This window comes from Prunus dulcis, chromosome 7, assembly GCF_902201215.1.
Source record: "Prunus dulcis chromosome 7, ALMONDv2, whole genome shotgun sequence".
Lineage (NCBI taxonomy): Eukaryota > Viridiplantae > Streptophyta > Magnoliopsida > Rosales > Rosaceae > Prunus > Prunus dulcis.
Window position 1 is genome coordinate 885498 of NC_047656.1, and position 72089 is coordinate 957586.

Sequence of the window (72089 nt, forward strand, 5' to 3'; positions counted from 1 at the left end):
TTTTTATCAATCATGGCAGATAGGCTTCTCAGTAGTCATCTCCTAAAGCAATCTCTTCCCTGGTTTCCTGGGTGGTAGCTTTCTATTTCAACGCCATCGTCTGTGTGAGCTGATTTTATGGCGGTTTGGTTTTTTTTCTTTTGTATTTTCTGAACAACTCCCTGTTTCTTACTTTTGAAAGCGTGACTTGTGAATTCTTTGGGAGATGGTGTATTGCTTTGGAGCAAAATCTCTAGAACTCTGAGATGAACGATCTTACGTTGGCGGTGCCGAAGTGTCTCTCTCATATTTTTAACTTAGTTGGAATTGCTGACTTTGAAAAGCGCTGAGGTAGTCTCGTGAGGTGGAAAGCTGAGCTACTGACTTCTTCGGTTGAAAGGAAGAGTAGTGGCTGTTCTCGGTTTGATAAGGCTAGGGACACACCTTCCCTGGCGTTGACTACGCTTGGCGAGGACTCTCGCCTTCATGAGTTCGCTGAGGTCTCCACGTTTGTGAAAACTCAAACTCTGCTTGCCTTGGCTTTCGCTGAACCAAATTTGTAACGAGAGATCTCGTTTTAGAAGACTTATTTTCCAAGTCTGAACTTTGGAATTCTGATCTAAAGCTGGTTTTACTTGGAATCCAAGTGAGCTTTTGGTTGTTTTCTTGTTGTTGTTTTTTTTATTTATTGATTGATGAATTGAGTGTCCTCTTCCTTCCTTGCCTACTTCTGTTTTTATAAGAGACCCTCTTGGGGAGGTGGTTTTAATTTTAATAATGGGCAGTAAAAAGATCTCCTAAAATGTAAAGTAAAAGGGATTTTTATCAATCATGGCAGATAGGCTCTCAGTAGTCACCTCCTAAAGCAGTGCTTCAGAGATGTCTCTCTCATATTTTTTAACTTAGTTGGAACTGCTGACTTTTTCAAAGCTGAGGTAGTCACGTGGGTGTGTTTTTAATCCCTTGGGTTTGAACCCAACAAAAATTATGGGCTGATCCTTGAAGCCCTAATGACAGTTTCCACGTTGGTCTTTCTTGGGCTGGGGCTTTGTTTTCGACATCCTGGCTTGAAGCCCAACCTGTCTGGATCCTAATTTTGTTATCCTCAAGTTTTTTGGGCTGGGCCTGTTTTTTGAACTTTTGGCGTGCTAAATTTAGGCCCAAACAGTATGTGGTCCTACAACCACTGGGAATCTTACCTTTTGTGCACGTGTGTAATGACATAGAAAGTTTATATGTGTATGTGTATATGTGTATGTGTCTTTTTGTATGTGTGTATTTGTATGTGTATGTGTATTTGACAAGTTAATTTTATAGTTAGGGTTTGGCCGGTTTTGGGATCACAATTCCGGCCACTTCCAAATAGGGTTTTACACCTAGAGTAAGAGTTTGGGCCGGCGGTTTGGAGTTTTTCCGGCCGCCAGAAATTTATCAAACCACCCACGCACTGCCAGCGAATGTTGCGGCGCGTGGGCAGCATGGTGGAAACCATATTCAATCCTAGAATGATCCCTTGGTCTCCACGAGCACATAGGTACTCACAGATTTCAATTTGGATAAAGTTTGGACCTCGAACGGATCTCACCTATTGTGCAATTTTCGGGTTTGATATGTTTGAGACGTTGGATCCTAATCATTTTCAGATATGTTGATCTAGATAATTCCAGGATCGTATAGGAGTAAACGGATAGTGAATCGGAGTCTCGGATACTCCGAAAATGCCAACCCTAGGGCTAGGGTTACAAGAACCGCCGATTGCACGATTGTGATCTATCCAACCGTCCGATCAAGATCAAACTCTTGGGACATGTGTCCTAGGTATATTGGAACCTCTGGGAGCTTTCGGATCAGAACTTAGATGTAATAACCCAAACCATAATATCTAAAAATTTGGATTTATTTATTCTACCCAAAAGACGATTTTGCCCTCGCATTACTTATTAAGGGAAAAAGTTGACTTTTTAACCGAGAAAGAATTTGGCAATTTCGCTAACGTCGTTGCATAGAGCACGGCGAAACGAGTCCATAGACACGGAGTAGAGTCGAATCGGAGTTGTAACGAAGAAAATACGGTCAAAATACCGAGAAGGGCAAAACGGTAATTTGGACAAAAAGTCAGATTTTTATCTCTTTTCTCCATTCTCTCTCCTCATTTCTCTCTCCTCTCTCTCTCTCTCCTCCCGTTCCCGCGCAGCCGCGACCTCCGCGCCTTCCCATCGTCCTAGCAGCTGCCACAGGTCGCGCCCATCTCTGACACCGGTACCAACAGCTCCCCACACCCTCGCCATCACGACCTCACCCATCGCCGCCCTTGCCTCGGCCGGAGCTCGCCGGAATTCTGAGTTTTCCGCCAATTTTCAGTCCAAACTTCAAGCTCTTCGTTCTCCCTCAATTCTCCACCAAATTGTTCGAGTAAGGTATAGTTTCTCAGCTATTTTTCGTGCTCTAACTGATGGATGTATGGGTTTTGATTGATTTTGGCTCTAGAACACTCGATTTTCAACTTGAAAATCGGACGAACTTCGGACGCCGTGATCGGCCATTTTCGGTCACTTTTTGGGGTATGTCCAAGAACAAAAGTGACTCCAAATGGGGTGTTTTACCTGGGATAGAAGTTTGGAGTCTTGGTTTCGAGTTTTTCTGACAACCCGGTATCGCTTTGGACGCCCAATCCGCCCGAGCGTGTGGCGGCGCGTGGGTGAGGGTGGTGAAATGACTCTGTGTAGTTTTGCGATCCTCGTGTCGTTACGAGCGCGTAGGATTTCGAGGATCTCGATTTGGAGTCCGTTTGAGCCCCGAACGAATTTTTCATATCGCGCGATCCTTAGGTGCAGTGTCGTCGAGTCGTTGGATCGCACCCAAATTCAGATATGTCGTACTACATGATTCCAGGATCATGTAGGATTTGACGGATCGCGAATCGGAGTCCCGGATACTCCGAAATCGCGAAGCCTGGGGCTAGGGTTTGGAGTTTAAGTGATAACGCGATTGTGGCTAATCTGACCGTCCGTTTCGGACCAAATTCGTGGAACATGGTTCTTTCTCTGTGAGGAACCTTTAGAGAATCCCAGATTGGCCATCGGAGATCGTGGACCCCACGGGGTCCCGGATCGGCCGGTCTGACGGTTTATCTCTTAGTAAAGCTGCAGGTCTTTCAAGACCATTTTCATTGTCGGAAAGGCTAAAGTGGGCATAGGAGTAACTTTAAAGTGCCGCACATTTCTAGAATTAGAGGCGGTGTTTAATTTTAATTCTTTTATTGAGCAGTTTATTAATTTATTATTTATGGTTAATCAGGCACCAGAGGTCCGATCGACCCAAAAGAGGGACCGTCCAAGGGTCTAGCTAGCTCGGACCAGTAGTGAGTGGACTTTCTTTCCTGAACGGTTTTTTATAATTAAATTTCATTATTTGATCTTGATTAAGTATTATTACTTGATTTTCTATTTTTATGTATATACTGCATAGTTGAATATGCCAAAGTTATATAGACAGTAGACTTGGAAACTTATATAATAGAAATAGCAGCAGAATTGAGATTTCAGTTATTTAGCAGACTTTCTATCATAAATTAGTTAAGACCACCATGTACCCACTCTTTATTTGGTGATTACCTTTCGGACGGACCGATGTCTACGGACATCCAGTCTGTTACAGTTCTGTCAGTGCACTTGACATTGCCTCACGAGTTTCAAGGACACTCGAACCGTGAGTGCCAAGATTTGCGGTCGGCATACTTAGTGTCCCGAGACCTGCCAGGATTTGCGGCTCGGCTGACTCTGTGTCCCCGAGACCTGCCAGGATTGCGGATCAGGCTGACTACGGTCTCCTGCATCCTGCCAGAGCGGCTCGAGTCGACTTGGTGTCATCGAGATCTGCCAGCTGATCAGGCTGACCATAGTCCCCTGAATCCTGCCAGATTGCGGCTCGGATAGACTGTGTGTCGCCGAGACCTGCCAGGGGAGTTGACGGATCTTTCAGGGGTACACTTAGGTGGTAGTTTTAAAGGATTTCCAGTATTTTTATATACTTGTGGTTTTACATCAGTTTTATGATATTCGTACATATTTTTACACCTGTATCGTTACGTACACACATACTTATTACATTGAATGCTTATTATGTGATTCAGACAAACTATAGCTTTATAACCCTATTTATCTTATACTGGGGGTTATTATGTTTGCAAACTGACTTAAGAACACTATTTTTGTCCACTCACACCTTTAAACTTGTTTTTCGCCCCCAGGCCGTAGAAGTACGAAGGAATCCACCTCGGGCCATCCTCCCCTCTTCCGCACCACCATAAAGTGTAGGACTTCGTTGTAAATTTCTTAAAGTCCTGTAAATTTGTAGAAAATGCTCTGATATCTGGTTGGAACCGAGAACCAAAGTTGAAAATTGTTTAATCGAGTTATTCTGGCAGTTGATGTGAATTTGCTTGCTTGTTTGACAGGTGGAAGATTTTGGGTTTGGACAAAATACAGGGGAGACTCTGCCGAATTTTCGGCAGAAGTCTAAGGGAAATTTTAAAAGTAATTGTAACGAGAAGGGTAGAAAGGTCATTTGTGCCCGACATTTGCCAGGTGTCGGACACACACAGGACTTTGCTCGAATTCCAAAGTGGAATTGGGATCGGGTCCTGTCATTAGAGGTCGTGGACCCACGGGGATATAGGTTTACTTTTTGGGACTTTAGCGCTTTTTGAGTCCTGAGGCACTTCTAAACCATTCCGAATGTAAGGAAAGCTTTTGTGGGCATAAGAATGACTTAGTTAGTGCATGCACGTTCCGGAGCCGAAGGTCAGAGTTTTAATTAAATGTTATATTTTATACCGAGCAGTTCATTAATAAAATATTCATGATGGTTTAATCAGGCACACGGGCTTGGACCGACCAGCAGGAAGAACTTTCAAGAGGTCCAACTAGCTCGGACCACGAGTGAGTGGACCTTTGCCTTCATAAATGATTTTATGCAATTTAAATTCATTATTTGATCTTGAATAAATATTCAATAGATTGAGGGCTTTCTAGCATGTGTTACTAAGATTAAATATTTTGTTTATTTGCTGTTGAGTCGTGTATACTTAAAGAATAGTGGAAATAAGGATTTCAAAAATCAGATAGGAAGGCAGCAGAGTTTTAAGATTAGAGGAGTTAGTTTTGTTTATTCCACAACTTCTAGGAAGTTATATCTTCTTTAATCACCTTAGGTAACTAAGTATATTAAGTACTGTCTTTAGTTAAGTCAGCATGCTTGACTTTTGCCCCACGAGGCTTAGGGATATTTGAACTGTGGGAGAGAGGAATGCAGGTGGGCCTAGTGTCCCTTGAGTCTTGCAAGGAGGACGGATCAGGCTGACCGAGTGTCTCCTGAGTAAAGGTGTCAAACGGGCTGTGCTAGGCCGGCTTGTCCCATTTAAACTCATGCTTTTAATATTTTCGTGTCGTGCCATGCCGGCCCATTTAATTTATCAGGCCGATCGTTCTAGGCCATTTAGTAAAATCATTGATCTCGGCCCGGCCCAAAGCCCATGTCCATATTGAAAGGGGTTGGGGCGGACTCGTGTTGTGTTCGTGCTCGTGCTCATGCTATAATTGGGCCCAAGAACTAACCCATTTAATTTGATTTTTTTCACTTGATTTTTTTTTTTTGCCCAATAGATAATTCAAATTATAAACATTAAAAATATAATTAGAGGCAAGAAATGATGAACTACTTGAAAACATTAATCAATCAAACATCCAAACAATATAAAGGGGCGGAGGGAAAAAAGTGTCCAACTTCACAAAGTAACGGAGGGAAAAAAAGTGTCCAACTTCACAAAGTCCACTTCAACTTTTTATCTTTAAACAACTTATTATTTTATATGTGGAAAAATGTCTTGCTTTGATTATAAGAGAAGTGTATATGTCATATGTATTGATTAGATATCAAGTTCAATGTTGTTTAATTAATTTGTAGTTGATATGTTTAATTAATTAAGGACCCAAGTAATTTTCCTAAAATGAAAGACCTCAAATATATGTTTATGATTTTTTTTTTAAAAAAAAAACATATAAACAATGACATTAGATGTCAAATTATTGCATTTTGAATTTTGAGAAAAAAAAAAAAAAGAAGTTAAGTGGGCCGGGCTTGGGCCGTGCTTGAACCGGGCTTGGGCTCGTGCCGTGCTTGAAGCAGGCTTAGGCCAAGCTTGGCCCATGTCGGGCCATGAGCCGGCCCGGTCCATTGGACCTATTTTTTGATCCTGGCCAGGCCCAAGTTTTCGTGTCGTGTTGAGCACGGCCCTTTAATATTCATGCTTGTGCTGTGTCGTGCCTCATTTAAAAGGGCTGGGCTCGTGCCGTACTGGGCCGGCCCATCCCGTTTGACACCTTTATTCCTAAGTCCTGCGAGGTGTGTCACCACGGTGACACGAGGAATTGACAGTAAATAAGGAAATTGACAGAAATAAATAGGTATACCTAGGTAGTAGGATTAACTATACATTCAATGTTTTTCAGCAGGATTAAGTTTTGTATAAGTTTGTGAATGGTAATATATGTATAAATATGAATGCATGATTTCAGTATGAGTATAGCTGAAAACTTGATTAAGTTTTCATAATTATTTTTACAGTTGGGTTAGTATGTTCATATGCTATTTTCTAAAACTTTGTTTTTGGTCCACTCACATTTTTCAATGTTTTGTGCCTCCAGGCAGTAGGCGTGCACAGTGATCCACCAAGGCCGTTTCCATTTCCCTCGCTTCCCTATTATGATGTAGGTCTCTTCTATAAATGAGTTGACTTCTTTTGTAATTTCTTAGTGGTTGCTCTGATAATCTGCCCTAGAACTTAGATTTAACTGTTAAAATGTATATATATATATATACGCATGCTGGCAGTTGGATTGTATATATATGCTTGTTTGACAGGCGTAAAATTTGAGAAAAGATCAGATTACATGGGAGACTCTCCCAAATTTTCGGTAGGAGTCGAGTTTGATATTTTTATGAATTTTTGTATCAGAGGGCAATTAGGTCATTTGTGCCCGACACCCGCCAGGTGTCGAACACGCACAGGGTTTGGCTCGGGTTTCAAAGTGAAATTTGGGTCGGGTCCTATCATCAAAGGCTGAGGAATTGGGCGGAATTGGAAAAGGTACGGCAAGGCACGTGGGCTAAAGGGAAAGTACAGCGTACCCGTTTATATTATATGCTTGCTTTTTCTCTTCAGCTATTCAGATGATTTTGGATGACTGTGATTGATTCTCATATAATGTTCTCATTTTACCATTCTCACTGTTTCATAAATCCCTTGGGTAAATTACTCAAATAGTCCTCAAATTTATACGCGATTTACATTTTGGTCCCTAAATTAAATTATTAGTCCAAATGATACATAAACTATTTTAATCCCTCATTTGATCCAACCGTTACATTTTCTGTTAAATGTAACCAAATTTTAGGGGTAAATAAGACTTTTCATAATTAACAAATGAAATAGGGTTAAAATAAATACAAAATTAGAAAATAATTGAAGAAAAAGAGAGGAAAAAAATCATGAGACCCAAACTCCCTCCCTCCGATTTCTTCTCCCCTGTTCCAATTACTGAGTTTTTATTTTATTTTTTATTTTTTTTATTTTAACGTATGAAATGACCAATTTGCCCTCATATTTAACAGCAATATTGACAGAATGTAACGGTTGGATCAAATGGGCTATTAAAATAGAATTTATGTACCATTTGGACTAATATTTTAATTTAGGAACCAAAATGTAAATCGCGTACAAATTTAAGAACCATTTGAGTAATTTACCCTAAATCCCCTCTCTGGATAGATGAGAAGAAAAGTGGTTTGCTAACGTGCGTTCCAGCTTAAATGTAATATAAAGCCCAGAGATGATACGACGTCGTCCCATAGCGAAACCTAAACGGAAATAAAAACGCGTGCTCTCTTCTTCTCCTCGTGCAGCTGCGCCTCACACAGCCAGAAACCGGCGCCTCCGTACGCCTCGCCGGCAGCGCGAACATTAAGTTTGCAAACAGCTAAACAACTGGACCCCTGAGCTGAATTTTTTCCGCCTCGCATCGACGCGCCTAGGCAACGCCTTTCAAAACCTAGCATTTGAAAGTAGGTCAATTTCTTTTGTTATTGATGTAGAAAATATAAGCAAGTGCTTTTTAGATGCTAGCATACAGTTCCAAATATCACTGTCGGTTCAAACAAAATTTTTGACGATGTTTTTTATTTTTATTTCTTTCTGCTGCAGAAAGTTTCAATTCATTGTGATTGAGCTTTTGGGAAGGCTTTGTTTGTCATTGGCTTCACACTCGCTGTTTGGCTGAGGTCTTCAACATGGTTAGCTTATTTTTCTTCATAATTGTAAGTGTTATTGTTATTTTGTCTTCTGTGTTAGATATGATTAAGTTGTTCTTTCTGTTTTTATTCTCAGGAAGTGTTCAGGAGGGCAATATTGCAACCTGGCCCACCAGAAAGTTTTGCTCTACAGACAGTTCAACAAGTTATAAAACCTCAGGTAACCCATTAGATCCCTCATGTTCAGGGTTAAATTTTAACAATATTATGTGGTACCCAATAAAAAAGATTTTGATAAGTTGAATCTTCGTGTAAATGCATGTATAGTGATTTATGGTTTTGTACCTGAAAACTGAAACACAAGTATGATTTCAGTCTCTGGCTACATTCGGATACACATGTTTTGTTACCTTTGTCCTATAACTCCAATTGCTAATTTACCAATTAGTGTTTCACTTGATTCAATGGTCGATCCTTGGTGGGCGGTAGTCATCATTGCATTGCTTTCTTCACATACATCCTGATTGCACATGATGACATGTACAATCATCGTGATACATCTAACGACAAGTCAAACATATGAAACTTTAGCCTTTTGGATGTCGATGTTTGGTCAATTCTAATTAGGCCAATTGATTTCTTCATGACAGAAACAGACAAAGTTAGTCCAAGATGAGAATCAATTGTTAGAAAATATCCTCCGGACATTGCTTCAGGAACTGGTGGTATGTTTCTCTTGCTGGTACTTGTTCACAGGATGCTTTGATTGTTTGATTGTACTTGTAGACTACTGTATTTCTACTACTTATTCTGCATATTTTAGTGCGGTTTGTGGTCCATGGGTAAATTAATGCTTGTGATGTGCTAAAAAAAGAAGACCCTTTGTTTATTGACTTCAAAGTGGTGTAGTCTGTCCAAACAAGAAGCCAATAGTGTTGATCCTGTGTTTCTACATTGTCCTTTTACTTCACAACTTTGGGTTCGACCCAAAAAAAGAAAAAAAAAATTTGGGTCAGGATGCTGCTAGGGTTTGGAATTGTGTCTGGTTGGTGGATTATTTGGGTTTTAGGGCTGATAGGAACGTACCTACTCTTTGGAGATGCATAATGTTGTCATACCTCTGGATTGATTGGTCGGAAGACCGGGTAGTCTTTGCAGATAGGTTGAGGAAATGGACTTTAAATAGAAAGAACTAGAATTTGAGCATTTTGTAGGCTTTATTGCCAAAATATTTTAGGGATATTTCTTTGTGTTAAGTTCATCTTGATTGGCTGGGTATTATAATTTGATTACTCTGTTGAGCACTGATGGTGATGCTCAAAGTCACCTTTTAGTATATTTCAGGGTTCATGGAACTTTCCCTGAATCCTCACGGGCTTCCACATTCCCAGAATTGTTGCACAACCTGCAGCAATCTTCAATTATGTGCCTCATCCCAGCCATCTGTTTTCTATCCTTAATTTTTTTTTTTTTTGTACCACCAAACATCCCTCAAGTATCACTTTGACATATTAGATTTGTTTTCATTAGTTTTCTTTGTTGCACCACCAAACATCCCTCAAGTATCACTTTGACATATCAGATTTGTTTTCATTAGTTTTCTTTTTGCCCAGGTATTCTTGATGCCTGACTTTTTAAACCTATAAAAATGGTTGATTGGTAATTAAAAAATTTGACAGAGCGGTTTGTCCAGATTTCCTTTATTAAATTAAAAAAAAAAAAAAAAAATCTTTGTTATGTGCAATCACCATGATTACATACAGAGTCCTTAGTTTTGGCTATTCTTGGTAGGATCCAGGGCAGTTGTGCTTTTTGTATGCTTTCTGTTTTCGCCTGTAATGTGTTGCATCACTCTCTTTCCTTTTTGGCATATGTTTTTACTAAACCTGGCCATCCAAGAACATTAGAATGGCATATGAACCACTCAACTTTTAAATGGCTTGTAACTAGGGATTGGTTAAAGTAATAATATGCATATAACTATTAACAAAGCAAAAGAAGCATGACAAATGTAAGGTGGACTTCTGATAACCCATGGGCTGATCTAACAGGATTCATGAGCATTTGGGCTTAGTGTTTTAATAGACACCCTTCATCACAGGAATATGATTCGGATTTGAATATGAAAATTTGTAATGATGGATTTTTCAACTTGGCTTTGTGAAGTAGAGCATTCTGCAGTTGATGTGGCAAATTTTGTTACTTTTGTTTTGTACATTATAAATATTAGATCTCCCCATCAACCTGAACCCTCCTTACATTTAAGACATCAACATAGAAGTTGTGTTTTATGCTTGGTAACTTGATATTTTCACAGTCTTCTGCAGTACAGTCTGGGGAGCAGATAATGCAGTACGGTCAATCAATTGATGATGGAGATACTACCCAAGGACATATTCCACGTCTTCTTGGTCTGTACATATCCTTGTTAAACTTTTCTTAAGCACTTAGTTGGTTGTATCAAATGCTGTTGACTTCCTTTTTCAAAGAATCGTGTATTCAATTTCTGTAATATTTGGAACCTTTTTGTAAAAAGTACTGTTCTGATAAGCCAAAATTTGTAAATCAGTGATATAAAGATCTAAAAACTATATTTATGTTGTTTCTATATAAGAATTTTTATTTGTGCTGTTAATTTTTGGGGTTTACCTTTTGACATTTAGATCGCACCTAAAATTATTTTTGACAAAATTCTGTATGACTTTCGATTTTCAAATGTTGACTGTTATCGTCTAATAGAACAGTAAGCCTGTAGATTAGCTATTTGGATTATAAGAGCTATTCAATGGCTAAATGCTTGTAAAAATTGTTTTGATGAAGAAGAAAATTAATGAGTCTTATAGCCTACATCACTCTCTCTCTTACAGTTCTTTTATCTTTTTGTGCACCAGATATTGTGTTGTATCTTTGTGAGAACGAACACATTGAAGGTGGCATGATATTTCAGCTGTTGGAAGACTTAACAGAAATGTCTACTATGAGAAACTGCAAAGACGTTTTTGGTTATATAGAGAGTAAACAAGATATATTAGGAAAGGTTTGTGTATTTAAAATGTCAAAAGATTTATATTCTTTGTTTTTTTTTTTTTTTGGTTTTTTTGGTTTTTTTTTTCCGTTTTGGTTTTGTATTTGATTTTTAAAGTTTTTGATTATCTCTATTTGCAATCTATTTTAATCTATATGATCCTCACATGCAGCCAGAGCTTTTTGCTCGAGGAAAACTTGTGATGTTGAGAACATGCAATCAACTTCTTCGTCGCCTGTCAAAGGTGGTGTTACTAATCATAGTAGTCATCACTGGATTACAATCTACTTTCATTTTTTAAAATTTTCCCTATATTGTGATTTTTGTTTGCTTTTCAAACAGTAAATTGTATATCCATGCCATTCAAACTTCACATCTTTTTTGTAATGTTTATAATTAACTAACTGGTGCTCAGTTTGAGCTGTTTATACTCAAAACTTGTGATGGTATGCACATATTTGACATTGTAAACTTCAGGATGGTGCATTGTGATGTTGACCTCGACTTAATATTCAAACCTTACCAAATTTAGAAGTTGCATTCATTATTCTTGCTGCTCTGCTCTATTTTTCAGATTTCAGTTTTTAGTTCATAAATGAGGATTGCTATTTGTGGCATTTACTTTATGCGGCACTGTTTGTGGAGCGAAAAGCTGCCTTTGTTAGACACTAATTTAATAGATTACATGGTGTGATAAATGTAAAAGGTATTCGTGCCCAAAGAATCTTACTTTTTATGGAGAAACTGTTCTAGAAAATACCGAAGGAACAGCATAACTAGCGTTCAGTTATGCAAGCAAATATTTTTATGAAATATGGTGAGAATATGGTACTGGTCTGAGAATTATGTGTCTGTAAATGAGAAGACTGTAAATTGAAAAATGTGGTGTAAACTCATGCTGATGTTTTTGTTTTTTCTTTTGATTTTTGAAATAATAATGATTTTAAATAAGTGTTTTAGCTACACATCTTATAGTTCACTATTTGATAAAAGTAAACTGTAACTACTTTGATAATAAAATTTCACTTGCAAAACTTATTGTTGTAGTCTTGTTTCGTACTAATGTCTTTGAACTTGACTTACAGGCAAATGATGTGGTATTTTGTGGACGAATTCTAATGTTTTTGGCTCATTTTTTCCCATTATCTGAGCGTTCAGGTACCTGCTTGTCTTCACTTTTAGTTTAATTTCTCTGAACTCTGTTGTTCACTTGTTCTTTTAAGTAATTTTGTTGCTCTTCTGATTAACTCTCGCAGCTGTGAATATAAAAGGAGTTTTTAACACATCAAACGAGACAAAATATGAGAAAGACCCCCCTGATGGTATATCCTTGCTAGGCAGTTGCTTGATATCTTAACTTTGACGTCTACATATATATATAATATGATTGTATATAGATTTTATAGCATTTCTTGTGAATGTAGGTCTCTTAAGAATATATTTTAATGTTTTACGTTTTTCAGGAATTTCCATCGATTTCAACTTCTACAAGACATTTTGGAGTTTACAGGTAAACTTTGCCACTTGGAAGGATAATTTATGACATAAAAAAGGGCCTAGGGGTTAGAATTATGCTTTCCCCTCCATTTTGATTTAAGTTTTGAACTTAGAGAGTGTCCATATATAATACTATTGCTATATGGTTTTCAAAGTCATTTAACTCAATATTCAGATTTTGTTTGTGTAATTCTTCTTGTAAACAGATATCATTATGCTAAAGAAACCTCTCCAGTTTGCCTATAAACTCTTTTGTGAATTGCCTGGTTGAAACAATCCCCATTCCCCATGTTCAAAGGTTAGGATATGGTGTTGGAGATTTGGTTTAATTATATTATTATTACTTTATCCTAGGTTTTGGAGATTTTCAATATCCCCATATCAAGTCTTGTCGTATCCTGTATCCGGTGTCTGCGTGCAACATAGGTACCAGGGATAGTCCTCTTTATTATGGTCCCCATTAATGAAATCGTCCATCACTGTACTCTCCTTAATTTGTATTTTCTGTTTGCTTTATTGACAAAATTTTTGTTTCCTGTCATAAAAAGACAAAAAGATTAGCATCCCTATACTTTTGGCATCACCGAATTACTAACATAATGTTTTCTATTGCTAATAATTATGTTATGTGGGGCAAAAAAATTTCAATGATTCTTTCAATTGTTACTGACTTTTCACATGGAAATGTAAATAATTTTAAAACTTGTTTTAGTTTAGCGTTTATGAAACTGTGCATCAGAATATTGGACCACTATTTATGCCAATCTGTGTTCGATAAAATCAGATTAAGAATAGAGAGAGAGATTACATACAAGGTTCTCAGTTTTGATGGGCTTGGCATTTCACTTATAAGATTATGTATTATCATTTTGCCCGAATTCTAAGCTAACTAGGTAAAAAAAAAAAAACCTTTTTCTGTTTCAATTCCTTATTTTTTTATTTTTGAGTTTTCCAGAATTGCCTAATTATTGGACAAATTCTCTTATGAGCATTAAAAAAGTGAGCATGCATAAGCATGGATGTCAGAGTTGTTGGATTGCTAGATGCATTGTTCTTATTTAAAAACTTAGCAATCCAATGGCTCCAAATGTCCATGCTTATGCATACTCTCACTAAGTAGTGTTCATATAGTTTACCAAAAAAAAAGTTCGTACAATGAAGCAAATACATTGTCGGTTGTAAGAAATGGGTTTAATTTAGAGAGAGAGAGAGAGAGAGAGCTAAGGTGATGATTTTTTTTTATATTGATTGGTTTTAAGGTCATACGAGTCAGTGCAAATTGTTTTTGGCTTGCACCATAAGTTTATCATTGATACACTATCTTATGAATTTCACATGTTTAATTAATGTATTATTAATTGACATGGCATTTCCTAAAGTTACATTCAAAACTTTTATGTTTTAAGCAATTATCTGTCATTTTTGTCGATGTTTTTTTTTTTTTTTTAATATTTCCACCATCGACATTTCCATACGTCTTGATTATATTTCCACAGGTACCGATTTTTTCATCTTTGGTTGTCAGCAGGATATTGATGTTTTATTAAAGTTTCAGTACTAGTTATGTTAGAGCTCTCAAATAGGCCCAATGTTAATGTCTGTTTGGAAAGCTTCAGCCTGGAGTTGTTTTAGTTAACTTGGATATGTGGTATCTCAAATTATATTTGCTGAGAAACTGGTCTGGTTGGGTTTTCAGGAACACTTTTGTAACCCTCCTTCCTTAACTCTTGCTCCTACCAAGTGGAAGAAATTTACATCCGGTTTAATGGTATAATAATTATCTTCTGATATCTTCTTTTTTTGATCTTCATGGTATAACAGTTTTTCTTTCTCTGTTTCCTTACTCAGCCAAATAATATTTGCTTGAATTTCTTGTTTAGGTTGTCCTGAATACATTTGAAGCTCAACCATTAAGTGATGAAGAGGGAGATGCCAATAGTTTGGAGGAGGAGGCAGCAAATTTCAGCATAAAATATCTTACGAGCAGTAAACTAATGGGTTTGGAGGTTAGTAATGCTGGAGTGTTGACTGACTTAGAATTTTTTTTTTTTATAGTGGACCATTATTTTGATTTAAGATCTTTATTTTTCCTGTTTTCTGGTGGGCACAGTTGAAGGATCCGAGTTTCCGACGTCATATTCTTGTGCAGTGCCTCATATTGTTTGATTATCTGAAGGTAGCAGTTGAAACGGTCTTAATATTGATTTGGGGAAATATTACCATAACTCCTTGACCTTTGGTCTAGTTCTAATGTCATTTTTCAACTTTCAAATTGATCTGTGACCCCAAAATATTGATTGTACTTTAATATGGTAAATGTTCTAACTAACTCTTATTTGCTTGTAGGCCCCTGGAAAGAGTGAAAAAGATTTGCCTTCCGATAGCATGGTTAGTGCTGTGATTGTGTCTTGTTAAGTTTTGTAACCTTTTTTTTTTCTTCTTTAAACTTTACAAAGAAACTTTATGTTGGCAGCACTGTTTATAGTAAAAGGTGTCAGTAGAAAATTGGATTATTGGTTATTGTGACGACATATTTGTTGGACAATTGAGAAGCCTTAGGTGTATTATGTTTGTTTTGTTTCCAAATTTAGGGATTGGAAACAAGGATGGATTAAGGTACTAAAAACTGAATTCTTTCCATAACTTTTATGAATGTAATATCATACCCGGCATCTACATCAGTTTTGTCTGGAGTTGAGTGATTTTGCTAATTTACTCATCCAATTCAACGATTTCATTGTATTCTTTTGAATTGTATGGTGGTCTCTGGGCAATTCGATTTGGCAGTCTTTTGCTTCTATGCCTAGAAGCAATCTTGTTTCCTACTTGCGATGGAATATTATCTTATCTTCATTAATACTTGAAGCCTTACTTATGGACATCACTTTAAGCACGAAAAATGAATGAATTTGTGTGGTATGCCTTTCACTCTCTGGTTAAGAAGATTTACTTTTATTGGCACATGGTCAGATGCATAAAATTTTGTAAGATATGATAAAGTCTACTTGAGTATATCTGTGCTATACTATGAGGTCTCCTAAACAACTTTTCCTCGTTGATTTCAGAAAGAGGAAATAAAATCTTGTGAGGAGCGTGTGAAAAAGCTGCTTGAAATGACTCCACCCAAGGGGGAGAATTTTCTTCATAAAATTGAGCATATATTAGAACGTGAAAAGAATTGGGTGAGTGTTGTCTGGCCTTGGTCACTATTGTTTAGAAAATGTTATCACTATTGTTTTGAAAATATTATCACTGTTAAGCATAATTGGTGTTTAAATATGCTTAGGTATGGTGGAAACGTGATGGTTGTCCACCATTTGAGAAGCAGCCAGCAGAGAAGAAAGTGGTCCAAGAAGGAGCCAAAAAGCGGTATGCAACTTATTGGTTGTTTATTTGGGTCCTATTATGCCTTTTAATGTGTTTTACTTTAACAAGAAACAAATTGAACCTTTTTTTTTTGCCTTACTGTGTAAGGTCTTAATAAGAATAAGCAGATAGAAAGACAACTTCCTTTGTTTTGTAACCCTGTTAGGCAATTCCGCTTTAGTTATTTCGTGTTGGCCATAGTAATTCTTTTTGGTGTGGGTATGTTTTGTGAGTCGGATTTGCCTCCTATTTAGATCACTATATTCTAAACTTTTGGTGAAGGCATTGACAAATCAATTTGATATTTTAGTTGGAATTGGCTCTTTAAGAGAAAGAAATGAAGCCCTCAGAGCCAAATGGTTGTGGAGATTTCCACTTGAAACCAATTCGCTATGGCATAGGATCATTAAGAGCAAGTACGGAATAGACTCAAATGGGTGGGATACTAAACAGATAGTTAAGGTGTCTTGCAGGAATCCTTGGCGAGAAATTTCGAAAGGGTATAATTCTTTTCTTCAATGCTGCAGATTTTCTGTTGGAAATGGGGAGAAAATTAGATTTTGGGAGGATCTTTGGCTGAAAGAAGGGATTCTAAAAGATCTGTTTCCTAGACTCTCTTCCTTGTCTAGGAGAAAAAATCAAAGTATAGCCTGTTTTGCTAACAATCATGAGATGCCTCTCAATTGGGATTTTGATTTCAGAAGGAATTTGTCCGAGGCTGAAATAGCAGAAGTGGTAATACTTTTGGATATATTGGGGAAGGTGAGATTATACGGTTCTAGATCGGATCGGAGATCTTGGGAGATTGAGGAGCGGGGTTCTTTTTCCTGCAAGTCTTTCAGGTCTTTTCTTCTCTGTACCACAAGGGATGTCTTCCCCCCTTTCATCTCAATCTGGAAGGCAAAGACTCCGCCAAAAATTCAATTTTTCGTGTGGCTGGCAGCAAATGGCAGGATTAATACTTGCGATTGCATTCAAAGGAGGCAACCAAAGATGTGCTTATCCCCCTCTTGGTGTGTTCTTTGCAAAGAGAATGCAGAAAACATTGATCACTTGTTCATTCATTGTTCGTATTCCCTAAAATTATGGTGGAGGATGTTGGGTGCTCTCAGAGCGGAGTGGGTGATTCCTAAAGGGTGTTTTGAGCTCCTTAGTATCAATCTGAGGGTTTCGGGGAAGGGGAAGGGGAAGAGAGCTGGAATCCTTCACGATTGTCTAGTTCATGCTATTTTCGGGAATATCTGGATGGAGCGAAATCGAAGAATTTTTCAGGGTCATATAGGAGTAAGGGTTGAGGAATTATGGGACAGAATTAAATTTTGGGCATCCCTTTGGGCTTCGGTTTCGGGGCAGTTCAAGGACTATCACTACTCTACCATCATGAGAGACATGATGGCAGTCTTAAGATGATTTTACTGAAGTTTTGTGTTTTTCGTGCTTTTTATACAGTTTTTTTTCAATCTTAGTAGGTCAGACTCTTTTTTTTTGGTCTTCTTGTTTGATCGAGGATTTTTCCTCTTGATTATCAATACAATGTTTCTATTAAAAAATATTTATATATTTTAGTTCTTGTTGGGTCAAAATTTTGGGTGATGCAGCATGGGGTGAATAATAATTCTTCCTGTGATTGCAACTTCCGAAATTTTGGTGATATTTCCATGAAATTTTCCATAACAGAACAAGAACTTGGAAATTACTTCTGTATTCAGAATCATCTAGACTTCTCGACACTTTCAGTAAGAGGCTGCAAGTACTGGATTGAGAGAGACAAAAAGAACCAATGGGCAAAAAGAAAAAGAAAAAGCTAGGGTGGTTTTGAGATGAGGTCTCCTTTTCAACTAGTGTAGATAAAAACATTGTGGTGGAGATTATTTAACTTTAATGGACAGATGAATTGGGTTTGAGAAAGACAAACCTACCCTTATAAAAAAAAGTTGGTAATACAAATGTGAAGGGTATTTAGGTTATTTTATAATATGCTGTCATCTGAGCACGAAAAATAAAAAATTTACAGTCTAGATTAAGCTACTGTATTTTAATTGAAATTACGCAGGTTTTTTTTTTTTTACATGTAATTATGACGGAGTTCTGATTATATTTTTTACTTTTCGGCCAAGAACCTTTTAAGGATCTATGTTTCTCAACCCCTATACTCCAAAGCACACTATGATTATTTTATGGGATTCCATAAACTAAATCATCTATGTAATTTCATAAAGAAATGAAATTAAGTTATTGCACATTACTTCTGAAAACAGACATGGATTGATTTATCAACAATATACTAATTTATGAATTGGATACAAAACAGTTTATAGAAACCACAAAATCTTAATATGCATGTATCAATTAGAGGATTAGGAGTTTTCATACTTTTAAGAAATGACTAATATACATATGAAATGATTAGTTGTGCTCCATGTCTTTCCGCTGACATATACCACTGCCTACAAATTAAAATTTTGGAATTGTTCGCCAACCTTGTTGCAGCATTAGGTCTGTTTGTTGTAATGTAACTTTTCATATAAAATATTTAATGAGTTTGCACTGTCCATTTAGATTTTTAAGAAACATACTTAATCCCTTTTTTATCTTTATTTTTCTAAATTCAACAGTAGGCCAAGATGGAGAATGGGAAATAAAGAGCTCTCTCTGTTGTGGAAGTGGGCAGATCAAAATCCGGTATGCAGGATTTCAGTTAATCTGTAATGCAAGCCTACTGCTTATGTATGTTATATATATTATAGCAACTTGCTGACTCTTCTGACCAACTTTCCTTTCAGAATTAGTACATTTGCACTCGTAAAAGAATGAAGAATCGATGTGTAAATTATGGCATTACATACTATCAATTAGCGCACTCTGCACAGTTGCAGATGTGTAACACCATAAAGGCAGCAAGTTAGTGGCATGAAACATATTTTTTAGGTTGCAACTTAGCAAATGTAGTTCAGATTCATTCTGGAAATGAAATGGGAAAAAAATCAACTAGGGCGGTACCAAATATGTGGTTTTAAAGATAGCATGTTTCTATATACTTCCTCTCTTCGGTTTTCTTGGCTACAAATTGGACAGAAAGATAGCATGTTCATTTTTCACTTTTTTCTTTTCAACTCTTATTTAAAGAAGAAAAAAGATTACATATTGAGTCAGTGAAGGAGAAATATGAAACTATGTAGTCAGAGTTTCCTTTCAATCATGTTAACTACAAAATTAATTTGAATAAATTTGCTATTATTTTTTCTCAAGAGACTTTTGTCATGTCCAGAATGCTTTAACTGATCCTCAACGTGTTCGGACACCTGCCATCACTGATTACTGGAAGCCCCTGGCTGATGATGTAAGCACTCTTTGCTTCTCAATTTCCAACTAATATGCTGTTTGTGTGTGTATGTGTGCTCTCCCTCACTCTTGTCCCTTCTGATATTATGAAATTTTCATTTTCAATGTAACTTTTTATTAAAGATGAAGTTCATTTCTTTAAATTACAGATGGATCCAGCAGCTGGAATAGAAGCTGAATATCACCACAAAAATAACCGAGTGAGTTTTGGTTCTTAGACTTAAGTTATCATATTCAATTTTGTGGAGTATATTGTCAAGTGCGATTTACACTGCTTCTACATGAGCATATTACTATGAAGCAACTTGTATTTCTTCTCATGACATGCTTTTGCAAGATGACTATTTTGAATCCTCGGACTATAGTTTCTGATGATAATGGAAACAATGTGAAAAAAGGGGGCTTGTTTGTCCTACAACCCACCCAATACAACAAAGAAAAAATCTTCTTATGTCATAACTGTATGGAAAAGTTACAAAATATAAAAGGTTTGGCTTGCCATTGAGCCAGGCACCCTTACTTCTGATAGATAACATGAGACAATCTTTTTATTGTTTTTTGCTGAATTAGAGTATGGAGTTAGTGATCAATGTATCATTTGGGTGATAGAGTTAACTATTGAACTATCTCTTGGAATTGTCCTGTTTCAGCCTCTTTTTGGTAGTGTGGTGGAAAGAAACAAAAGAATCTTTTATCAGAGAGAAAATTAGGTGACTTCACTTTGATATAGAATCGGATTTTGCTTGTCTTTGGGCTTACATCTCTAAACATTTCAAGGATTACCCCCTTGATCCTTCTGGATTGGTCTGTTTTCTTCTCATAAGCTCGTGGTTTAGGTTTTCCTTGTTTGGCTTTTGATGCCTGTTTTATTTCTTTTTTCTCATTGGCTGTCCTTGGTTTTTGCTGTTTCTGATGGATCTCCATCTTGTTTTATACTCTTTTTTTATCTTTCTTTTATGATGTAAATAGAGCCAAACATATGAAGTAACCCAAGCAAATAGGTGTGCATCAAACCGTTACAGCTAGGTGAGAACTACTCCAAACATCGTTGGAGCTTAAATTTCTAAAGTGAAATCAAGGAGAACCTTTAGGAATTTTCACAAACTGATAATAATTCCATACAAATTCTTCTAGGTTGAGTCCTCTGACCACAAAGCTTATCCCTCTAATAATACAACATTAATTACCCTAGACCTTTCCAGGAGGATCCTTCAGAGTTGCCATACAGCGTTAATAACCAGTTCCCAGGCAACATTAATAACATCTAGACAAACTCTTAGACTCCCAGTAGAACATTAATAGCAATAAACAGATTCCCCATTCATAATTAATAACAATGAGACAGGCCCTTTAAAACATATAGTAAACTAGTCTAGGCATCTCTCAAAGATCTTGTAAGATCTATGTACTACGTCATTTTATAACATTCCAGTTTCTTATATAAAATGAAAAATCGTTTGTCCTTCAAACTTTTGGACTGAAATATCAAAAAAAATAAATTATATACATATTTGATTTACTAAGCCTGTCAGTTTGAAGTAATCTTGAATTTATTATATATATTTAAAAAAGAAAGAAAAAGAGTAGATCTTTATCAAACATTGGTAAGAGTATTTTTAAAATTCATCAACTGTCTTCTGTAAAGGTTTGTTGCTATTCTAAGACTGACATGAGTGCAAAGGAACCAATTGCTCTGAGGAAAGGTTCTGGGTTTGAGTCCTAACATCCGTGTAGTGTGTGCAAGTTTAGTATACTATAGCCCCTCTCAATAGGAAAGGTCCCAAAAAATAAGAAAGACTGACGTGAGCAAAAAGGTATCTTGAAATACTAACGGGCCTCTGGAATCAGAAGATAAATATGTAAATCGTTTGAAAAGGATTTAGATAAAAGTTGTGGACTTTTGACTACTGTTCATTGTTAATATGGAGTGCCATTTTATTTAGTAGTTTGGATTGTTCAACACCTTCACCATGTGATTAAATGTGAATTGTTGGAACTAGCATTCAACTTACAAGTAGATTTTATTTTATCCTATACTAAATTTTCATTATGCAGGTTTATTGCTGGAAAGGTCTTCGATTTTCAGCTAGACAAGACTTGGAAGGGTTTTCTAGAGTATGATTAATATGACAACCGACACTGCAAATATTTTAAAATATATGATTAATTTTTTTCACCAAGCTTACACAAATTGTATTGATGTAATTGCAGTTTACTGAATTTGGTATTGAAGGAGTAGTGCCTCTGGAACTTTTGACACCTGAAGAGCGGTCCAAATACCAAGCTAAACCAAATGACAAGTCTAAACGGGCTAAAAAGGAAGAAACAAAGGGTGCTGCACATCAAGTAGAAGAAAATCAGGTATAATTGGCTTTGTGGTGGATTTCTAGATTTTATGTTTCTTGAGATCTTTGATTCCTGTGAAAGTTGAACATGTAAATGACAAAATAATATGTATGTGTGTGAAATAAATATATATATATATATATTTTGTGTTCCTTTTTTTCCTTTGGAGAGGTGTTTTCAAATTTGAGGATCCGATAAATTTATGCGTGCTTATCCAGAGTGGAAGTGTTCTCCAAGAATTTTCACAATAATTTTTTATTTATTTAAATTTTACTGAAGATTGCAACAGCTGCAAATGAGATAGATGGTGAAGGAATCAGGGCTGTGCTTGAAGCCTCAGTGACACCAACGGACACTGATGCCACTGTTGCAACTGGTGACATGTCCCAAGGTGGCAGTCCAATCCCAGATGAACATCAGAAGCAAAGCTCTGATACGGATGTAGGTCAAGAGGCAGGCCAGATGGAAGCAGATGCTGAAGTCGAGGCTGGGATGATTGATGGTGGAATGGACACGGAGGTTGATTTAGATCCAGTTGGCTGAGAAATGTAATGGATGGTTTCTTCTTGTTTGCATAGCATATGTAAGAGGAGTATTTGATTGAAAGGAGGTGGCATGTTTGACAATCCCACAATAGGAACCAAATTTGACAAATGTTTTGTAACTAGGATGTGGTATGTTCCTTGGTCAATTAACTTGTACTATGGCATATATTTCATGCTCTTCCGAGTCTGCGACCAACTTTTAATGAATTCGAAATCTATGACCAACCTACTTCATAAATGCTGAGGGCACTTGTAATCCAAGAAACTCGGAAATCTATGGTAAATTAACTTCTGTTATGGCACGCCAACTTGTACCCCATACCAATCCGGTTGGTTCCCCACGCAAGGCAAGCCAACATTCCCTCTTTTTGGCCAAGTTGGCCAATGGAAGGATTTTTTTGGTCCTTCTCTTGAGATGTGTGGGTGTGTGTCACCACCAAGCCACTTGATGGTTATGGAAAGATTATGTGAGTGTGTTTGTGCTTCTGAGTTATAATCAAACGATTGATAAGTCAAGCAATGAATTTCTTCTTTGAGCTTTGTATGACTATTTTTAGAATTCTGGTGATAAGTGCAATGAATGTAAATAAAAGAAATGAAATGACAAAAACGTAAATGCGATAAAATAGATTAAAGCAATAAAGACTTGAATTAAACTTGAATTCATTTTCGTTTTCAGCGCCGTATAATTTCAAAACAATCCACATCGGTATATTAAAAAATACCGCCGTATTAAATAAACGTACAACGACGGTAAAGATAAATTTATCGACTTATTTTTTGTAGCGTACGACGAAGGTATCTATAACTCTAACCACGTTGGTTTGTTCAATTAATGCTGTATAATAAAATTTACCACTTCGTGAAGTTAAAATTACAGTCGTATTTATTCACTTTATACGTCTAACCTTATATCTAAACCGTCGTCTTTATATGAATTTTTTTTTTACTATTTATTTCTTGGATTTTGGTAGCCTACGACGGTAGATCAACATAATGACAAGAATTGAGAATAACCACTACCGTTTATATAGAAAATCACCGACAGAATCAGATTATCCTGAGATCCCAAGAGATATGAAATCTTACCAATGGGAACTCTGTTCCTCGTCATAATCGGACCACCAATGTGAGAGAAAGACAATATTTTAGAAGTTGATGATGTGTGTATCTTCGTGTCTTTGAGATACACAAAGGCACACCCACATCAACATCCAAAATATTTGTCTCTAAAAATTGACGACGGCAGCCACAGATTTGCATTCAGAGAGACAATTTTTTAGAAGTTGATGATGTGTGTGTGTTTGTGTCTTTCAGATACAGAAACGCACACACACATCAACATCCAACCAATTGCCTCTAAAATTTGACGACGGCAACCAAAGATTTGCATTTAGAGAGACAATTCTGTGGAAGTTGATGATGTGTGTGTGTTTGTGTCCTTTAGATACCCAAACGCACACACACATCAACATCCAAATAATTGCCTCCTAAGAGTGAGACAGAACCAAGGGCAAGAAGAAACTGGAACCCTAATTGAAAACTGAAACTAAAAGACAGCGTGAAAAAAACTCAATTTATAAAAATAATTTTCACATCAAAGTCGGTTATATTACACACCGACGTCTAACAATAGAAATCTATGTCAGTTCTTAAGATACGGAAGAGGTATAAAATAAACAAACAACGTCGGTCAATAAATTAAAGGCAACGAGGTTTAGACAAACAATGTCGGTTCCACATAAAAAAACGACATGGTAACTTGTAATATCACTTCTTCAAAAGTAAGCTTTTTTGATGTGTAGAGCCCAACTAACCACGTTGTTTTCGGAATACAAAAAGTCAAATGGCTTTGTTACTAACCACGTCGGTTGTTGTTATTTTATTGTCGTGGTAAGTACATACTAGGGCGATTTTTATCACAATCATCGTTGTATTGATCTTTGGGACACTATATAAACTTTTTGGTCACATGACCTAAACTTTTACGTTCTCTCTAAAATTTTCAGTTTTCTCTCAGTTTCCCTCCCATTTCCGAAAAGCTGCGTGTCTAATTCTCAGTTTCCCTCACTTGTACGTTCTTCCTCGTCTTCGTCTTCCAAATTTGATTCCGAAGAAAACTTTCTTTGCAAGCCAAATGTATTTTTTCATTTCGTTTTTTTTTTGTTCCAGTTTCCCTATCATTTGAAGTTTTATTTTCAAAGAATGAGTCCCACTGATGTTTGAAACAAGACTCAGGTTTCAAAAGGCCAAATCTTTCACTGTTCCCATTCACAAGTCATGTGAGGATGACGGATTTTTCCTATATTTGATGTTTTTATTGACACATCACGACGGTAATTAAATTTGTGCTATTTCAATAGCATGGCTGTTCATAATAACTGACATGGTGTGTTAATAAATACGACGTTTTAAAGAGAAAAACTGTTGTGTGATTTGAAACGAACGTGGGAGAGAGAAAACTGGGCCCTTTTTTTTATTTATGAACTTATAATACGACGACGGTTTTATTTAATTACCGTTGTTTTAAGTTGATGACCATGTTGTATTTGCACATCCACGTTTTTATAAATTAGCACGATGGTTTATTTTTTTTGCCGTCGTCTGAACTTTCATTTTACGTCTGAATTTTATCTCACTGTCGTTGTTTTTCTTGCAGTTTGTATTTCTCTCTAAACATGGTTTCAAAATCTCAAAGTAAGGAGGCTCAAGCGTGAAAAGGTCAAGGCAAGGACATTGTAGTTTCAAAGGCACAAATATGTTCCATGCAATCCAGCAAAGAAAATGAGATTTACTTCATCCTCCGAGAAAGATCCAAGCTCTGCGACATTTGATGAAGTGACAAAATCGACTTGCAGTATCAACACAATGAGTCGTGTTGTGAAGAGAAAAATCCAGAAGATTAAGCCTGCGGTTGAGTACAATAAAAGTGGCAGAGGCAGAGTTACATTGGTGTTTTGGCACGCACCAGAGTCCCTCTTGTGGACAAGAAATGGACTCAATTGCCCAAGGATCTGAAGGAGCATATTTGGGAAGCTGTTCAAATGGCTTATGTTGTTGGGTAAGAGGGCAAGAAGATGGTGCTGTCATCTGCCGTGAAAAAATGGAAGGATTTTAAGTCTACCTTAACTAGGCAGTTTATCCTTCCATTCGCAAATGAGAAGGAGAAGTTAAAAGAGCCCACTCAGCTTTACAACTTCATAGAGAAATCGCAATGGGATGCCTTTGTAGCTTGATGGTTATCCCCATATTTTGAGGCTGTGCATTCTAAGCAGTCACAAAGAAGGGATAAATGCGTGTACAACCATGGGTTATCTCGAAAAGGGTACGTTGGTTTAGAGGACTAATTGGAAGAAACCATGCCCGGTGAAGAAATCGATCGATCTCAGCTATGAAAGAAGGCAAGAGAAGATAAACAAAGAAACATCCCCAATCCAAAGGTTGCAGAGAAGGCAAAATTAATCGTAAGTCTTACTGACTCTGTTCTAAACTTGTGAAACAGAGGTTTTAGTTTTCATTCAGATGTTTTATTTACCGCCGTTTAAAAAAGATATAACGTCAGTATTTTTATGAAACCGATGTCTATATTGAATTACAACGACGTTTTTGTATTTCTGTGTTAGGTTTCATAAATTAAATTTTCAAATTTCTTCATATTCACACACGCACACACACACACACACACACACACACACACACACACACACACACACACTCTTCCTCTCTATTTCTCTGGAATTTGTTTGTATAATATTGCTGGAACTGATGTCAAATAAACGACGGTTTTTTCATGGACCGACGTTTTAATATATACAAAATGACGGTAGTTTTGGCCGATGTATTAAATGATTTTCTGAGTCTGTTTTTTAAATAAACAGTCGTCTTAACCTTTTTACCACGTTGGTTAATATTTTTATTTAATCAGTCTCTGAGGGCACTCTGACTGTCTCTAGGAGCAACGATGTTTTGAACTTGGCTTTGGGACCCCTGAACATGGTGGAAGAGTCAGAGGTGTTGGAGTTGGGGTTTCCCCAACTCAATTCTTCAATTTGCCGAGACAGCAGAGAGTAAAATTTGCTGACAAATTAAAGGAAAGTGTTATACAGCAGTGAGAGAGGAAACCAAAAAGATGGAGGCCAGGGCGAAGGAAAGTGTTTTGGAGACAGTCAGAGCAGAGAATGAAATTTTGTTGAAACAATTCAGTCAACTAATTTCCAACTTTGATCCCAATTTGCTCGGTAAAACTCCAACTACACCAATGACTCAAATTCCTCAAATTCCTCAAGAGCAAAGCCCAAAAAAATCCAATGTCTGACAAAGCAAGTTGCTCTAATGTGATTGGCCTTGTTTTGGAGGAAGACAATCCCATGAATTATGCTAATGATGATGCTGCTGAAAGCCGTCAAGATGAAACGGTAAAATCTATGACATTTGATTTTTTCTGATTTTGAATTTTTACATACACGTTGGTTTTTATTTTACAATCCGTCGTCTATTTTAACCTAGGCGACTTTTCTATTGTGTTGTGATGTTATAACATTTACACCACGACACCGTCATCTATAACCTTTACCTCGTCAATATGTTCCAGAAACCGTCGTAGATATTATACACAACGTCGGTTTTGTTGATTTGGGGAATCGTTTATTTTACTTCATGTAGAAACTAACTTTTATTTCTTCATTTATTTCTTGTTACAGGATCTCTCAAAGCTTGCTATGCCAGCTCCTCTGTTAGCCTTATGCCACTATATCGAGACCAAGTTGAAGCCTGCTAACGAGACAATTACAATTCACATGCCAGAGGAAATGTTTGGCACTGAGCATGATACCTGGCTCTTGTGTGAAGACGTTTTACAGTTTGCATCCATGGTTGAGATTGGATCCACAGTGATTACATTAGGTAATTTTAGAAATCTAATTTTTTTTTTTTTTTTTACATTTCTTTTCTTTTAAATTAAAATCTCATTTAATTGAATTTCATATATTTAATTAGGTACCTATTTGACTATTTAAAAATGGCAAATATGGTAAACCTTGTTGGCCTCGTGGACCCTGGACAAGTTAGCTCTCAATCTGGAACGTTATCTCACCGTTTAAAACATCTATCAGACCGCCTGAAAACCACAGATGGGGATCAATTTTACTTGATGCCTTATAATCCAGGGTTAGTCTCCTTCTATACTTGGTCCCTTGTAATTTTTTTTGTAGTATATTTAATCTATGAGTAATGCTACACTTACCACATTTTTATCCCACATTTCTATACCACATGATGTGGCATGTCCATATTATATGCCACATCAATTAAATCAATGAAGTGTATTTTAATTAAGACAATTAGAAAAACAAACACTGAAATAAATCATAAAAGAAAAGAAAATATGAAATAATTTTAATTGATATGGCTGTCCACCTCAACTGCCACATAAGATGGTATAGAGATGTGGTATACAAATGTGGCAAGAGTAGCATTATTCTTAATCTATATGGATCATTATGTGTAGGGGTCATTGGGTGTTAATAATTGTGTGACTAGCTAAGGAGACTGTCTATTACATGGATTCATTGCCAAACCGCTCTGTTGACGAGGACATGAGAAATATAGAGAATACGTAAGTTTATTTATAAAAATCTAAGATTTTTTATTTCTGCATTTGAATGATACGACGGCTTTTTCAAATACCGACATTGTAGTGAAAACACGACGACGGTATATTATAACCGACGTTTGAAATCATTTACAACATCAGTATTATCTTGAAACCGTCGTCTTAATTGAAAAACCACGTCGTTTGTGTTTTTCATTTTAGGATGTTTTAATTTGTTCTGTTCAACTTTTATTTAAAAACAACTTTGGTTATATGTCGTTTTTCTTCGTCACCGACGTTAGAATGATACACAACGACGGTTTTTATTTTCCGACATTTGAAATAAAATATGACGTCATTTGTTTTACAAAACTGTCATCTTCACTTTTTTACCACGACGGTTAATGTTTTTTTATGCTGATTTTTAGTTTTGTCATTAACACTTTTTGTTTTCTTGAAACAGTTCAATCAAAATGTATAACTCTCACACAGGCAAACAATCATCACGTAAATCACCATATGGAAAAATATACAAGGCACTCCTAGACAACCAACAAATGTAGAGTGTGGCTTTTACGTGATGCGTTCATGAGAGAGATAATTCATGATCCAGGCCTAGCATTTGAGAAGAAGGTAAAATTTAGGATCTAATTTCTTTATTTTAAAACCACGACTTTTTCTTTCAAAACCATCGTTTTAATATTTATAACACGTCGGGTTTTGTTCTTTATTTGCAGTTTGACAAGGAAAAGGAACCAATTGTATATGTACAAGAACATATTGACGAAGTTAGGTTGGAATGGGCAAAATTCGTGAACAAGCAATTACAAAACAATAAGTAATATAATTTATTTTAACAATGTTTAGGTTTATTTTAATTTGTTGATAATGTATATAAATATATTTTTGGTAATTAATTGAACAATCATCAAAAAAATCAAATGAAATATATTTTTGTTTCTAGTTTTTTTTTTATAAGATATTTATGTCGTTAAATGAAATAAAATGAAAATAACTCATAAAAATTTAAATTAATTCCCAAAAACCGACATCTCATTCATATTTACACGTCTCATATCTATTAACAACCGCCGTCTTATTATAGCGGGAAAGAAAACATCGACAACATTTCTCAAAAAAGACATGTAAGGTTGTTAAATATGACGGTTAATATATAAAACTAAAATCTACAAAAAAAAAATTGTATAGATATACTACGTCCGTTAGTACAACAAACATGACATGTTAAAAATATACAACGATTATATGTCCATTACAGGTTGAAACAATATAACTTAATTTCTAAGTTATCAGTGCTTTCCGAACCAACGATTATATGTAACTTATTTTTCACATGTACATGAGTACATAAGCATAAATCCAATAAATTGTGTAATCATGAAAGGATTTTTTTTTCAGAGATTAATTTGTTGAACAAAACGATAACTAAATTGACATATTATGTTTCATGCCATAAATAACTTGGCAACTTAAACGAGTACAAATTGCAATTAAAGTATATATGACTCCAAGGTTGGCGTTGTTTGTTGGTACATGAGTATGAATTTTAGTAAATCTATGATGAAACCACGGTAGATTGGAATTTAGATTTCTCAATATTATCTTACTGAAACTAAGGCCAGAATCAAATCCCAATATGTTATCGAATTTCTAAGTTGTTTGTGCTCTCCAATCCTAAGATTATACGTAACTTAATTTTTTGTAAATGCATGTGTAGAAAAGGATATGATAAATAAATTGTGTATCCATGAAAGAAATATTATTTTAAGAGATGAATTTGTTCGACTAGAATGGTAACTAAATTAGTGGATTAGGTTTCAAGCCAAAACTAGTACGACCTAAAGTCAAAGTATATATGATAAGACCCAACCCAAATTCCACTTTGGAATCTGAGCCGAACCCTGTGCGTGTCCGACACCTGGTAGGTGCGGGGCACACTTGACCAAATTGCCCTTATAACCGAAAACCAAAATTAACCCTAAGTTTGACTTTTGCTCGGCTATAAATACTGGTTTCCCAAAAATTTTACACCTGTACAAAAGGCAATATATAACCCCAATCGTTCAACATGCACAATAATAGAACCCATGCAACCAAATCTCAAATCTTTATGGCCTCAGACCACTTTAAATCAAATAAATCATTCTGCCAACTGAAACTGATCCCAACTTTTGAAACAACATGAATATGTTAACATATTTCAATATAACTTATCTGAATTGTTTTTCAATCACTTGGTCTCGCGGTTGCACCTAGTAACTCTAGGTTACCTACGAACCATCAACAAGGAATCAAGCCACACATAGTTCTTTTACCTATTATGTTTACACATAAATAGGCTACTCAAAGAATTTCCTCAAATCCATGAATCAATTTATATTTTACTTGCATAAATCATATGTAAAAACAAACAAACTCATAACACACTTAATTCTTCCTTTAAAGCTCACAGAAAGCTCATGTACGCGAATAAAAAAACAAAACCATTCATTACTTGCCTCATAAAATCAGAAAAATAGTCATTCAAACTTTTACCCAAAAATACCAAGATAAAATCCTCAATTTGTTTTTAAACCTCTTAAAAACCCAAATATTCTCCACTTAGGCATACCCCCATTCATATTTCGTCAATTCCTTTAATATATCGTCAATTACAATAAGTTTCCATCAATTCCATAAATTTTCCGTCAATTTCAATAATGTACCGCCAATTCCTTGTGTCACATAATGTGACACATCCTCGCAAGTCTCGGAAACACAAAGTCAACCGAGCCGCAATCCTCGCAAGCCTCGGAGACACAAAGTTGACCGAGCTGCAGTCCTTTCACCACACTATTTAGGCGTCCCCAAAACTTGTGGGGCATGATAAAAAATAACAAAACTGTTTCAAGGCAACTAGGGGGTACCCTAAGGTGGGTTTGAAACCCATATTCCGATACTTATCATAAATTTTCCCTTTATTCCACAAATCTGTATATCAAATCTTTTCTCAACTCTTCACAACTAATCACAATATAATATATCCTTAGAGAAAAAAAAAACAATTACATAATAACTCATACGCATTAAATCATCCAATAACACTCGGTCAAGTACTCTTTTAATAATAATCACAATGACATTAATAAATAAATAAATAGCAAAATAACCTTCGAGTCTTAAAATAACACTCAAGAAAATAATAAAATACTATAACATAAACTCGTAATTCAAACATAAACAAATTAGTTCACAAACAGTCAAGCCTCATTTAACAGTCATTCGAGCAATGATATATATATTAATGTATCAAGTAGCGCTGATTATGGCATTTCCTGCTGTGCCTGCGGGTGTGTAGAGATGTCTTGAAGAATGAACTTCGATATTTTATCTGGCGGACACTTACAATAATTCTCGACGCATGTGCATGGGCCGCATAGAGCAGATGTTTGGCACGGATAACGAACAATTGGACCTCTTGCTTCGGCTCCAAATTGCACACCTACCACAATTAATATTTCCATAATTCATAATAAAATTGTTTTTTGCCCTTATTGTGAACATACTGCTTTATGCATAAGTTTACGTTACAAAAATATACGCTTAAACTCAACTTTATGGCTGAAAATATTGACAATTGTTAGATTAAAGTATATAATTTTAACAATGTATGAACGACATATACACATTTTAAAAATAAGTGAACTCAACCACGTCAGAGAAGAAAAAAAATTCCTATATGCAGTTGTATTGTTCAAAGAAGTCAGCCCTTCAAGTTAGCCTAGGTTGTTAGGATTAACATACGATTATAGTATGTCAAGAATAAATTTCTCTTTCATTGTAACAAAAATAAAAATTGAGAGAAGTATTTTACCATCATACGAAACAAGAAAGAGCACAATGAAGAAAGCTGACTTGAATGAACCTTTCTCCATATCTATTCAATTTGTTGGAAGCTAGGAAGAATTATATGACAGGACCCGACCACTTTGGAATTCGAGCCAAACCCTATGCGTGTCCGACACCTGAAAAATGCCGAGCAGAAATGACCAAATCGTCCTTCTAACTAGAAACGAATTTTTCTATCAGCTAGACTTTTGCCGAAAATTCAGCAGTCTCCCCTGTAATTTGCTTGTTTCTCAAAAGTTTCCACCTGTCAACAAACATTTATATATCCCAATCATTCAGCATGCATTAAATTATATCCAAGCAATCAAGCATCATATCATTCTGGCCTCAGGCCTCAACAAATCAAATAAATCATTCTACTAACAAAATTCATCTCAACTTTCAAAACATCAATAGTACATTAGCAATCTCAAACACTCTAACTTGTGGGTGCACCTTGTAACATTATGCTGCCTACGTACCCTTATTGAGGGATCAAGCCACACGTAGTTCTTTCCCTTTAATACTGTAATTGAATATCTTATTCATTCATCATATTGCCATGTATTTTGCAAGTCAAACTGAATTCTCATGTGTGTGATGTACTCAATCATATTCACAACTCTAAAACAATGCTTTGCAACTTCCCAATACTCGTAACAATCATATACTGATTATAAATAAGTCATACATTGAACTCACTCTATTTTAGTTTAAGAACATCTCAAAACCGAGATTCTCCCAAACTTATATCAATACTCTCCCTTTATTTTTCAATCCATTACCCGACCTTTATATCAATTTTCTAATAAATCGATTCTCAACTATACTTATATGCACAATCTAGCAATTTATAAATAACTATCTACACTCAATACATAACATGACCCAGATAACTCATTCTCAGTCAAGGCTCATTTACAGGGTCATTTAAACACTATTTTGAACCTACCCTGCAAGTCTGGTCCAAATCGAACGGTCGGATTGATCACGATCAGATGACAACAATTAATCTTGCCCTAGGGTTCTTGGTTTCGGAGTATCCGGAACTCCAATTCACGATCCGTCAAATTCTACACGATCCTAGAATTGTCTTAATCAACATATATGAAATTGACAGCGATCCAACAGTTCAAACTTATCGAACCCGGAAATCGCACAATAGGCGATATCCGTTTGGGGTTCAAACATTAACCAAATTGGAATCCGAAAGTACCTACGCACTTGTTAGATCGCGATGATCATTTTAGGACAGAACTTTGCCCCAAAACACAGTACCCACGCGCCGCCACGAGCCGGCAGCGCGTGGGTGTGCAGATCAAATTCCTGCGGCAGGAAATACTCCAAACCGTCGGCCAAGATTCCTACCCTAGACGTAAAACCTCATTTGGAGTCACTTTTGTTCTTGAGCATAACTCGAAAAACGAGCAGAAGTGGCCAGAATTGACAGGACCCGCCCCGAAATTCCCGAAAACCGAAGTGAATCCCGTCTCGTTACCGACATCTCCCCGATGCCGGGCCCACTTACTAAGAATCGAGACTTTCTACCAAAAATTTTGGCAGAGTCTCCCCTGTAAATTGAGCATTTCCCCAAAAATTCAACCTGCTCAAAAACACAGTTTAAAGTACTCAACCAGCAGCATGCTTTAAAGCAATCAAACAGTTTACAACAAAGGCCTCCGGCCTCAAAGATCAACCCTAGCAAGGGCGATAACAGAGCATATCTAAGGAGTTTAAATACAACAAAAACAAAGTTCAAGGAAAACAGGATGAAGAAATCCTACAATGGCTCAAGGCTCGTGAGCACACGATCCGGCCTAGCTGCGGAGCTCAGTCGACTACTGGCTGGGGGCGCAAAACAGAAAAATGTGAGTGGACAAAAATAAAGTTCAGTTCAGTGTAAACCAACATAATATAACCCCACTGTTTAAATAAACCAAGCAAGAAAATCCGAAAGCATCTCAAATCATCAAAATCAAATAAATATTTACATAAGTCAAAACCAAACCAAAGCCGGAATGTCAAGTCCAAAATCCAAACAGAACACTAAACAAACCACCAATTAAATATTAAAAGTCCCAAACCAAACTCTCAAAAGCGTACCCATTGGCACGACCGGCAAGGAAGTATCCTCACCGAAAAATAAGAATAAATGAATAGTTATATACTTATGTAAATATAATATAAGGGATATATATATATGTAATAATAATAATATAAATATGACCAACACCTACTTGTACCGGGGAAACAATCCAACCGGGGGATTGTTTGACTAGTCACCATGGCAGAGTCCCCATGAAGAGTCCTCAATTCACCATGTAACTAGGGAACGAGCCGTCCAACCGGGGGACTAACTCTCAGCCAGCACGTACAGTTGATACCCTCAAAACTTGTACGTCTGTGACCAGTCCTACGCGCGCAGACTACCCAATCAAGGGTCTACAGCAACATCCCGTCAAGGATGCCCCGAGTATCTCAAGTAACCGTATCCAAGTTCCAAATCAGGGGAGGTACATAGGGTAGTGCTTATAGCACTCCAAACTGACATTCTATACTCAACACTTTCCAAAATCTCACCTCAACAACCCAAGTACCCCACACATAGCCAAACATTTATATAAATTCTCAAAATCCATATACATACTCAAGATACTCAAATATGTCAAAACCCAAATATATTTCTAATGCCTCATAAAAATATCACTTTCAACAATTGAATAAATAATATATCCAAAATACCATTTAAAACATCATGCATAAAATTTCCCAAAATCCTTATAAAATATACTTTCAAAATCCAACTATGCCAAAGCGCTAAACAAACATCAAATTCAACCCACGAATATAATATATTCAATAAATCATTAAAAACGTTAAGCATAAATCTTTCATCCATAAAACCATGCATAAGATTTGAAAACAAAGTCCACTCACAAGTAATCCCACACTGCCTGACCCTGAGAGGGTCCCGCCTGCTGCGAATGCGTGGTCGGAGTACCTATTTCAGAATACAAATACGGGATTAATATAAAGGGTTTCGAACGAGAACTTGAATTAAAATCCTAATTTCCCGAGTTTCTAGCGAGTGTACGAAGAACGGAACAAACTGGAAGTTCCTAAGAGTTCCACAAGGTTTAAGACACAAGTCCCGTAAGTTTGGTCCAAAAAGGACGGTTAGATTGCTCACGATCGAACGGTTATCGAAAAATCTTCAAACTTTAAATTATTGAATCGGAACATCCGGGGCTCCGATTCATGATCCGTGAGATCCTACTCGTTCCTAGGAAAGTCTAGAGTAACATAAATTGGAATGGAGTCGATCCAACGGTCGGAACCTATCGAACCCGAATAACGCACACCATGCGAAAATCCGTTCGATAGTCATACGATGTATGAATTGGGATCCGTAAAATCCTACACACTCGTGACAACCAGGAGATCGCATTTGGACAAAAATGCACTTTTGCTACAGTGCCCACGCGCCACCACGCGCTGGCAGAGCGTGGGTGTCCAAAGCGATAACCCTTCGCCGGAAAAACTCAACACCTCGGCTCAAGACTCCTACCCTAGGTACAAGACCCCATTTGGAGTCACTTTTGTTCTTGGGCTTACCCCAAAAACTGACCGGAAGTGGCCGGAATCGGAGACCCAAAACCGGCCAAAACCTAAGTTGGAGTTCAGTTAATCTACGCTCAAAATTAACGAAATCCTACCCAACCATCAGCTAGATCATGGAAAATAGGTAGAAAACCATACCTTACTCGTCCAATTTGGTGGAGAAATGAGAGAGAACGAAGGGTCGAAAGTTTGGTAAAAATCTGTCCAAACCGCTACCTTTCGTGGCTGATTCCAGCGACCACGGTGGCGGATCGAGGCGGTGGTGGGGTGGAATGGAAAGTAGGGAGTGTGGTGGTTCCAACGGAACCAGTGCCATCCCAAGTGGCGGCGTGTGGTGGCGGTGGTGGAGGCGTGAAGGTGGGGTCGTGGCAAGCCGAAACTGAAAAAAAAGGGTCTGGTTTCGCAGGAGAGAGAGAGAGAGAGAGAGAGAGAGAGAGAGAGAGAGAAATCTGGTTTTAAAAAAAACTTCGAAATATTTACGGTTTTGCCATTGTCGATGTTTTGATTGTAAATTCTTCGTTACAACTCCGAATCGAGCCCACTACGTGTCTACGGACTCAACTCAATACGATCTACCCAAAAATACCAGTCACTGCCCCAAAATCTGTCCGGGTAATAAAATGACTAAAATACCCCTACCCCAAGGGTAAATCCGTAAATTCGAAAATTAACTTGAGAAATTTAATTTAGGAATTTAGTTTAGAGTCGGGGTGTTACAGGAATCTCATCCCGAAATCCGGCCAAATTTCAATTCGTGATTTGGGTTATCTACGCTAGAAATTGATCCAATCCTATCCAACCATCAGCTAGAGCTCGAGAAATAGATGAGAAACCATACCTCTTTTGCCGGAGATGGTGGCCGAAAACGGCCGGAAAAGACCAAGAAGATGCTGATTTCCGCACAGCAGTTTGGGCTCCTTTTTGGATCAACTTTGGTTCGATTTTTTAATGGATTCACTTGGAATCAAGGCAGAATATGGATATTTATGGAATGAGGAGAAAGAGACGAAGAGATTGCAAGTTGTGGCACTCGATTTGGTGACTGGACGGAGGAGAAATCGAAGTTTGAAAATGCCTGGTCGTCCCCAAAATCAGAAACAGCAGAATCTGGGTTTAAAAGAAATCTGAACTTCGAAATATTTACGATTGTGCCACTGAAATTCTTTTGATCGTAACTTCTTCGTTATAACTCCGATTTGAGCCCACTACGTGTCTACGGACTTATCTCGACATGCTCTAAGCAAAGGTACAACTGAAATTTCCAAATTCCTTCCCAATTAAAAGGTAAACTTTTTCTCTAATACAATATTCTAGGGGTATAATTGTCTTTTCATATAATAAATTAATAATTAAAAAATAATTAAGGATCGGGCTGTTACATTATAGGTTTGTACGTGCTATAAAACTTAAATTCGGAGTCACTAGTCTTTTAAAAGACTACGAGATATATAGGCAAATTTGAAAACTATTTTCTATGATTACACATTTTGGTGAGGTTGGATTCAATGAATTGTTCACGCATGAATTTTGTAAACAAATCAATTTATCAAACTATAATGGTAAATAAATTAACATAATAAGATATCAATTTGATACCTAGTATAACTAGGTGCATATTCAAGATATGAAGCTTAATTTCTAAGTTATTTCTGCTCTCCAAACATAAGATTATACGTAACTTATTTTTTGTAAATGCATGTGTAGAAAAGGGTAAGTTAAATAAATTGTGTATCCATGAAAGAGATATTATTTTAAGAGATGAATTTGTTCGACCAGGATGGTAACTAAATTAGCATATTAGGTTTCAAGCTAAAACGAGTACGACCTAAATTCAAAGTATATATATATTCTATTATTGGCATTATTTGTCTGTATAAAAGTATGACTTTTAGCAAATCCATGATGAACGCATAGGATTCAAAGAACTGTTCATGTATGAATTTTCTAAAAAAATCAATGTATCGAACTATAATGGTAAATAAATTGGCATAATAAGATTGCAATTTTATTCCTTATATAATTAATGGCTTAAAATTATTGAAACAATATAACTTAATTTCTAAGTTATCAGTGCTTTCTAAACCGATGATTATATGTAACTTATTTTTCACATGTGCATGTGTACGTAATGATAAATGCAATAAATTGTGTATTCATGAAAGATTTTGTTTAGAGATTAATTTGTTGAACAAAACGGTAACTAAATTGGCATGTTATGTTTCATGCCATAAATAACTTGGCAACCTAATCGAGTACAACTTGCAATTAAAGTATATACGACTCCAAGGTCGGCGTTGTTTGTTGGTACATAAGTATGAATTTTAGTAAATCTATGATGAAACCACGGTAGATTGGAATTTAGATTTCTCAATATTATCTTACTGACACTAAGGCCAGAATCCAATCCCAATATGTTATCAAATTAATGGACCTTGATGGTCTATTTTTCTTAATACAAAAACGCTACGTGACAAAGCTTGTTTACCAACTTTTTGTATGTGAAAGAGATACTGGTTTTTTTAAAACACAGTTATGTGGTGATAAAATAGAATAAAAATGACAACCAAAGAGATACTGGTTTTTTTAAAATTTAAGTCTTTCGTGTAATTCGGTGGATCGAACACTTCTAAACTAGTAAGAAATAATAATATTTATCACACACTAAATAAATTAGCAATATTTACTTGTTTTGAGATTTAGAACTATGTGCTTGAGATTAAAATATACAGTAACTACATATTCGTTAGCTTCTTTGTAATCCTGATATGTACAACTTTATATGTTTTTCAAGTGATTAAAAGAGTTCAATTGGGACCACCACTTATATTTACCATATTTACTACAACGGTTTGAGAATAGAAGGCTATTTCTTATAAAATTTAGAATTTCATGTTGTCGCCTAATTAGCAAAAAGTGTTAGGTGTCACACTATTTCAATCACTTTTTTTTCGTTGTGTTCGGTAATTTAGAATCACTTCACTGTTTGCTCGTGTACCACACCTTTATTGTCACAGTATTATGAAAAGAAATTCAAACCAAGAAGAGTGTTCCATGTCATTTGTCTCTCAGTAACAGCCATAACATGCCATAACCAGTCCCGCACCTGGCAGCACCGACGCTTATGTTATTGTCCACGTCCCAGAATATGGAAAAATCGATGTTTTAAGGTTATTCCACGTCTGTTTCTTGCGAGAATCATCGTTTAAATTATACAAAGAAGCCCCTTTGATAGAGTTAGACGTAACCGACATCTAAAAGATTTAAAATGACATAATATTACTCAATACCGATGTAACAAATCATACCCACGATGGTTTTTGTCAAAGAATTACGTTATAAATAATATTGAAGGTGTGGACAGGAAAAAAACCAAAGTGGACTACATATTCAATGTCTGTGGCATTAAAATAAAGGACGTGGTTAATTTTTTCACTACGTCATGAGATTTAACTGCTTGACGTTGTAATGGCTTACCATGTCGGTTTTGATTACATGATAACGTGGTTGTCCTTTTAAAAGTCACTTGTTTAACCTTCCTTGACGTATGTATTCTTGGAGATGTCAGTTGTTTTAGACTAGCCGACGTGTGTGTCACGACAGTTAATGGAACTGAATGGCCTTTATTTCACTCTTTAGACGACAATTTCTTTGAAGCTGTGTTTAACAAACCGACGTGATTTCAGTTTCATATGGCTGTTTTTTTGGTTTACGGTCTTTTGCATTTTTAAAACTCGACGTTGTTTTCATTTTAGACGTTTGTTTTTCCAATTTTTTTTACTGGACCGTCGTACTTTACACATTTAACCCAGTTTTTATAATTTTTAATTTGTCGTGCCCAAAGCTTGCATAATGAAAATGTGATCATAATTAAAATGATGTACAGAGTAATTAATTAATGTCATACAATTAACTGAATAACTAATGTCATACATTACAACAATCAATCAATCCATATATCTTCACACCCATCTCTAATATTTTCATTCCTAAACTCACCCACTAGGTCATCAAATGTGTCAACATTTGGTATCCCTCTAGTAAATGGCTCACACTCAATTCTAGTATCACCTAGCACATCATCACCAATAACATCATTATATTCTCTATTAGGCATTGATTACACTACCGACCAACCACGATGCATTGGGTCGTCAACATAAAATACTTGTTTGACTTGAGAAGCCATAACAAATTGGTCATTCCTATGTCCAATTTTACTCAGATCTATAAGGGTAAATCCAAGTTCATCGACGACAATGCCCAAAGTGTTATCTATCCAATCACACCCTAAGACTGGGATTCTAAACTTTTGGTAGTCATGGTCCCAAATTTCTTGAATAACACCACAAATGCTATTAAAATTGACAGGACCCGACCCAATTTCCACTTTGGAATTCGAGCCAACTCAGGGCGGCCCCAGGGTTGAGGTCGGTTGGAGAAGGTAGGGGACTCGATGGCGGTTCCAACGCCACCGGTCCCGTGGACATTGGAGCTCAGAGGCGGCGCCAGCACCTTCTGGAAGTCGGTGGCCCGTTTCGCGCAGAGTCTGGGTTTATATAGATGCAACTTCGAAATATTTACGATTATGCCACTGAGACTCTTTTGACCATAACTTTTTCGTTACAACCTCGATTCGGGCCCACTCCGTGTCTACGGACTCCTTTCGCCGTGCTCTACGCAATGGCGCAAGCGGAATTCCCAAATTCTTTCTCGATCAAAAAGTCAAATTTTCCCCCATTATTAATGTAAGGGCAAAATGGTCTTTTCACTAAAAGATATTTTCCTTACTTTTTAGATATTTTCTTTCTTTTTAGATATTTTGTTTTGGGTTCTTACAATCTACCCCCCTTATAAAAATTTCGTCCTCGAAATTTACATCTCTGTTTTTCCAGGAGGGGAGAAGAACTGCTCCTGCACTGGCTACTTGGGTTACTACACTGCACATCTCCTTGAAAGCTACTTACTTTCTCTTCGAAAATCTGAACTGCTTGTTTTCTACGCGTTCTATAATCTCATTGGGTCCAATCTAACTAGGATTTGGCTCCCTGACTTCCTTAAATCTCATTTCACCTTCCTCAGGCGATAACTATCGAGAATACTTATCTGAAGATCCTTCTTCCAATATCTGCCTAACTCCTTGTCAATCCTGGATTACTTAGAGTCTTTTTCTGCTTAATTCAATCAGGTTCTTTATTTCCTACAATACCTCCAGATTTCAATGAATCTTACTTAACATTCTATCTTCATACTTGGGTGATCCATACTATATCTCGAGTAAGGCATCTATTGGAAACATTTAATCCAAGGAAATCCAACAACTGTTACTTAAGGCATACTCTCAAACCAACATCTTTCTTTACTCAAATCGTTCTGAAACTGTAGTACGTTATGTTCCAATATCCTTCCACAATTTGAGTCATTTCCTTAAACTGATCGTCTATCTAGAGTAAATTGTGGGAGTAAACTGAAATCAAGGCCCAAAAGCTTCTTTTTACCTGAGTCCAGCTGAAATCTAACCTGGATTTCTAATTCTAAATTATAGAGACCGGTATTCCACTAGCAGGGCCCAGAACGGTTCCTACCATACTTGGCACATTAGATCAACTTCTCCTGTCAGAGCCTATCAACACCTATCTCTCCATGTTTTTGGCTACACCGGCCCCAGGAAAATTTCTAATACTACTACACTGACAGGCACTTTCACTGGAACTAGCTCCAGGTCGGCAGCTTCCATACTTACGGCCATTCGATGCTTGGAACTGTGATCACTACTGTAGACACCTTTCTTCAACTTTTTCTGATTCAAATTACTTATTTCCAAATATTTTGCACAAAGTGCACCTCAGGCTCTGCCCATTATCTGACTGGGACAGACATCACCACGTTATCAAAACTGACTAACTACTAACTGATCACCATACCTTGACTGGAGGCTTTTAACTTTATCATAACCAGGTACTACCTCTTACTTCCCATTTTCTATTACTAGAAACAGTACGTGAAACCTTTTTCTCGTATTCGGTTTCAACCGTTATCCTCTATCCTGCTGCAAAAAACTCCTGTATTCACATCACATCCTACCAATACTTCTCTTCTGTAAAACACCCATGACATTCATAATTTACTCTATTCCTTTCAATCCAATCGTCCTTTACTACTAAGGACAACGATTACCAGAATTTATAGCTCTCATCCTTTTTTACTGTAACCACCTATCTCACGGATGGTTCTCTAGCTGGCGAAAGCTTGGGCTAACACCTCCAGGGTCTATTGAATGTTTGGATCTCCCTGTTTACTAAGCACGATAGGTACGGCTCCTGACGAGCCTCTAACAACCGATTACTCTACCGGTTCAAACATCCGTGCCGTTCCTGTCCAACTTGGGAAACTCATCCCTTACGTCGGGATAACTATCTAATTTTCCTACGGATACCACCACCATTTGGGCCCAACTTGAGAAGAGAACGAAAATGCACAGAGTGCAAAGTCTACAGGAAGTAAAACCTATGCTCTGATACCAAATTGACAGGACCCGACCCAATTTTCACTTTGGAATTCGAGCCAACTCCTGTGCGTGTCCGACACCTGGCAATGTCGGGCACAAATGACCTTTTTACTCTTCTTGTCTCAAATTCTTTTTAACTTCCCTTAGACTTCTGTCGAAATTTCGGCAGAGTCTCCCCTGTATTTTGACTAATCCCAAAAAATTTCACCTTACGTGGTGATGCGGAGGATTTGAATGGCTCGGTGGTGGATCCCGCATATTTCTATGGCAGATGGTCCGAGCTACTTCGATCCCTCGAAGATCTCTTTTATAATTCTGTCGGGCTCCTGGTGCCTTACTCGATCGATTTGGTGGAGAAACGAAGGAGAATTTCGAGCTGGAAATTTGGGTAGCTTCGGACGAACCTCCGTCGAAAAACACAATTTTCCGGCCAGCTCAGGGCGGCCCCACGGTTGAGGTCGGTTGGAGAAGGTAGGGGACTCGATGGCAGTTCCAACGCCACCGGTCCCGTGGACATTGGAGCTCGGAGGCGGCGCCAGCACCTTCTGGAAGTCGGTGGCCCGTTTCGCGCAGAGTCTGGGTTTATATAGATGCAACTTCGAAATATTTACGGTTATGCCACTGAGACTCTTTTGACCATAACGTTTTCGTTACAACTCCGATTCGGGCCCACTCCGTGTCTACGGACTCCTTTCGCCGTGCTCTACGCAATGGCGCAAGCGGAATTCCCAAATTCTTTCTCGATCAAAAAGTCAAATTTTCCCCCATTATTAATGTAAGGGCAAAATGGTCTTTTCACTAAAAGATATTTTCCTTACTTTTTAGATATTTTCTTTCTTTTTAGATATTTTGTTTTGGGTTCTTACAAAAATAAAGAAATTATATCTTAAATTTTACTTTCTTCTCAAATGCTAGGCTTGGATCATGAATTATATCTCTTATGAAACACATCTCGTAATAGCCACATTTTACATTTGTCGGCTGTCAAGGAGTGCCTTGTAGATTTTTCCACATGAGTGATTTACGTGATGATTGTTTGCCTGTGTTATACATTTTGATTTAACTGTTTCAAGAAAACAAAAAGTGTTAATGACAAAACTAAAAATCAGAATAAAGAATATAAACCGTCGTGGTAAATAAGTGAAGACGACGGTTTTGTAAAACAAGTGACGTCGTATTTAATTTCAAACGTCAGTAAATAAAAACCGTCGTTGTGTATCATTCTAACGTCGGTGACGATGAAAAATGACGTATAACCATAAGTTGTTTTTAAATGAAAGTTGAACAGAACAAATTAAAACGTCCTAAAATGAAAAACACAAACGACGTGGAATTTCAATGAAGACGACAGTTTACAGAAAATACTGACGTTGTAAATGATTTCAAACGTTGGTCATAATGTATCGTCGTTGTGTTTTCATTAAAATGTCAGTATTAGAAAAAGTCATCGTATCATTCAAATGCATAAATAAAAAATCTTAGATTTTCATAAATAAATTTACGTATTCACTATATTTCTCATGTCCTCATCAACAAAGCAGTTTGGCAATGAATCCATGTAATAGACAGTCTCCTTAGCTGGTCTCAAAATTATTAACACCCAATGACCCCTACACATAATGATCCATATAGATTAAATATACTCCCAAAATATATATATATATATATATATATATTACAAGGCACCAAGTATAGTTAAGGGGACTAACCCTGGATTATAAGGCACCAAGTAAAGTTGAACCCCATCTGTGTTTTTTAGGCGGTCTGAGAGATGTTTTGATAACATTCCAGATTGAGAGCTGACTTGTCCAGGGTCCAAGAGGACAACAAGGTTTACCATATTTGCCATTTTTAAATAGTCAAATAGGTACCTAAATATATGAAATTCAATTAAATGAGATTTTAATTTAAAAGAAAGGAAATGTAAAAACAAAACAAAAAAAAAATTGGATTTCTAGAATTACCTCATGTATATTTCAATCATTGTGGATCCCATCTCAACCACGGAAGCAAACTGTAAAATGTCTTCACAGAAGAAGAAGGTATAATGCTCAGTGCCAAACACTTCCTCTGGAATGTGAATTATAATGGTCTCGTTAGCATGCTTCAACTTGGTCTCGACAAATTGGCATAGGGCTAATAGAGGAGTGGCATGTTAAGTTTGAGAGATCCTGTAACAAGAAATTAATAAAGAAATAAAAGTTAGTTTGTACATCAAGTAAAATAAACGACTCTAACAAATCAACAAAACCCACGTTGTATCTAATATCAACGACGGTTTCTAGAACATACTAACGGGGTAAAGGTTATAGACGACGGTAAATACATAACTGTCGTGGTGTAAATGTTTTAACGTCGCTACACAATAGAAAGGTCATCTGGTTTAAAATAGATGATGGGTTGTAAAATAAAAACTGACGTCGTAAAATACTTAGACAATGGTTGAATGCAACATCTATTTAAAATTTAAAAAATCAGAAAAAATCAAATGTCAGAGATTTTACCGTTTCATCTTGCCGGTTTTCAGATCAAGATCATTCGTGGGATTATCTTCCTCCAAAACAAGGGCTCTCACATTAGAGTAGCTTGCTTTGTCAGACATTGGATTTTTTGGGCTCTGCTCTTAAGGAATTGGAGGAATTGGAGGAATTGGAGTAATTGGTGTAATTGGAGTTTCACAGAGGAAGTTGGGATCAAAGCTGGGAATTAGTTGACTGAATTGTTTCAACAAAATTTCCCTCTCTGCTCTGACTACCTCCAAAACACTTTCCTTTGCCTTGGCCCCTATCTTTTTGGTTTCCTCTCTCACTGCCTCCATAACACTTTCCTTCAATTTGTCAACAAATTTTACTCTCTGCTATCTCGGCAAATTGCAGAATTGAGTTGGGGAAACCCCAGCTCCAACACCTTTGACTCTCCCACCTTGCTCAGGGGTTCCCAAAGCCAAGTTCAAAATATCGTTGCTCCCAGAGATAGTCAGGGTGCCCTCGGAGACTTGTTTTTTCAAATCATCCTAAAAGTGAGAGGGAGAATGTTAGTGAGTGAACAAATAGTAAAATTAATTAAATAAACTAAATAAAAATATTAACTGACGTGGTAAAGAAGTTAAGACGACGGCTTATTTAAACAACAGACGCAAAAAATCCTTTAATACGTCGGTCCAAAACTATCGTTGTTTTGTATACATTATAACATCGGTCCATGAAAAAACAGTCGTATATTTGACAATCAGAGATAAAAACACTTCACCAAAATATTCATAGATCCAGAAATAATGTACAAACCAATTGCAGAGAAATATATATATAGAGAGAGAGAGAGAGAGAGAGAGAGAGAGAGAGAGAGAGAGTGTGTGTGTGTGTGTGTGTGTGTGTGTGTGTGTGTGTGAGAATATGAAGAAAGTTCAAAATTTAATTTAAAAAGCCTAACAGAAATACAAAACCGTCGTTATAATTCAATACAGACGTCGGTTTTATAAAAATACTGACGTTATATCTTTTTTAAACGATGGTAAATAAAAACCGTCGTGGGGTTTCATGTCTAACGACGGTTACTAAAAAGATTGACGTCTAAATGAAAAATAAAACCTCTATTTTACAAGTTTGAAACAGAGTCAGTGAGACTTACGATTAATTTTGCCTTCTCTGCAACCTTTGGATCAGGGATTTTTCCTTGTTTATCTTCTCTTGCCTTCTTCCATAGTAGAGATCGATCGATTTCTTCACCGGGCATGGTTTCTTCCAATTGACCCTCCAAACCAATGTACCCTTTTCGAGACAACCTATGGTTGTACTCGCATTTCTCCTTTCTCTGTGACTGCTCAAAATGCAAAACCTCAAAATCTGGAGATAACCTTGAAGCTACAAAGGCATCCCATTGCAATTTCTCTATGAAGTTATAAAGCTGAGGGGGCTCTTTTAACTTCTCCTTCTCCTTCTCATTTGTGAATGGAAGGATAAACTGCCTGGTTAAGGTAGACTTAAAATCCTTCCATTTTTTGGCGGCTGAACACAACACCATCTTCTTGCCCCTTTCCCCAACAACATAAGCCATTTGAACAGCTTCCCAAATCTGCTCCTTCAAGTCCTTGGGCAATTTAGTCCATTTCTTGTCCACAAGAGGGACTCTGGTACGTGTCAAAACACAATGTAACTTTGCATCTCAATAGCAGCCTTGCCATGTGGTCTGCTACTTTTATTGTACTCAACCACAGGCTTAATCTTCTGAATTTTCCTCTTCACAACATGGTTCATTGTGTTGATACCGCGAGTCGATTTTGTCTCTTCCTCAAATGTCGCAGGGCTTAGGTCTTTCTCGGAGGATAAAGTAAATCTCATCTTCTTTGCGGGATTGCTTGAAACAGATTTGGCTTCACCCATTTGTGGCTTTGAAACTACAATGTCCTTGCCTTGACCTTTTGGCGGGGTTTACTGTAGTTTGTCCTTCATAATTCAATGAATAAAGAAATGGATATACATAATTCATCACTTTCAAACAATACAACAAATAATCAAATGCCAAACTAGAGAATAAAATAATAAATGAACCATTTCTTAATAACCAATAGTGTAATCCCTTGTCCTAAATTGTTAATAAACCTTCCTCTTATTCATTCGTGAAACAATTCACACTTATCAAACTAGCCATCAATCTTAAACGTACATGCACATTTAAAATCATCCCTAGCCATAACTGAATAATAGTAAGTAAATATATCTTGCTTGGAAATAAAATGACAAAAACATCATCCGTAGATATTTAATAAATTCAAAAGCATAAATGCCATTTTTAGAACAAAAGTCCATTCACCATTACAACTTACTAAAGGCATCAACCGAGCCGACATGGCCCACTGTCTAAGTCCACTAGGCTCATAGGGCCCACGACCTTAAATTTGTTATCTGATAACTCCTATTAGTCCATAACAATAAGTTAAACTCACATTAAAAGTTTCCTTGCAGAAATTGGTCAATTAGGCCTGCGAGGCCCATGACCTCCGATTTCTGATCCGAATGTTCCTATAAAAATCCAACAAAATCTACTAACCATGTCCCGAAGGTTTGGTCTCGATCGAGTGGTCAGATTGCTCATGATCATTCACAATTGAACGGTAACTGGTTCATCTAACACAAGAATCATTGATTTGGAGTATCCGGGACTCCGATTCTCAATCCACATGTTCCTAGAAATATGAGAAATAACATATTTGAAAGTGGGACTGATCGGACGGTCCGAACCTATTGAACTCGAATGTGGCCTAATATGTGAAGTTCCGTTCGATAATCAATCAATAACCTATCGGTAATCTGAGCATACTACGGTGCTCGGGACGATATGCGGATTATTTTGGAACCCTATGAACTGCCACCATGGGTCCCACACGCTGCCACACGTGTTGACAGCGCGTGGGTATCTTGATTAAATTTCGGCGATCGGAGAACTTCACATCACCGGCTAATACCTATACGTAGGGAACCATCACAACTAGTGGAGTCACTTTTGGTCTTTTTCCCCTGCCAAACAAGGTTCTTTGATCCAAAGGAAACATCCCTGATCCAAAGGTTCTTTGACTCTATTTTAAACTTGTAAAATAGAGGTTTTATTTTTCATTTAGACGTCGATCTTTTTAGTAACCGTCGTTAGACATGAAAACCCACGACGGTTTTTATTTACCGTTGTTTAAAAAAGATATAAGTCAGTATTTTTATGAAACCGACGTCTGTATTGAATTATAACGACGGTTTTGTATTTCTGTTAGGCTTTTTAAATTAAAATTTTGAACTTTCTTCATATTCACACACACACACACACACACACACACACACACACACACACACACACACACACTCTCTCTCTCTCTCTCTCTCTCTCTCTCTCTCTGCAATTGGTTTGTACATTATTTCTGGATCTATGAATATTTTGGTTAAGTGTTTTTATCTCTGATTGTCAAATATACGACGGTTTTTTCATGGAACGACGTTATAATGTATACAAAACAACGGTAGTTTTGGACCGATGTATTAAAGGATTTTCTGCGTCTGTTGTTTAAATAAGCCGTCGTCTTAACCTCTTTACCACGTCAGTTAATATTTTTATTTAGTTTATTTAATCAGTTTTACTATTTGTTCACTCACTAACATTCTCTCTCTCACTTTTAGGATGATTTGAAAAAACAAGTCTCCGAGGGCACCCTGACTGTCTCTGGGAGCAACGATATTTTGAACTTGGCTTTGGGAACCCCTGAGCAAGGTGGGAGAGTCAGAGGTGTTGGAGCTGGGGTTCCCCAACTCAATTCTGCAATTTGACGAGATAGCAGAGAGTAAAATTTGTTGACAAATTGAAGGAAAGCGTTATGGAGGCAGTGAGAGAGGAAACCAAAAAGATAGGGGCCAAGGCAAAGGAAAGTGTTTTGGAGGTAGTCTGAGCAGAGAGGGAAATTTTGTTGAAACAATTAAGTCAACTAATTCCCAGCTTTGATCCCAACTTGCTCTGTAAAACTCCAATTACACCAATTACTCCAATTCCTCCGATTCCTCAAGAGCAGAGCCCAAAAAATCCAATGTCTGACAAAGCAAGCTACTCTAATGTGAGAGCCCTTGTTTTGGAGGAAGATAATCCCACGACTGATCTTGATCTGAAAACCGACAAGATGAAACGGTAAAATCTCTAACATTTGATTTTTTCTGATTTTTAAATTTTAAATAGATGTTGCATTCAACCATCGTCTAAGTATTTTACGACGTCAGTTTTAATTTTACTACCCGTCATCTATTTTAAACTAGATGACCTTTCTATTGTGTAGCGACGTTAGAACATTTACACCACGACAGTTATGTATTTACCGTCGTCTATAACCTTTACCCTGTTAGTATGTTCTAGAAACCGTCATTGATATTATATACCACGTGGGTTTTGTTGATTTGTTAGAGTCGTTTATTTTACTTGATGTACAAACTAACTTTTTTTTTCTTTATTAATTTCTTGTTACAGGATCTCTCAAAGCTTAACATGCCACTCCTCTGTTAGCCCTATCCCAATTTGTCGAGACCAATGTTGAAGCATGCTAACAAGACCATTATAATTCACATTCCAGAGGAAGTGTTTGGCACTGAGCATTATACCTTCTTCTTGTGTGAAGACATTTTACAGTTTGCTTTCGTGGTTGAGATGGGATCCACAATGATTGAAATACACATGAGGTAATTCTAGAAATCCAATTTTGTTTTGTTTTGTTTTGTGAAAGAGATACTGGTTGTAAAATATTTTCATTCTCAAACCATATTGATTGTTGTGAAAGATATAGCCTTCTATTCTCAAACCGTTGTCGTAAATATGGTAAATATAAGTGGTGGTCCCAATTGACCTATTTTAATCACTTGAAAAACATATAAAGTTGTACATATCAGGATTACAAAGAAGCTAACGAATATGTAGTTACTTTATATTTTAATCTCAAGCACATAGTTCTAAATCTCAAAACAAGTAAATATTACTAATTTATTTAGTGTGTGTTAAATATTATTATTTCTTACTAGTTTAGTGTTCGATCCACCGAATTACACGAAAGACTTAAATTTTAAAAAAACCAATATCTCTTTGGTTGTCATTTTTATTTTATTTTATCACCACATAACTGTGTTTTAAAAAAACCAGTATCTCTTTCACATACAAAAAGTTGGTAAACAAGTTTTGTCACGTAGCGTTTTTGTATTTAAAAAAATAGACCATCAAGGTCCATTAATTCGATAACATATTGGGATTGGATTCTGGCCTTAGTGTCAGTAAGATAATATTGAGAAATCTGAATTCCAATCTACCGTGGTTTCATCATAGATTTACTAAAATTCATACTTATGTACCAACAAACAATGCCGATTTTGTAGTCGTATATAATTTAATTGCAAGTTGTACTCGATTAAGATGCCAAGTTATTTATGGCATGAAACATAATATGCCAATTTAGTTACCGTTTTGTTCAACAAATTAATCTCTGAAAAAAAATCTTTCATGAATACACAATTCATTGGATTTATCATTACGTACACATGCACATGTGAAAAATAAGTTACATATAATCATCGGTTTAGAAAGCACTGATAACTTAGAAATTAAGTTATATTGTTTCAATAATTTTAAGCCATTAATTATATAAGGAATAAAATTGCAATCTTATTATGCCAATTTATTTACCATTATAGTTCGATACATTGATTTTTTTAGAAAATTCATACATGAACAATTCTTTGAATCCTATGCGTTCATCATGGATTTGCTAAAAGTCATACTTTTATACAGACAAATAATGCCAATAATAGAATATATATATATATATATACTTTGAATTTAGGTCGTACTCGTTTTAGCTTGAAACCTAATATGCTAATTTAGTTACCATCCTAGTTGAACAAATTCATCTCTTAAAATATTATCTCTTTCATGGATACACAATTTATTTAACTTACCCTTTTCTACACATGCATTTACAAAAAATAAGTTGCGTATAATCTTATGTCTGGAGAGTAGAAATAACTTAGAAATTAAGCTTCATATCTTAAATATGCACCTAGTTATACTAGATATCAAATTGCAATCTTATTATGCTAACTTATTTACCATTATAGTTTGATAAATTGATTTGTTTACAAAATTCATGGGTGAACAATTCATTGAATCCAACCTCACCAAAATGTGTAATCATAGAAAATAGTTTTCAAATTCGCCTATATATCTCGTAGTCTTTTAAAAAACTAGTGACTCCGAATTTAAGTTTTATAGCATGTACAAACCTATAATGTAACAACCCGATCCTTAATTATTTTTTAATTATTAATTTATTATATGAAAAGACAATTATACCCCTAGAATATTGTATTAGAGAAAAAGTTGACCTTTTGATTAGGAGGGAATTTGGAAATTTCAGTTGTACCGTTGCTTAGAGCATGTCGAGATAAGTCCGTAGACACGTAGTGGGCTCAAATCGGAGTTATAGCGAAGAAGTTACGATCAAAAGAATTTGAGTGGCACAATCATAAATATTTCGAAGTTCAGATTTCTTTTTAACCCAGATTCTGCTGTTTCTGATTTTGGGGACGACCAACCATTTTCAAACTTCGATTTCTCCTCTGTCCAGTCACCAAATCGAGTGCCACAACTTGCAATCTCTTCGTCTCTTTCTCCTCATTCCATAAATATCCATAATTAGCATCTTCTTGGTCTTTTCCGGCCGTTTCCGGCCACCATCTCCGGCAAAAGAGGTATGGTTTCTCATCTATTTCTCGAGCTCTAGCTAATGGTTGGATAGGATTGGATCAATTTCTAGCGTAGATAACCCAAATCACGAATTGAAATTTGGCCGGATTTCGGGATGAGATTTCGGCCACTTCTACTCGTTTTTCGGGGTATGCCGAAGAACAAAAGTGACTCCAAATAAGGTTTTACATCTAGGGTAGGAATCTTGGCCCACAGTTTGAAGTATTTCCGGCCGTAGGAATTTGATCTGCACACCTAAGCATTGCCGGAGCGTGGCGGCGCATGGGTACTGTGTTTTGGGGCAACGTTCTGTCCTAAAATGATCATTGTGATCTCACAAGTGCGTATGTACTTTCGGATTCCAATTTTGTTAATGTTTGAACTCCGAAGGGATATCCTCTATTGTGCGATTTCTGGGTTCGATAAGTTTGAACCATTGGATTGCTGTCAATTTCATATATATTGATTAAGCCAATTCTAGGATCGTGTAGGATTTGACGGATCGTGAATTGGAGTTCCGGATACTTCGAAACCACGAACCCCAAGGCAAGATTAATTGTTGTCATCTGATCGTGATCAATCCGACCGTTCAATTTGGACCAGACTTGCAGGGTAGGTTCAAAATAGTGTTTAAATGACCCTGTAAATGGGCCTTGACCGAGAATGAGTTATCTGGGTCATGTTACGTATTAAGTATAGATAGCTACTTATAAATTGCTAGATTGTGCATATAAGTATAGTTGAGAATCAATTTATTAGAAAATTGATATAAAGGTCGGGTAATGGATTGAAAAATAAAGGGAGAGTATTGATATAAGTTTGGGAGAATCTCGGTTTTGAGATGTTCTTAAACTAAAATAGAGTGAGTTCAATATATGACTTATTTATAATCAGTATATGATTGTTACGAGTATTGGAAAGTTGCAAAGCATTGTTTTAGAGTTGTTAATATGATTGAGTACATCACACACATGAGAATTCAGTTTGACTTGCAAAATACATGGCAATATGATGAATGAATAAGATATTCAATTACAGTATTAAAGGGAAAGAACTACATGTGGCTTGATCCCTCAGTAAGGGTATGTAGGCAGCCTAATGTTACAAGGTGCAGCCACAAGTTAGAGTGTTTGAGATTGCTAATGTACTGTTGATGTTTTGAAAGTTGAGATGAATTTTATTAGTAGAATGATTTATTTGATTTGTTGAGGCCTGAGGCCAGAATGATATGATGCTTGATTGCTTTGATATAATTCAATGCATGCTGAATGATTGGGATATATAAATGTTTGTTGACAGGTGGAAACTTTTGAGAAACAAGCAAATTACAGGGGAGACTGCCGAATTTTCGGCAAAAGTCTAGCTGATAGAAAAATTCGTTTCTAGTTAGAAGGACGATTTGGTCATTTGTGCTCGGCATTCTTCAGGTGTCGGACACGCATAGGGTTCGGCTCGAATTCCAAAGTGGTCGGGTCCTGTCATATAATCCTGCCTAGCTTTCAACAAGTTGAATAGATATGGAGAAAGGTTCATTCAAGTCAGCTTTCTTCATTGTGCTCTTTCTTGTTTCATATGATGGTAAAATACTTCTCTCAATATTTATTTTTGTTACAATGAAAGAGAAATTTATTCTTGACATACTATAATCATACGTTAATCCTAACAACCTAGGCTAACTTGAAGGGTTGACTTCTTTGAAGAATACAACTGCATATATGAAATTTTTTTTTTCCTCTGACGTGGTTGAGTTCACTTATTTTTAAAATGTGTATATGTCGTTCATACATTGTGAAAATTATATACTTTAACCTAACAATTGTCGATATTTTCAGCCATAAAGTTGAGTTTAAGTGTATATTTTCGTAACATAAACTCATGCATAAAGCAGTATGTTCACAATAAAGGCAAAAAACAATTTTATTATGAATTATGGAAATATTAATTGTGGTAGGTGTGCAATTTGGAGCCGAAGCAAGAGGTCCAGTTGTTCGTTATCCGTGCCAAACATCTACTCCATGCGGCCCATGCACATGCGTTGAGAATTGGTGTAAGTGTCCACCAGATAAAATATCGAAGTTCATTCTTCAAGACATCTCTACACACCCGCAAGCACAGAAGGAAATGCCATAATCAGCGCTACTTGATACATTAATATATATCATTGCTCGAATGACTGTCTAAATGAGGCTTGACTGTTTGTGAACTATTTTGTTTATGTTTGAATTACGAGTTTATGTTATAGTATTTTATTATTTTCTTGAGTGTTATTTTAAGATTTGAAGGTTATTTTGCTATTTATTTATTTATTAATGTTATTGTGATTATTATTATTAAAAGAGTACTTGACCGAGTGTTATTGGATGATTTAATGCGTATGAGTTATTATGTAATTGTTTTTTTTTTCTCTAAGGATATATTATATTGTGATTAGTTGTGAAGAGTTGAGAAAAGATTTGATATACAGATTTGTGGAATAAAGGGAAAATTTATGATAAGTATCGGAATATGGGTTTCAAACCCACCTTAGGGTACCCCCTAGTTGCCTTGAAACAGTTTTGTTATTTTTTATCATGCCCCACAAGTTTTGGGGACGCCTAAATAGTGTGGTGAAAGGACTGCAGCTCGGTCAACTTTGTGTCTCCGAGGCTTGCGAGGATTGCGGCTCGGTTGACTTTGTGTTTCCGAGACTTGCGAGGATGTGTCACATTATGTGACACAAGGAATTGGCGGTACATTATTGAAATTGACGGAAAATTTATGGAATTGATGGAAACTTATTGTAATTGACGATATATTAAAGGAATTGACGAAATATGAATGGGGGTATGCCTAAGTGGAGAATATTTGGGTTTTTAAGAGGTTTAAAAACAAATTGAGGATTTTATCTTGGTATTTTTGGGTAAAAGTTTGAATGACTATTTTTCTGATTTTATGAGGCAAGTAATGAATGGTTTTGTTTTTTTATTCGCGTACATGAGCTTTCTGTGAGCTTTAAAGGAAGAATTAAGTGTGTTATGAGTTTGTTTGTTTTTACATATGATTTATGCAAGTAAAATATAAATTGATTCATGGATTTGAGGAAATTCTTTGAGTAGCCTATTTATGTGTAAACATAATAGGTAAAAGAACTATGTGTGGCTTGATTCCTTGTTGATGGTTCGTAGGTAACCTAGAGTTACTAGGTGCAACCGCGAGACCAAGTGATTGAAAAACAATTCAGATAAGTTATATTGAAATATGTTAACATATTCATGTTGTTTCAAAAGTTGGGATCAGTTTCAGTTGGCAGAATGATTTATTTGATTTAAAGTGGTCTGAGGGCATAAAGATTTGAGATTTGGTTGCATGGATTCTATTATTGTGCATGTTGAATGATTGGGGTTATATATTGCCTTTTGTATAGGTGTAAAATTTTTGGGAAACGAGTATTTATAGCCGAGCAAAAGTCAAACTTAGGGTTCATTTTGGTTTTCGATTATAAGGGCAATTTGGTCAAGTGTGCCCAGCACCTACCAGGTGTCGGACACGCATAGGTTTCGGCTCAGATTCCAAAGTGGAATTTGGGTTGGGTCTTGTCATATATACTTTGACTTTAGGTCGTACTAGTTTTGGCTTGAAACCTAATCCACTAATTTAGTTACCATTCTAGTCGAACAAATTCATCTCTTAAAATAATATTTCTTTCATGGATACACAATTTATTTATCATATCCTTTTCTACACATGCATTTACAAAAAATTAAGTTACGTATAATCTTAGGATTGGAGAGCACAAACAACTTAGAAATTCGATAACATATTGGGATTTGATTCTGGCCTTAGTTTCAGTAAGATAATATTGAGAAATCTAAATTCCAATCTACCGTGGTTTCATCATAGATTTACTAAAATTCATACTCATGTACCAACAAACAACGCCAACCTTGGAGTCATATATACTTTAATTGCAATTTGTACTCGTTTAAGTTGCCAAGTTATTTATGGCATGAAACATAATATGTCAATTTAGTTATCGTTTTGTTCAACAAATTAATCTCTGAAAAAAAAATCCTTTCATGATTACACAATTTATTGGATTTATGCTTATGTACTCATGTACATGTGAAAAATAAGTTACATATAATCGTTGGTTCGGAAAGCACTGATAACTTAGAAATTAAGTTATATTGTTTCAACCTGTAATGGACATATAATCGTTGTATATTTTTAACATGTCATGTTTGTTGTACTAACGGACGTAGTATATCTATACAATTTTTTTTTTGTAGATTTTAGTTTTATATATTAACCGTCATATTTAACAACCTTACATGTCTTTTTTGAGAAATGTTGTCGATGTTTTCTTTCCCGCTATAATAAGACGGCGGTTGTTAATAGATATGAGACGTGTAAATATGAATGAGATGTCGGTTTTTGGGAATTAATTTAAATTTTTATGAGTTATTTTCATTTTATTTCATTTAACGACATAAATATCTTATAAAAAAAAAACTAGAAACAAAAACATATTTCAGTTGATTTTTTGGATGATTGTTCAATTAATTACCAAAAATATATTTATATACATTATCAATAAATTAAAATAAACCTAAACATTGTTAAAATAAATTATATCACTTATTGTTTTGTAATTGCTTGTTCACGAATTTTGCCCATTCCAACCTAACTTCGTCAATATGTTCTTGTACATACACAATTGGTTCCTTTTTCTTGTCAAACTGCAAATAAAAAACAAAACCCGACGTGTTATAAAAATTAAAACGAAGGTTTTGAAAGAAAAAGTCGTGGTATTAAAATAAAGAAATTAGATCCTAAATTTTACCTTTTTCTCAAATGCTAGGCCTGGATCATGAATTATCTCTCTCATGAAACACATCACGTAGAAGCCACACTCTACATTTGTTGGTTGCCTAGGAGTGCCTTCTATATTTTTCCATATGGGTGATTTACGTGATGATTGTTTGCCTATGTGAGAGTTATATATTTTGATTGAACTGTTTCAAGAAAACAAAAAGTGTTAATGACAAAACTAAAAATCAGCATAAAAAATATTAATCGTCGTGGTAAATAAGTGAAGACGAAGGTTTTGTAAAACAAATGACGTCGTATTTTATTTCAATCGTCGGTAAATAAGAACCGTCGTTGTGTATCATTCTAACGTTAGTGACGACGAAAAACGACGTATAACTAAAGTTGTTTTTAAATGAAAGTTGAACAAAAAAAATTAAAACGTCCTAAAATGAAAAACACAAACGACGTGGTATTTCAATTAAGACGACGGTTTCAAGAAAATGTTGACATTGTAAATGATTTCAAACATCAGTTATAATATACCGTCGTTGTGTTTTCATTACAACGTCGGTATTTGAAAATGTCGTCATATCATTCAAATGCAGAAATAAAAAATCTTAGATTTTCATAAATAAACTTACGTATTCACTATATTTCTCATGTCCTCGTCAACAGAGCGGTTTGGCAATGAATCCATGTAATAGAGAGTCTCCTTAGCTAGTCACACAATTATTAACACCCAATGACCCCTACACATAATGATCCATATAGATTAAGAATAATGCTACTCTTGCCACATTTGTATACCACATCTCTATACCATCTTATGTGGCAGTTGAGGTGGACAGCCATATCAATTAAAATTATTTCATATTTTCTTTTCTTTTATGATTTATTTCAGTGTTTGTTTTTCTAATTGTCTTAATTAAAATACACTTCATTGATTTAATTGATGTGGCATATAATATGGACATGCCACATCATGTGGTATAGAAATGTGGGATAAAAATGTGGTAAGTGTAGCATTACTCATAGATTAAATATACTAAAAAAAATTACAAGGGACCAAGTATAGAAGGGGACTAACCCTGGATTATAAGGCATCAAGTAAAATGATCCCTATCTGTGTTTTTCAGGCGGTCTGATAGATGTTTTGAACGGTGAGATAACGTTCCAGATTGAGAGTTAACTTGTCCTGGGTCCACGAGGCCAACAAGGTTTACCATATTTGCCATTTTTAAATAGTCAAATAGGTACCTAATTAAATATATGAAATTCAATTAAATGAGATTTTAATTTAAAAGAAAAGAAATGTAAATAATAAAAAAAAATTAGATTTCTAAAATTACCTAATGTAATCACTGTGGATCCAATCTCAACCATGGATGCAAACTGTAAAACGTCTTCACACAAGAGCCAGGTATCATGCTCAGTGCCAAACATTTCCTCTGGCATGTGAATTGTAATTGTCTCGTTAGCAGGCTTCAACTTGGTCTCGATATAGTGGCATAAGGCTAACAGAGGAGCTGGCATAGCAAGCTTTGAGAGATCCTGTAACAAGAAATAAATGAAGAAATAAAAGTTAGTTTCTACATGAAGTAAAATAAACGATTCCCCAAATCAACAAAACCGACGTTGTGTATAATATCTACGACGGTTTCTGGAACATATTGACGAGGTAAAGGTTATAGATGACGGTGTCGTGGTGTAAATGTTATAACATCACAACACAATAGAAAAGTCGCCTAGGTTAAAATAGACGACGGATTGTAAAATAAAAACCAACGTGTATGTAAAAATTCAAAATCAGAAAAAATCAAATGTCATAGATTTTACCGTTTCATCTTGACGGCTTTCAGCAGCATCATCATTAGCATAATTCATGGGATTGTCTTCCTCCAAAACAAGGCCAATCACATTAGAGCAACTTGCTTTGTCAGACATTGGATTTTTTTGGGCTTTGCTCTTGAGGAATTTGAGGAATTTGAGTCATTGGTGTAGTTGGAGTTTTACCGAGCAAATTGGGATCAAAGTTGGAAATTAGTTGACTGAATTGTTTCAACAAAATTTCATTCTCTGCTCTGACTGTCTCCAAAACACTTTCCTTCGCCCTGGCCTCCATCTTTTTGGTTTCCTCTCTCACTGCTGTATAACACTTTCCTTTAATTTGTCAGCAAATTTTACTCTCTGCTGTCTCGGCAAATTGAAGAATTGAGTTGGGGAAACCCCAACTCCAACACCTCTGACTCTTCCACCATGTTCAGGGGTCCCAAAGCCAAGTTCAAAACATCGTTGCTCCTAGAGACAGTCAGAGTGCCCTCAGAGACTGATTAAATAAAAATATTAACCAACGTGGTAAAAAGGTTAAGACGACTGTTTATTTAAAAAACAGACTCAGAAAATCATTTAATACATCGGCCAAAACTACCGTCATTTTGTATATATTAAAACGTCGGTCCATGAAAAAACCGTCGTTTATTTGACATCAGTTCCAGCAATATTATACAAACAAATTCCAGAGAAATAGAGAGGAAGAGTGTGTGTGTGTGTGTGTGTGTGTGTGTGTGTGTGTGTGTGTGTGTGTGCGTGTGTGAATATGAAGAAATTTGAAAATTTAATTTATGAAACCTAACACAGAAATACAAAAACGTCGTTGTAATTCAATATAGACATCGGTTTCATAAAAATACTGACGTTATATCTTTTTTAAACGGCGGTAAATAAAACATCTGAATGAAAACTAAAACCTCTGTTTCACAAGTTTAGAACAGAGTCAGTAAGACTTACGATTAATTTTGCCTTCTCTGCAACCTTTGGATTGGGGATGTTTCTTTGTTTATCTTCTCTTGCCTTCTTTCATAGCTGAGATCGATCGATTTCTTCACCGGGCATGGTTTCTTCCAATTAGTCCTCTAAACCAACGTACCCTTTTCGAGATAACCCATGGTTGTACACGCATTTATCCCTTCTTTGTGACTGCTTAGAATGCACAGCCTCAAAATATGGGGATAACCATCAAGCTACAAAGGCATCCCATTGCGATTTCTCTATGAAGTTGTAAAGCTGAGTGGGCTCTTTTAACTTCTCCTTCTCATTTGCGAATGGAAGGATAAACTGCCTAGTTAAGGTAGACTTAAAATCCTTCCATTTTTTCACGGCAGATGACAGCACCATCTTCTTGCCCTCTTACCCAACAACATAAGCCATTTGAACAGCTTCCCAAATATGCTCCTTCAGATCCTTGGGCAATTGAGTCCATTTCTTGTCCACAAGAGGGACTCTGGTGCGTGCCAAAACACCAATGTAACTCTGCCTCTGCCACTTTTATTGTACTCAACCGCAGGCTTAATCTTCTGGATTTTTCTCTTCACAACACGACTCATTGTGTTGATACTGCAAGTCGATTTTGTCACTTCATCAAATGTCGCAGAGCTTGGATCTTTCTCGGAGGATGAAGTAAATCTCATTTTCTTTGCTGGATTGCATGGAACATATTTGTGCCTTTGAAACTACAATGTCCTTGCCTTGACCTTTTCACGCTTGAGCCTCCTTACTTTGAGATTTTGAAACCATGTTTAGAGAGAAATACAAACTGCAAGAAAAACAACGACGGTGAGGTAAAATTCAGACGTAAAATGAAAGTTCAGACGACGGCAAAAAAAATAAACCATCATGCTAATTTATAAAAACGTGGATGTGCAAATACAACATGGTCATCAACTTAAAACAACGGTAATTAAATAAAACCGTCATCGTATTATAAGTTCATAAATAAAAAAAAGGGCCCAGTTTTCTCTCTCCCACGTTCATTTCAAATCAGACAACGGTTTTTCTCTTTAAAACGTCATATTTATTAACACACCATGTCAGTTATTATGAACATCCGTGTTATTGAAATAGCACAAATTTAATTACTGTCGTGATGTGTCAATAAAAACATCAAATACAGGAAAAACCTGTCGTCCTCACATGACTTGTGAATGGGAACAGTGAAAGATTTGGCCTTTTCAAACCTAAGTCTTGTTTCAAACATTAGTGGGACTCATTCTTTGAAAATAAAACTTCAAATGATAGGGACACTGAAAAAAAAAATGAAAAAATACATTTGGCTTGCAATGAAAGTTTTCTTCGGAATCAAATTTGGAAGACGAAGAAGAACGTAAAAGTGAGGGAAACTGAGAATTAGACACGCAGCTTTTCGGAAATGAGAGGGAAACTAAGAGAAAACTGAAAATTTTAAAGAGAACGTAAAAGTTTAGGTCATGTGACCAAAAAGTTTATATAGTGTCCCAAAGATCAATACAACAATGGTTGTGATAAAAACCGCCCTAGTATGTACTTACCACGACAATAAAATAACATCAACCGACGTGGTTAGTAAAAAAGCCATTTGACTTTTTGTATTCAGAAAACAACATGGTTAATTGGGCGCTACACATTAAAAAATCTTACTTTTGAAGAAGTGATATTACAAGTTACCATGTCGTTTTTTTATGTGGAACCGACATTGTTTGTCTAAACCTCGTGCCTTTAATTTATTGACCGACGTTGTTTGTTTATTTTATACGGCTTCCGTGTTTTAAGAACTGACATAGATTTCTATTGTTGAACGTCGGTGTGTAATGTAACCAACGTTGATGTGAAAATTATTTTTATAAATTGAGATTTTTTCACGCTGTCTTTTAGTTTCAGTTTTCAATTAGGGTTCCAGCTTCTTCTTGCCCTTGGTTATGTCTCACTCTTAGGAGGCAATTATTTGGATGTTGATGTGTCTGTGCGTTTGTGTATCTGAAGGACACAAACACACACACATCATCAACTTCCACAGAATTGTCTCTCTAAATGCAAGTCTTTGGCTGCCATCGTCAAATTTTAGAGGCAATTGTTTGGATGTTGATGTGTGTGTGCGTTTCTGTATCTGAAAGACACAAACACACACACATCATCAATTTCTAAAAAATTGTCTCTCTGAATGCAAATCTGTGACTGCCGTCGTCAATTTTTAGAGGCAAATATTTTGGATGTTGATGTGGGCGTGCCTTTGTGTATCTCAAAGACATGAAGATACACACATCATCAACTTCTAAAATATTGTCTTTCTCTCACATTGGTGGTCCGATTATGATGAGGAACAGAGTTCCCATTGTTAAGATTTCATATCTCTTGGGATCTCAAAATAATCTGATTCTGTAAGCGATTTTCTATATAAACGGTAGTGGTTATTCTCAATTCTTGTCATTATTTTGATCTACCGTCGTAGGCTACCAAAATCCAAGAAACAAATAGTAAAAGAAAAATTCATATAAAGACGACGGTTTAGATATAAGGTTAGACGTATAAAGTGAATAAATACGACTGTAATTTAACTTCACGAAGTGGTAAATTTTATTAAGTAAATTTTATCAACGTGGTTAGAGTTATAGATACCGTCTGTAGTATGCTACAAAAAATAAGTTGATAAATTTATCTTTACCGTCGTTTTACATTTATTTAATACGGCGGTATTTTTTAATATACCGATGTGGATTGTTTTGAAATTATACGACGCTGAAAATGAAAATTTGGTCGTGTTAATTACAGAGTAAAAACGGCGGCTGTTGTTGTACACCATCGTCTTTACTTTCTACGTAGGTGGATTCATACCTTATGCCGTTGTTTTTGGGCTCAGAGTTTACCTCTGAGGAAAACTTTTTCTATAAGACGACACTTTTTAATTTGGAGCGTCGTTTTTAAAAAATACCATTGGATCTCCACTTTTTACGTGTTTAAGTTAATCGTACACGGTGGTTTTATGATACCGTTTCTTTTCAAACTCAACGATAGTTTTCCGTTAAACCGTTTTCTGGTCGTCTTTTTCACTTTTTGTAGTAGTGTAGTCACTTTTTCGAATAAGACCTTCACCAATATATCATGCTTCTTCTAACAATCAGGACAACACTTTCGCAACCGGCTGCACTGCCCATTGGATGGCTTGGGTTCTACACAGATCTGTTTTCAAATCATATGCCCTTATTTCACAATTTTTGAAATCGAAAAGAAGTAAGATCTAGTGCTTCTCCTTTTGTAGGTTGAAGGGCATAAAAACGTGAATCACATACAATTAAAGGTTGGCCAACTTTGGCACTTCGCCATCGACCATTCCCAGTAGACCGTTGATGTGCTTCCTGTCCTTATTTTCCATATACGCATTCGTTTGATTGTAATCTAAGGCAGTACATTTCTACATAGCGGCACATGAGTTATGCATCATAACGGATACCAAATTTACCAAATAAGCATGGACAATTATAAAATAATACAGACCTGGAAAGTGGTGTCCAGTATTGTCCAGTTAGAACCCACCCACTTGATAGAGCCGTTGTGCCACTCCCGTAGCAAAAGCACGACCATGTCAATGTTCCGCATAAAAGGATTTTTTCCATTATTAAATCAATAAATCACTACATAGCATGGGCATTTGGACAAATCTCAAATCAATCAATGCTTATCGAGTCATCCAACCAACCATCCTTGGTTAGGAGCCGAACAGAGAAGTTATGCAAAGCTTCCATACCTTCTTCTCCACATAAGCACACATGTGAACTACATTTTTTAATCATTATTATTATCAAATCCGTTTCACCAATAACTCATCATAATACAACCATTTACATTTCACTAAGGACGGGCAAAGAGAAATTACTTTTCTTCTTGTCCCCATTCCCAACAGAATTTCCCCATCTACAGAAGGGAATCACGAGGAACTGGCCTTAGAGTGGTCACCAACAGCGTCCTTTGAAATATTGGGACTCTCCCAACAACGTCCTTTGAAATATTGGGACTCTCCCAACCTTGCCATTTTCCTTCGCCTTTTCATCACAAGCCCAAGAGTCGCACTCTTTTCCTGACCCCTCTTTTGTTGGACCTTAACTATAACATCATCACCGCAATCACCCTCCGCAATTGACATGTCCATCTTTTAACAAGGGTGGTACGCACCACAGCTGGATCATCCCACTTTAAATTCAGGGGTGTATATTGCAACTTTTCTTTTTTATTTTGAATGGACTCCTCTCTCTTCTCGGCTACTCCACTATCTTCAGTTTTATGAGTCTCCTCTCTACCATCCCCAATCTTCTTCAAGAAAGCGTCAGCATTACTGATAAACTTCTCCAAACATAAAACTCTCTTCTTTAGCTCACCCTTCTCACGATGCAATACTGCAACACCATTCATCAACTGCTGCACAATAGAGTTTAACTCATCAAGGTCCTTATATACCCGCGGGTCTACACTAGGTGCATCACATTCAAGAACATCTGATCCCCAACTCCAATACGGTTGGCTCATCTTTCATGCACTTGGTCGTAACAGATGCAGTATAACAAGCTATCACAAATATAGAGTTAACAAGTCATATACAATACTAAAGAGCTTTACTCACAAAACCAACATCTGTTTGCTTTAAAATATATAAGTGTTTAGCTTTCTAAACTCGGGCACTTTATCTGTGGATTCCCATAGGCAAATTCGAGGGACTAATACAGGTTCCTCAATTCGTTTACAATATCTAAGGAGGGGAATTCCCAATTCAGCAATTAATTCATACGCCCAAATCTACACTAAATAAATTTTCAAAGTCAGTACTTAATTACGAACTTAAATTTTACAAACACTAATTTTGAATTAAATCATACCTAAAAAGCAAAGCTCAACCCTTTTTTACTCCATTTAGGTTTGTTAATTCTTTTACGCTTCTCATCCTCCACGTTTTTCTTCCATTTTTTCACTGAACTCTGCACCGCCTATTTTCCCTTTCTTTGTCTTTTCCCTTCCCACCATTGTTTTCATCACTCGCTTTCTTCCCAAGAGCAAACAATAGAGAATCTTGCAAGTGCTCAAACGATATAGAGCCGTACAGATGTTTGTTGAATTCGTCCATTTTATGAACGAAATGTAAGTACTCCTCGTTAATCTTTACATTTTGGGGTTTTCCCATTATCACAAACTCCACAAAATAAAACAGTCCCAATTGGAACGAGTCATCGCTTCATCTTTCAAACTTTAGGAAAGCATTTTCTAAGTCATGGTAAGTAACTTGACTTCTGTTAGTAAAATGCACCTTCATAAACCGATTATGAGCATTCCTCGCAGACGTTATGTAAGGCACTGTTCCATATTTCAGACTACTAATCATACAAAAGTCTTTTACATTGAACTGAGCCACGTTGGACCCTATTTCATAACTAAGGCCCAATATGTTCTTCACACTAAGTCCTCCGACTCGCCGAAGTGCCAGATCATGCATAATTTGACCACTAAATGCAATTTTATGCATGCCACCAGGTGCCCAAAACAGCTCTCTCTAAATCTTTTCATAAGTGAGTTATTGAAATGCACCCCAAAATTACATCGGACTGTACTCACCACATACAAATTATTCACCCATGCAGAATAGATCTCTAACTCCAGGAACCATAGCTCAAACCCATATTCCATTTTATACCTGCAACAAATACCTTTTGGATAAGAAAGAGAAGTGATGTGCTCACAATATTATGAACACATTAAGATACATAAGTGATACCTACTCGAAATATTATCTACACATTTGCAACACATTAAGATACAGAATTGATACCTACAAACACTATTTTCAACACATTAAGATACAAATTTGATACATACTAACACTATTTTTAACACAGTAGGATACATAATTGATACATACTAACACTATTTTCAACACATTAAGATACAAAATAGATACCTACCATCACTATTTTCAACACATTAAGGTGCAAAATTGATAGATACTAACACTATTTTCAACACATTGAGATACATAACTGATACCTACCAACACTATTTTCAACACATTAAGATACATAATTGATACCTATTAACACTATTTTCAACACATTAAGATACATAAGTGATACTTATTAACACTATTTTCAACAAATTAAGATACAGAAGTGATACCCACCAACATTATTTTCAACACATTAAGATACAGAAGTGATACATACTAACACTATTTTCAACACATTAAGATACATAAGTGATACTTACTAACAATATTTTCAACACATTAAGATGCATAACTGATCCCTAACAACTGATGCGAGATCCAATATATATTTATACAATAGCATACAAATTAAAATAAAGTATATGCAAATGTAGCACAGAAACAAGATATGCAAATGCTTTCTTAACAAGATGAATTGGTCCTTATGCATCCCAAATCGTCTCATATTCACAGTTTAGATCTTCAATTTTCTCTTCTGCGTTCTTCTTGTAATGGTACTTATTCGTTGTTTTCCAAGTCCCATTAAATCACTAAAATTATGCCCAACACTCACACCATTTGTAGTATCCCAAACCAAAAATTCATAAATAAGGAATATTTTATTTTGCGAAAAGACGATTTTGCCCTCGTCATATTTTACTAAGAAAAAAGTGACTTTTTGATCGAGAAGGAATTTGACAATTCCGCTTGCGCCATTGCGTAGAGCACGTTGAAATGAGTTCATAGACACGTAGTGGGCCCGAATCGGAGTTGTAACGAGAAAGTTATGGTCACAAGAGTCTCAGTGGCATAACCGTAAATATTTCAAAGTTCGATCTATAAAAACCAGCCAGCTCTCCCTCTCCTCTCGCTCGAAACTGCCCCGCCGCCTTCCAGAGCTTGCTGCGCCGCCACAGGGCACCACCAGCCACGGGACCGGTGGCGATGGAATCGTCATCGAGTCCCCTACCTTTCCCGACCCTTCCCCGCCGGCGGCAACCTGTGCTGGCTGGAAAATGCAGAAAAGCGACGGGAACTCACCGGAACTTCAAGGCCTCCGATCTCCCTCCTCCATCCACCATTTTCGTTGACCCAGGTATAGATCTTGAACCTCTCGAGCTGTTCTAACTGCCTGTCGGGTCGGATTAGATCGATTTGTAGTGTAGCCATCGAATTTTTGAACTTGAAGGTTCAGCCGATTTTTGGCCTATGTTTTCGGCCACTTCCAGTAACTTTTTGGGGTAGGTCCAAGAACAAAAGTGGCTCCAAATATGGTGTTTTACCTAGGGTAGGAGTTTGGAGCCATGGTTTGAAGTTTTTCCGACGAGCCAAAATCGCTTTAGACAACCATTGCTGCCGGCGCTTGCTGGGGTGCTTGGGCAAGGATGGGGTAGTGGCACTGTGTCTTGTTGCGATCCTTATGTTATCACGAGCGCGTAGGATTTCGCTGATCTCAATTTGGATTCAATTTGAGCCCCGAACGGATTTTCCATATTGTGCGATTTCCGGGTTTAATAATACCGAACCGTTGGATCGCGCTCAATTTCGGATATGTTGTTCCAAATAATTTTAGGATCGTGTAGGATTTGACGGATTGTGAATCAGAGTCCCGGATACTCCGAAATCGCGAACCCTGGGGCTAGGGTTTGAAAATTGTATGATTTCACGATCGTGGTCAATCCGATCGTCAGCTTCAAACCAAACTTGCAGGATGTGGTTCCTTAAAGGTGAGGAACTTAAAAGAACTCTTAGATTGGTCACTGGAGGTCGTGAACCCCACAGGGTTCCGTATCGACCAAGGTGGAAGTTTATCGCTTAGTGAAGTCTTGAGTCTTTTCAGACGATTGTAAATATCTGAAATACCTAAGTGAGCAGGAAAACGACTTTAAGTTAGTGCACGCACTTCTAGAAGTCGGGGGTCAGGGTTTTACTTAAAAATTTATACCGAGCAGTTTTATTAATTAAATATTTATAATGGTTTACCAGGAACCCGGGACCAGACAGGCCGCAGGAGAGACCGTCAGGAGGTCTAGCGAGCTCGGACCAGGAGTGAGTGGACCTTGCGTTCACAAATGATTTTCTATAAATGAGTTTACATTAATGCTTTCATAAATAAGTTTATATGAATAAATTTCATTATTTGGTCTTGAATGAGTTTTATTGGAGGTTTTCCAAGCATGAATTGTGCCGTAATATATCTTTATTTCTATTCTGCTTAGTTGAACATGCTAAAGTTATATAGACAGCAAACTTGAGATTTATGATACAGAAATAGCAGCCTAGCTCAGTTTTATCAAACTACAAATAATTATCAGAATGTTCTAAAAATAATTTATTTTAAAACCACCATGTACCCAGTCATAGTAATTACCCTCAGTTGGACCGATGTCTACGGACATCCAGTCTATTTTCAGTTCTGTCAGTGCACTTGACATTGCCTCACGAGTTTCGGGGATGCTCACACCGTGAGTGCCAAGATTTGCGGCTCGGCAGACTTGGTGTCCCGAGACCTGCCAGGATTTGCGGCTCGGCTGACTTCGTGTTCCCGAGACCTGCCAGGATTGCGGATCAGGCTGACTACGGTCCCCTGAATCCTGCCAGAGCGGCTCGAGACCTGCCAGCGGATCAGGCTGACTATAGTCCCCTGTATCCTGCCAGTTTGCGGCTCGGATAGACTTTGTGTCGCCGAGACCTGCCAGGGGAATTGACGGAATTACAGGGGTACATCCGAGTGGTAGATTTGATTGATTTCAGTGCTTTGATTCAAGTTTTGAGTACATTGCTTTTATGCAGGTTTGATTTCAGTGCTTTTATGCAAATTTGGATTTTTATGCTTTCATGCAAGTTTCATTGCTCTTGAAAGCGATTGCATATATTTTCATAAATATGTAACTGTGTTGATTTTAATATGTTTCAAAGATAGTTAGATATTCAGTTTTATTCAATTGTATTTGATTTCATTGTTTTTATGCGAGAATTATCGAGTTCGAATATGATTTACATATAATGCCTTGAGTTTAGTATGCTTTAAATGCAGAATACATGTTTAGATTTATTTCTTTATTTTTACACCGGGGGTTAGTATATTCTTAGATATTTTATGAACCTTTATTTTTGGTCCACTCACACTTTCAACTGTTTTGCGCCCCCAGGCTGTAGCGTGCACAAGACATCCACCACCGGGCCATCTTGACTTCCGTGCCTTCTGGTTCAAAAGTGTTGGTATGTAAACAATTAAGTGATCCGTAAACTATCAAAATTGCTCTGATATATTGCCCTAGAGTGAGAATGGAACTTTTGGCATGTTTATTGAAGTGCTGGCGGTTGGTTGTTTGGACGATTATGCTCATTTTGACAGGTGTAAGTTTTGGGATTGAACAAAATATAGGGGAGATTCTGCCGAAATTTCGGTCACTACTACAAAAAGTGAAAAACACGACCAGAAAACAACGACGGTCTAAGTGAAAACCGCCGTGGTTTCTAAAAAGACGACGGTTCTAAAAACACCGTCGTGTAATACCACCTTAGACAACTAAAAATGGAGATTCAAATGGCTGTTCAAAAACAACGACGTACCTAATTAAACAACCGGCGTCTATTTGAAACAGATTTCCGCAGAGTAAAATCAAAGCCAACAAAGAACGGCAGAAGTTATGAATCGACCGACGTAGAAATTAAAGACGACGATTTCAATAAAAACCGCCGTTTTTACTCATAAAATAAAACGACGAAGTTTTCGTATAAGACGCCGTATAATTACAAACAAATCCACGGCTTTAAAATAAAAAATATCGCCGTATTAAAATAATTTACAACGACGAAAATATAAATATATCGATGTCAATATCATATAGTTCTACGACGTTATCTTTAAATCGTACTATAAAATTTAACGTCGTATTTATTCATTTTATACGTCGTACATTTAATTTAAACCGTCGTCTTAATTAGAATTTTTGTTAACAATTTTTTTCTTTGATTTTCTTATCCTACGTCGGTAGATCTACTTAATGACAAGAATTGAAATAACCACGACGGTTTATATAGAAAACCGCTGACATAATCAGATTTTTCTGAGATCCCAAGGGTTACGAAATCTTACCAGATGGAACTCTGTTCCACATCATAATCTTAACAGATGACACAGATTTGCAATCAGAGAGACAATTTTTTGGAAGTTGATGATGTGTGTGCTTTTGTGTATCTACAAATATTATACCTAACGTCGTTGCAAATTTGCAATCAGAGAGACAATTTTCAACGACGGTTATATTATACCTAACGACGTTTAAAAAACAAATCAACGTCGCTCAACAAATATATTACGTCGTCTTAGTCTTACTTAAGACGACGAAAAACGACGACAGTAATACAAAAACAGTCGTTGTTTTTATATTCTTATTTTATTTAAATCTGTCATCCAAAAAAGAAACTTTACATATTCCAGAATATTAATTTCCTTCATTTTAAATTTCCTCGGGAAAAAAAACTCTATTTATAACGCACTGTAATTGAAAAATAAACTGAAAGGTCACGGGAAAAAAAATTCTATTCATAATTTAAAAATTCAAATCCACGTCGGTTATATTAAACCTAACGACGTTAAATGAAAGATTCCACGTCGCAAAACAAATATTGCGTCGTGTTAGTTAAAAACGACGTAGTTATATGTAACCGCCGTATTATTTTTTTGAAATGGTTTTATATGTAGCAACTTTTCGACTTACACATGCACTGTTTCCAAACCCGATTAAAAATTTCAATCTCCCAGAGAAAACTTTTCGTCTTTTTTCCTGTCAGAGCACTGTCAGAGTATCTCATCGTCTTCCTCTCGTCTTCTTCGTCGTCTCTGAACTTAAAGATCGATCGTCTTCCTCTTGCTTTCATTGCACGCAAAAGGTAAGCTTTCATTTTCACTATTTTGGTTACTGTTTTGCATGCTCATACGTTTTTTGTTTGAAAAATCTTTTTACCTTTTTTCTGGCCAAAATCATTTTACTTCTTTCCAAGTTTGATAAAATATACAGACAAAGAGGGAAAGTTTCCAACTTTGAAGACAACTACCTCAACTAAATAAGACGACGGTAGTTCTTATTTACGTGGTTAAATATGTAGACCACGACGGTTCGTCAGTCGTTCTAGCGTCGTCTGAAAATTGACAAAGTTGTTTTTAAAATAATAGTCTTTTTTTTATTTGCTTGTTTAATTGCAGGTTTGATTTCTCTGAACAATGGTTTTTGTTTTTCCCTTATTTGATAAAATATAAAGAAAAAGAAACTAGGGTTGGTATCTAATATAGACGACAGTCTGTCTTATTGTTTTACGTCGTGTGAATGTTAATACCACGACGGTTTATTACTATTGACGTCGTATGAAAATAAATACCACGACGTTATATAAATAATGGTTTTACCACGACGGTGTATTACTATTGACGTCGTGTGAACATAAATACCACGACGTTATATAAATAATGGTTTTAAACATTTATTACGTCCGAGATTATTTCATTGCGTCGTTTAAAATCATATCATACGTCGTATTTTATTAATAACCGTCGTTTGTGTTCTTAATCTTTTCCTGAAATATTTTCACTTGCAGTTTTGTCTGTTAAAATGGTTTCTCAACAACAAACTAAGGATTCTGGCTCCAAGAAGCTTGGAATGGTAGCTCCTCAAGACAAGTCTTCGAAGGAGATGAAGTCTTCGAAGAAGATGAAGTTTGCTTCATCATCTGCTGAGACAGAACCAACAAGCCAGACAACAATCTCTGATGATTCAAAGACTGGTCGAGGTATGAGCACAATGCCTCGTGTTGTGAAGAGAAAGCTTCAGAAACTGAGGCCAATTGTTGAGTACAATAAAAGGGGGAAAGGTATTGGCCAAGCACATAGTGAAATGCAGTCGTACATTGGTGTCTTGGCACGCTCCAGAGTTCCACTTGTGGACAAGAAATGGTCCCAAATCCCCAAGGATATTAAGGAGCAGATATGGGAAGCAGTTGACATGGCTTTTGTCGTAGGTCAAGGGGGCAAGAAATCTGTTTTAGCTTCAGCTGCCAAGAAATGGAAGGATTTCAAGTCTACACTAACGAGGCATTATATCCTTCCATACACCAATGACAAGGAGAAATTAAGCCAACCCCCGGAAATATATAAATTCATAGAGAAAGCACAATGGGATGCCTTTGTAGCTTCAAGGCTTTCAAAGATTTTGAGTCTGTGCATTCTCAACATGCACAGATTAGGGAGAAACTCGAGTACAATCATCGATTGTCTCGAAAAGGATATGCTGGATTGGAGGATCAATTGGAGGAAACCATGCCTGGGGTAGAAATTGATCGATCTACCTTATGGAAGAGAGCTAGACAGGACAAACATGGTAACATCCCCGATCCAAAGGTGGCAGAAAAAAGCAAAATTAATTGTAAGCCTACTCACTCTGTTTTAAATTTTTATTAAACTGTGAAAAATTCTTATTACGTCTTATGTTATATTTTTTCGTCGTGTGAATGATATTACCACGTCGAAACTTTTTAAAAACGTCGTTAAAGGTCTAAATAGGAAAAACTACTCTGTTTTCTTTAATTATAGCATAAGACGTCGGTGGTTCATTTCGCGTCGTGTGAATGATATTACCACGTCGAAACTTTTTAAAAAACGTCGTTAAAGGTCTAAATAGGAATCACTACTCTGTTTTCTGTAATTATAGCATAAGACGTCGGTGGTTTATTGATTTCGTCGTTTTAAATAACTAACCACGTCGGTATAACTACCGTCGTGATAAGTTATAATAACGTCGGTTTATATGTTTTTGCGTCGTGTGAAATTATATAATACGTCGTTTGTATATAAATAACCGTCGTGTGTTTTTTGTTCTTACTTTTTTATATATCTTTGTTTTAGGATGAATTGCAGAAACAAGTCTCGGAAGGCAAAGTCAGAGTAGATGGCAGCAAAGATGTGCTGACCATGGCTTTGGGCCCCGAGCATCCTGGCAGATTGAGAGGAGTAGGTGCTGGGATTTCCCCAAGGCAGTATTTCAATTTACCCAAACCACAGAGGGTTAGCTTTGACGACCGTTTGAAGGAGAGTTTAAGAGTTCTCCTTCAAGAAGAGACTAAAAAGATGGAGGCTAAGGCAAGGGAAGAGGCCTTAAGGATGGAGGCTAGAACAAAACAATTGGTAGAGGCTGAGAGGGAGCATTTCCTTAGTCAGCTTTCCCAATTAATTCCCAATTTTGATCCAAGCATTCTTAAACAAAGAA

At 36.5% G+C, this 72089-nt stretch overlaps 1 protein-coding gene and 2 long non-coding RNA genes across 12 annotated transcripts; 2 read left to right on the top strand and 1 right to left on the bottom strand.

Annotated features, from left to right (window-relative positions):
• Nucleotides 1–7815: 7815 nt before the first annotated feature.
• LOC117633990 (THO complex subunit 1) lies at nt 7816–22709 on the top strand. 8 transcript variants are annotated; one of them, XM_034367875.1, is made up of 22 exons: nt 7897–8100; nt 8240–8328; nt 8423–8506; nt 8937–9011; nt 10604–10697; nt 11178–11323; nt 11484–11555; nt 12397–12469; nt 12568–12633; nt 12775–12821; nt 14505–14576; nt 14689–14814; nt 14919–14984; nt 15155–15196; nt 15874–15990; nt 16095–16177; nt 18790–18856; nt 19443–19514; nt 19666–19716; nt 21572–21631; nt 21728–21877; nt 22142–22709. In XM_034367875.1, the coding sequence occupies exons 2-22, from the start codon at nt 8326–8328 to the stop codon at nt 22403–22405; spliced, it is 1830 nt and encodes a 609-aa protein (XP_034223766.1). In that variant the 5' UTR covers nt 7897–8100; nt 8240–8325; the 3' UTR covers nt 22406–22709. The 8 variants fall into 8 exon arrangements, with proteins under 8 accessions (XP_034223761.1, XP_034223767.1, XP_034223768.1 ...); XM_034367876.1 differs by lacking the exon at nt 21572–21631 and having other exon boundaries at nt 7896–8100; XM_034367877.1 differs by lacking the exon at nt 15874–15990 and having other exon boundaries at nt 7896–8100.
• Nucleotides 22710–31396: 8687 nt separating this feature from the next.
• Nucleotides 31397–35905, bottom strand: LOC117635067. Of its 3 annotated transcripts, XR_004586851.1 has the most exons (5): nt 35645–35905; nt 34823–34886; nt 33670–33730; nt 31872–32150; nt 31397–31499 (listed from the first exon to the last, which is right to left on the bottom strand). It is a non-coding gene; the product is annotated as an uncharacterized LOC117635067 (long non-coding RNA). The 3 variants fall into 3 exon arrangements; XR_004586852.1 differs by lacking the exon at nt 34823–34886; XR_004586853.1 differs by lacking the exon at nt 33670–33730.
• Nucleotides 35906–52515: 16610 nt separating this feature from the next.
• Nucleotides 52516–53527, top strand: LOC117635626. Its single transcript, XR_004586907.1, has 2 exons — nt 52516–52838; nt 53212–53527. It is a non-coding gene; the product is annotated as an uncharacterized LOC117635626 (long non-coding RNA).
• The last annotated feature ends 18562 nt before the right edge of the window (nt 53528–72089 follow it).

Bases quoted from the DNA above. Each gene is read 5' to 3' on its own strand.
- LOC117633990 (XM_034367869.1), top strand. The intron at 11,324-11,483 runs GTTTGTGTATTT...CCTCACATGCAG, and splicing joins AACAAGATATATTAGGAAAG to CCAGAGCTTTTTGCTCGAGG. The intron at 14,985-15,154 runs GTAGCAGTTGAA...ATTTGCTTGTAG, and splicing joins TATTGTTTGATTATCTGAAG to GCCCCTGGAAAGAGTGAAAA.